The 72,089-nt window shown below is 42.4% G+C and overlaps 1 pseudogene; it reads right to left on the reverse strand.

Moving 5' to 3' along the window:
- Nucleotides 1–41,173: 41,173 nt before the first annotated feature.
- LOC126253833 (5S ribosomal RNA) lies at nucleotides 41,174–41,291 on the reverse strand (annotated as a pseudogene).
- Nucleotides 41,292–72,089: the final 30,798 nt, after the last annotated feature.

Here is a 72,089-nt window from a genome sequence, read left to right on the forward strand (position 1 = left end):
CTTAAACCTAACTAACCTAAGGGCAACACACAACACCCAGCCATCACGAGGCAGAGAAAATCCCTGACCCCGCCGGGAATCGAACCCGGGAACCCGGGCGTGGGAAGCGAGAACGCTACCGCACGACCACGAGATGCGGGCTCTTGAATAGAATATTCGCTATTACTACCTGAAATTTATTACAGAGCTCCGTTTGTCTTTTTCCTTCTAATTCCTGTTACCAAGCCCATAGTCTCCCATAATCCTTTCTACTGCTGCTTCTCTACAGCCGCATTCCAATCCCCCATTACTAGTAGACTTTCATCTCCATTTGCGTACTGGTTCAATATCCTCATATACTTTCCCTGTCTCTTCATACTCAGCTTGCGACGACGGCCTGTGTACCCGAACAATTGTTGTCAGTGTTAGTTTGCTGTCGATTCTGATGAAAACAACCCTATCAGTGAACTGTTCGCAATAACTCATTCTTTGCCCAACCTTCCCATTCATAAAGAATCGTACTCTCGTTGTGCCATTTTCTGCTGCTGTTGATATTATCCTGTGCTCATCTGACCATAAATCCTTGTTTTCTCTTTGTTTCACTTCACTGACTCTTAACTACATCTGTAGTGAGCCTTAAAATTTTCTTTTCAGATTTTCTAGCTTTCCTATCACTCTCCAACTCCCGACATTCCACGCTCAGACCCGTAGAACGTTATCCTTTCATTGATTACTCAATCTCTTTCTCATGCTCACCTCCCTGTTGGCATTCCCCTCCAGGAAATCCGAGTAGAGGACTATCCACAATCTTTTGCCAATGGAGAGATCATCGCGACAATTTTTCAATTTCAGGACATATGTCCTGTGGATACACATTATGACCAAGGACTTTTTTTGTTCCTAATCAAAGACGCTAACCTTAGACCACAGGTACGTGTTAAACTGACAGTTAAAGAGACCTAATGACAATGAGTTGAGCTGAATGAAAGAGAATCAACAAGTGGGAATGGATTAGTCTGAGCCACTTACAGCGACGGACTAGGCGGTATGAGCGAGTTACAGTTAGGGGAGCTTGTATGAGTAAGAGTGGGTTGCATGTTCAAAAGAACGCGATGGTATTTGAATGCCAGAATTTTTGGGAAAATTTTTAAAGATGCTGAGAAAGATAGAATGAGGCAGTTACTACCCCACTTTTCAGTCGGACTTTTATAAACAGTAGCATATTCGCCTGCTTGTGCTCCGATAGGAGCATTTTTCCGCTGATATATTGTCGAATATTTTTTCTACCTTGACAAATGCTATGAGACACATAACAGAGGGGATCGACCTTACTGATCCGTATGGCACGCCATATCAATACCAGAGGGATGCGGTATGCTTCACTTTTGCAACACATCAAATCAGTGTTTGTGACAGTTTACGAATATTTCTGCTTTGGTTGTGCAGTTGTCTGCGTATTCAAGAAAATGTTAGTCGATCTTTTGTTAAAATTTCGTTTTTTGGATCTTGCGGATAAGAAATCCATTACTATACAGCTACACTATTGATGAAAAACAGCTGGAGGCAGCGTCTGCGCGTAAAATATCTGGACGTAACTATCTAGAGCAGGGCTTCACAACATACGTGCTCGCGGAGCAAGCTGTGAGCAGCAAGGCGCGAGCACGGAGCAGCGCGAGCACGCTACCCCCACTATCGGACCAGAGCGGAGAGTGGGGAAAGTCACGTGGGGTACACAACAGCTGCCGCCAGTCGATGTAAATCCGCGGCCACCTGCAGGGATATCACTCACGAATTATTACTGCGACAAATGAAAGAAATAAAGGAGAATGTACACGTGCCTCATAATTTTATTAGCTTAGTGTATGTCTCTACCATCTGTAGACACTGAAACTAAAGAATTCCACGACAATCCTATATTTTCAACACTTTCTTCAACACTACTTAAAATATCACCTCCGGTTGTAGTGTTCTTCATGGCTACTACATCGAGGAGCTCCTCCCTCACCTGAAGATCTCTATTAACACCTCTAATAAATATGGCAAGCTACGCTGTTCCAGTGATATCAACACTTTCGTCTAGAGCTAGAGAATACGCCATAAAATCTTTACAGATATTTGCAAACTGGCTCTGGACGTCGTCTGCCATGTCCTGTATGCGACGCATAATGGTCATGTCAGATAATGGCACAATCCGAAACTGTTCAGCTTGAGATAGACACAAATGTTCCGCTGCAATTACAAAACCATCTTTTATTAAATCGCCATCAGTGAAGGGGCGCAGGGATTTTGCTAAAAATAAAGCAATTTTGTAACTCACTCTGAGAGCTGCCTCAGTTGATTTTTCTTCGTCGTCCAGATCTTCTTCGGATAGCTTCCTTTCAAGTTTAATAACTTCCTGTGCACGATCTGGTCAATCACATTTTCCACGTCCGTAGTCTTTCGCGTGGTACGACATATAATGTCGCTGCAAATTAAATTTCGTAAAAGAATTCAGCGTTTTGTGACATACTAATCATTTTGCAAGACCATCTTTTTCAATAAACAGATACAATTCCTCCCAATGGGGGTTGAACTGCGAAAACGTGGTTGGGGTTACACAACGGCGACTTCACATGATTCTTAACCAGCGAAGTGACTGTTACGAGCTGATCGTAGTACTTTAAACGTTACACAGTCGGCGCGAATTCAATAGGCACGCTGCGGCCCTATTCAAACGTGCGCGCGCATTTCCCCTCCCTCCTCTCCCTCCCCACTCCGCGACCTTGCAGCTGCTCGCGAGCAGGTGCCTGAGCAGACGCGAGTACTCGTGCTCAAAACCGGCCAGTTGTTAAGCCCTGATCTAGAGTGACCTTAAATTGAATGACCATGTAAAATAGATAATGTGAAGAGCAGACACCAGACTCAGATTCATCGGAAGAATCTTAAGGAAATGTAACTCATCCACGAAATAAGTGACTTATGAGGCGCTTGTTAGCCCGACTCTTGAGTATTGTTCATCCATCCGGGATCCCTAGAAGGTGGGACTGATAGAGGAGATAGAGAAGAGCCAACGAAGAGCGGCGCGTTTCGTCACGGGCTCATTTAGCTGGCGAGAGAGCGTTACGGAGATGCTAAATAAACTCCACTGGCAGACGTTACAAGAGAGGCGTTGTGCATCACGGAGAGATTTACTATTGAAATTTCGGAACAGTACTTTTCAGGAGGAGTCCGGCAACATATTACTCCCCCCCCCCCCCTCCCCGCCCCCACGAGGAGAAAATTCGAGAAATTAGAGCCAGTGCAGAGGTTTACCGACAATCATTCTTCCCACTCACTATTCGCGAGTGTAACAGGGTTGGAGGAATCAGATAGCCGTACCGAAAGTACCCTCCGCAACACACCATTAGGTGGCTTGCGTAGTATGATGTAGATGTAGATGTTGTGGAAATGTAGCCCTGTATTTATCATCACAGCAGTGCTAAATACAACATCAGGAAAGCTGAAGTAAAGCGTGGGAAAGAACTGTAAGTGAAATATCAGAGACAGATACAGTAGTTGAAATTTATGTGTTTTTGGAAGAGACTGAAGATACAGAACTACACAGAAATATGTAATATGCTTTTCTATAAACCGCGTCTACCAATATTTTTATTGATTTGCTGGATATAATGTGATAACAGATCTGGGCGACCCAAAGTGGAAAGAACACAAAAAATTAATTGCAGAAAACGAACAAGCTAGACTGAGGTCCATTGAAAGACTCTCAACGAAATGTTAGACAACCGACGTAGCTTACAAATCCTTTAGTATTCTGCTACATAGATAGGCCACTGAAAGGTAGCTTTTAATACAGGAGATAGAGGGCGCAGACAAAAATGTGGAAGAAACACTAGAGATCACTATGCGTAATACGACGTAGGAAAACAGTTGGAATTCAAAACAGATTCCAGCCGTCTCCGAACAGCTAAATACTGGCCCCGAACGGTTTTCGAGCCATCCGTATACCATTCACCCTGCAAAATAACGGTGAGTTCAGATAACCGTCATGGAAGTGGATAGCGTTCACGCGCTCTTCTCTACGAATTAAATCACAAAGGCTGGATAATACTGAGATATGTTGATTGTGGTGGCCATGGGAGATGCGAGAATTCAACCTCGAGTTTACAAAGGCAGCCCTGGACGATGCGAGCAATGTGAACGTGGGCGTTGTCTTCTTGGAAACACAGAATCACCATTGTGCAGCCGGCCGTCGTGGCCGGGTGGTTCTGGCGCTTCAGTCTGGAACCGCTCGACCGCTACGGTCGCAGGTCGGTCGTAGGTTCGAATCCTCCCTCGGGCATGGATGTGTGTGATGTTCTTAGGTTAGTTAGGTTTAAGTAGTTCTAAGTTCTAGGGGAGTGATGACCTCAGATGTTAAGTCCCATAGTGATCAGAGCCATTTCGACTATTTGAACCATTGTGCAACAAACATTGTACCTTAGGATGGACCTGATGTGCTAAAATGATCACATAATCCTTGGCAGAAATGCGACCTCACAGAGTAACTATGGGGCCCATGGAACGCCATGATATGGCTGCCAAAACTATCACCAAACAGTCGCCATGTCTCACTCCTGGGACGTAAACTCGACCAGAAGTTGTGAACAATGTGAAACAAGACTCATCCTATCAAATGACTTTCTTCCATTGCTAGATAGTCCACGTTTCATGGCTTCGGTACCACGTTTGTTTGTCATACACATTTACATCACTGATGAGCGGGTTTGGAATTACAACTCGGTCTGCGCTTCTCAACTTCTGGAGCTCCCTTCGAGTTGCTTTGGTGCTGACAGTTTCGCGCGTGAGAAATTCACTTTTGGGGCAGCTTTTGCATCTGTTGTCCTCTTCCTTTCGTTCACAATACTCTTCAATGACCATCCTTCACGACCACTCAACACACACTTCCGTCCGCGTTGCAACTTTGTGAATGATGCTTTCTCGCTTTCTCTATATGCGGTATAAATCTTCGATAAGGTGCCTTTTGAAACGCCAGACATTTCGGCTACCACGATCAAGGAAGCGCGCACCGTACGAGCACCAACAATTGGCCCACGTTGGAATTCAGTTAGCTCCGACATAGTGCATTCACTACTACACAGAACACTGTTTCGACCATCGCTGACATTTGCAAGGTACTGAGGACATTGTACAGGTGTTGTTCGTAGTCAAATACAGCAGTGCAACCTGCTTATATCCACGCTTACATTTCCATATTTTTGTCCAATTCCTGTAGGTAAGATCCGAAGAGGAGCGATGCGCTTCACTACGAGTTCGTTTACTTTGCGCGAGAGCGTCACGTATGCCTATCAGAGTACAATGGAAGACTCTAGGAAAGAATGTTGTTTTGATATGCGCAATGATAGAATTGGACAGATGCACTAAGTTAACTACAAAAAATTGTTCAAATGGCTCTAAGCACCATGGGACTTAACATCTGAAGTCATCAGTCTCCTAGACTTAGAACTACTTAAACCTAACTAACCTAAGGACATCACACATATCCATGCCCGAGGCAGGATTCGAACCTGCAACTGCAGCAGCAGCGCGGTTCCGGACTGAAGCGCATACAACCGCTCGGCCACAGAGACCGGCAGTTAAATACATAAAGAAGGAAGTTCAGTATTCCAGAATTCATTTTTGTTTGTGACCACAATGTAGATGATATAAGTCTGAAACTTTTACAGTTATTTAGCATTGTCAGTACACTCATATGACGGAAAATAACGTGTAAAAACAGGCGTCACTTAAAGAAAGCACATTCCTTAATATAAGTAGTGGATCTATTGCTTCGAATCTTTTAGGGTTGTAACGTGCAGTCATAAACACTGTAGATTCAAGTGTCAAAAGATGAAAAGTTTTTAAAAAATTGACAAACATGAAAAAAAAATCTGTTCTGTTATACTGTATAAGTCGCTCTCTGGCACATTTGGAACTACGGAGGGGGAAAGAAGGGTGAAAATAAAGGGACACAATAATTACGTTATCCGCAGACACTCGATAGTTTCCGAGAAAATGACAGTCAAAGTTTCGACGCCACTTTATTAGCTTTCTCGTTCGGTGGAAAACCAGGCGACTTGATAGCGCAGTGGCAAGGAACGCAACCTCGAATCTGATGTCGCGTGTTCAAATCCAATCGCAATGTCACACCATTATTTTTGCGCCGGCCGCGGTGGTCGTGCGGTTCTAGGCGCTCCAGTCCGGAGCCGCGCTGCTGCTACTGTCGCAGGTTCGAATCCTGCCTCGGGCATGGATGTGTGTGATGTCATTAGGTTAGTTAGGTTTAATTAGTTCTAAGTTCTAGGGGACTGAGACCAGAGCAGTTGAGTCCCATAGTGCTCAGAGCCATTTGAACCATTATTTTTGTGACGACGTGAAATACAATGGAATTAATGATGAAAGAAATAACCATTTCGAAAATTATAAAAATAGATTTCATCTATTACCCCTGAGACGCATAGTTTTACCGATCGGTGCCGAATTACTTTCGTTGTTTATAGTAGTGGCTTATTCTCATCGCACAGCAAAGAGAAATCGCAGATAGGAGTGATGTAATTAAAATACACGCCTCGATTCGTAAGCAACTGCACGCACCAGCTTTCGAGAAAATGTTTCGACAGAGCGTGGTTTGCCGTGTAATCATCTCCAGGCCACGAAGTACTTGGCAACGTGAACGAGTTCGCTTTTCCTAATGATGACTGTGGCATATGTGCCTTCGCTCGTTGTTCGTGGTGCTCTGACTTTTTACGCTTTGAATGTTTTTATGGTAGATATCGCCCATGGAAATGCACCGGTTCTCTGGATGTATAAAAAGTGAAAATCAAAGAGAAACCTGAAAGACTACAATTTGTATGGTTTTTCGTTTTCATTTAATGTTAATCATGTAAGATTATTTAAGATATCTGATAGCAAAATATGTTTTTAATAAAATCTGAAGTGCTTATTTCTTTCGTCAATAATTGCATTGTACATCACGACGTCATAAAAAAAATTGGTGTCACGAAATTCTCCAACAACAAAAGAAAAAAAGTGCAATTATATTCCAACACGAAGAGCCAAAACCCGAGACTTTGTTTTTAGCCACTACAATGCACTCTCATCTGGAATCAGATTTTCACTCTGCAACGGAGTGTGCGCTAATATGAAACTTCTTGGCAGATTAAAACTGTCTTCCGGGCCGAGACTCGAACTCGGGAACTTTGCCTTTCTCGGGCAAGTGCTCTACCATCTGAGCTACCCAAGCACGACTCACGCCCCGTCCTCACAGCTTTACTTCTGCCAGTACCTCGTCTCCTACCTTCCAAACTTTACAGAAGCTCTTCTGCGAACGTTGCAGAACATGCACTCCTGAAAGATAGGATATTGCGGAGACATGGCTTAGCCACAGCCTAGGGGATGTTTCCAGAATGAGATTTGCACTCTGCTCGCGAGAGGCAAACGTCCCGAGTTCGAGTGTCGGTCCGGCACACAGTTTTAATCTGCCAGGAAGTTTCACCCTCATTACGCAACTCGAGCAAACTGGTAAAATGACGCCGAAATTTGATCGTCATTTTCACCGCTCTTTCATCCTGCTCTCTTATCCTGCTACTCCTTGTGGTGTCTTGTAACAACTAATGAGTACTTCAGGGGGAGGTCGAGCAGATACTACAACACACATACAAATGATAAGTAAGTTATTAAAACCTGAGCTTGTTAAATACTTAACGTCCACATAGCTGATACGTATTTGATGTCGGCGCTTGTAATATTAGCACTGCAGAATGGAAGATTCACATCAGAGTATAGTTGTCACTGACGCTGTTCTATTCACATGCAGCCGGATGTGTACTATGGCTATACTGTCGTCGATAGCGATGTTTAAAAGTGATTGCTGATTATATAGAGACTAGGGCTGAGCGATACTGCACTCAGGAATAAATAACTTTCTAGCTGTGGCGGCGTAATGAAACACATAGGGGAGTGTCTGCACCGACTTATACGATTCCTTCATGCGTCAGGCAACGACTATCTTTACTTTTGGTGCCGTCGTGTGGTACCAACTTTGTGTGGGCGGCACACGTTAACTAGAAATTGTAATAGCTTCAGAAAGTAGTGGAGGGTCTATCACCTTATACCTTAGTGTAAAAAAAAAATAGTTGATCTTAAAGGTAAATTTGCATTGGACTTTTGACTTCTGTACCAAACAAAAAATAAGGAGACTCGCACAAAATATCAGAACAGTCCAACACTTCTGCGCCACACTATTGTCTGACGGATGATTTAATCATCACACGGCCAAGTGGAGCACTTCCAAAGAAGTTGCATCGCAGAAAAGCTGAATACCTACGCCATCCGAACATGCTGTATGGATAATGATCCGATGGCATCCGAAGTCAGATTGACAGTGCGTCTACAGCATTGGAACAAAAAAAGTGATTTGGAAATATTTTCGGGTGAGCTAGGGGATGCAGGACGTTTTCAGACAGTGGAGAGATGATATAGAAGACATAAACCGATATTTTTTCAAAGAAATCACATTTTTTATTCTAGATGGTTTACTTTTGTGTGTATGCATAAGTAAATGAGCCTTATCTGCAAATACGAGGCGTATTCGGAAAATAAGGTCCGATTTGGCACGAAATGGAAACCACTGTTAAAATACGATGGAACTTGGCACAGATGTGTTGAACAGTGTCTTTAGTGTGCCTGTCGATCGCTTTACGTCGCTATTTTTAGTTCAGAGCGCAAATTGATCACGTATAAATTCCTAAACCAACAGCGTCTCCCGCCAAGTATGTGGATCTCGTGAGGGATTCCGCCTGAAGCCATGTCATGCGTTTCTTTTTTCAAGACCATTTTCAGCCGTATACTGCTGGGGCAATGAAGATACTCCTGCAGCGTTTTCGACGGGAAGCGTTTGATCACCCACAATACAGCCCTTAATTGGCTCGCTCCGTTGTTCATCTTCGCTCACATGAATCGCTAGCTACGAAGACAACATTTTGGCACAAACAACGAATGGCAGACCAGCGTCGAGCATGGGCGGAAAAGACAGGCATCAACTGTCTGTGGCGAGGATACTGGAAAGTTTGTACAACGCCACGACAAGTGTCTAAGTCGGAGCGGCTACTATTTAGAGAAGTAGTTGGAACTATATATGACGGTAGTATCTGTTCCCGAAAGAACAGTTACCGTCGATGACCATGCAGCTTTGCTCGAAATGAAATGATAATTAAATAGACACCCTAGCTGCAAGCAGGCGTTGATACACTTCATTGGGGACATGTTGAAAATTTGTGCCCCGACCGGGACTCGAACCCGGGATCTCCTGCTTACAGGGCAGACGCTCTATCCATCTGAGCCACTGCGGGCACAGAGGATAGTGCGTCTGCAGGGACTTATCCCTTGCACGCTCCCCGTGAGATCCACATTCCCAACATCTCCACAACATTGCCAAACATCTATGCTTTTACTATTTTAACAAAGACATTCGCAAGACATTCGCTGTGTTGTGGCAGACTTTCTTATTAAAGACAAGGAAAGAGGCAGATAGTTGTCCTGTTAAGTGTACAGACCAGGAATCCGTCGTAAATGATTTAGGATGACAACGAAAAACCTGTACCAGTTTGGCTGTAACCGCTCTCCTGAGTACTGTTTGAGATCGCGTTCTCACCTTGCAGCGAGAGCCACTCTCTTAGAGGAACGTAAATAGAAGAGTTCGTATTTATTCCTGTCGTGCCCTAAGAAGCTTAACAATAACAGCAACATCTGGTTCCAGCGATACTCAGTCATATTCGAGAACTCAGTGCTCCTACATATTCTTCTATACTATCCTAATGTTATGTTTCACTTAACCAGAGGCGTATCTGAATCCACATATTAAACTTTGTAAACTATGAAATGGTTCATCCTTCTATGCTTACTGCCTAATAGACAGTAGGTAAAGATGAATGTTTGAGGGGAATTCACATGTAATATTACAGGTAAAGGAAGAATTTCTAGGGATTGACTGATATTCCTTGTTTGAATATATATATATATATATATATATATATATATATATATATATATATATATATATATATATATATATATATAAATCCGCGAAATACGTTTTCTCGAGGTATTAGGCTTCTACCTACAAACATTTTTCAGGTGAAGTTTTGATAATCTAATCTGATATGTCTCTCACACATTTAAGCAGTCTTCTTGTTCTTTCTGGAACACTTGGTAATACTGGAATTCATTTCCCTACTCATTTAGCACACTGAGTTGTGAATACTGTGGGAAAAACTTGCAGCTACGTTACCATTGTTTACCAACCGCCATCTGTGGTGTATGGTAAACACAGAACCACAGTTAACTAAGCCTGCAAGAATTCTTTTTATAACTTATTCTGATCTGAATGTCATGTTGGCACTTGACGCTGTAGGAGTGAATGTAAATTCTGAATGTCGCCTTACGTTGCTGTGAGCAAGTACAAACCAGTGCCGTTATCCTAGGGGTAATTACGTACAACAGCACGTGTTATTTTCATGAATACACATTCTGTGGGCGGTCTGGAGGAAGTGCGATACAGAGATATTAGAAAGTAACGGCATTGCAAGGTTCCTGTAAAACTCCGGCATTACTGATCTGTATCGCTGTAGAACGGTCCGTTCCGGTAGCATTGTTCCCGGGGTGAAGGTTGCGTCGTGGCCGTGTATTGACAGATTTGGCGAGCAGCGCGTGGAACGTTCAACGCTGGTAAACAGCTGTTGCAGACAGCTTCCGTTTGGCTGCATTCCTGAAATACAACAGATCACTCTTTACCTTAAATCTTACAGTCTACTTGATATCGTGGTCATTAGAGACATACGAACTGAGAAATGCCGTACAGTGGTGAATTTGGAGTGACTACAATGGGTGCTAACACCTAATATAAGCATCATGCTTAGTACAGTATCTCCTTGTTCGACAAATATACAGTATGTGGTGACACATTGCACTTACATCGTTTATTCCGCTTTCATCTTCGTTCTACGAAAATTATTATTTGCGCAGATTTACTTATGGATGAGTAATATGGTGAACATGTTTCAGTCACAGTTGTTGTTCCCTCAACACGGAAGCAGCTACCTCCAGAAACGTAGCCGATGCAGTGACTCTCTTCAAGTGTCTTTCTACGTCTGCATCTTTAGTTCGTAAATCATAGTATCATTTCCGAACGTTCTTTTTTCTCCATTCACTGATCGAGCATGGGAGAATGATTGCTTACGTGCATCTGTGCAAGTCCAGTTTTCATCACGATAACTCCTAAAGGAAGAATTTCTAGGGATTGACTGATATTCCTTGTTTGAAAACACACACACACACACACACACACACACACACACACACACACACACATATATATATATATATATATATATATATATATATATGTGTGTGTGTGTGTGTGTGTTTTCAATATATATATATATATATATATATATATATATATATATATATATATGTGTGTGTGTGTGTGTGTGTTTTCAAAATATATATATATATATATATATATATATATATTTTAATCCGCGAAATACGTTTTCTCGAGGTATTAGGCTTCTACCTACAAACATTTTTCAGGTGAAGTTTTGATAATCTAATCTGATATGTCTCTCACACATTTAAGCAGTCTTCTTGTTACAGTGCTTCTTTACAAATCTCTTCAGAACAGTGGCAGAACGCTTCAGAGTGAACTTGCAGAATATCGTTAGTAAGTTTCCTGATCATGCCGTTGTAATAGCGGATGGCTTCAACTTGCTAGTTATAGACTGGGAGGGTTACGCTGTGAAAACTGGATCCAGAAACAGGCTTTCGCGTGACATTGTTGTGCATGTCTTGTCCGACAACTACTTCTTGCAGATAATCAACACATTAAGGCAATTTCTTAGACCTCCTAGCAACAGACTTGGACCTAACAAACCAGTTAACGTAGAGGAAGGTATCAGTGATCATAAAGTCGTGATAGCAACTATGACTACGTGTATTACGAGGAAAATTAAGGAAGACAGGAAAGTATGTTTCCTTAGCAGGAGTGACAGGACAAAAATTGCCGAGTATCTGGTAAGTTAACATCAAATATTCATCAGTGCTGAGGACGAAGATGTGGAGCACTAATGGAAAAGTTCAAAAACATCTGTATTCCTTAGACAAGTACGTTCCGTACAAGATCTCAGGGTTGGGAAAGACACACTGTCGTTTAGTGGCCGTGTTAGAAAACTGCAACGTAAACAAAGAGAGCTTCATTATATACTCAAGAGAAGTCAAAACCTAGCTGGCAAACAAAAGCTGAACGAAGTAAAAATGCTGGCTGCTGTGGTCGAGCGGTTCTAGGCGCTTCAGTCCGGAACCGCGCTGCTGCTACGGTCGCAAATTCGAATCCTGCCTCGGGCATGTATATGTGTGATGTCGTTAGGTTAGTTAGGTATCAGTAGTTTGAGGCGTAGCGCCGTATACCGATCCTGCCTTGGAGGCGGTTAAGTGGGAGATGTGTCTCAGAGCTGGGATAGTGACAGATGGTGACGCGAGACAGGACGCGCACGTAGTTCATGTATCAGTCGATAGAGGACAATATTGGATAGGGGGACTGTGATTTTAGTTTAGATTGTGCCCACTAGAATGCACTAAAGTAATATAATGTTTTTTATAAACTGTTCTAGTATTTTCATAAAATGTTATTATGTCCTTTTGTGGATGTAAAATGTTATAAATGTGTGTTAGCAGTATGAATGATGCGTGAGTGTGGTTTAAGGTTAATATGAAGATAATTGTTTAACGAGTTATGTAGTGGGATTTAGTGTGGGAACAATTCGAAGAAGTATGGATATGGACAAAGGGGGTTTTTTGTAGAATAGTTTTGTAAAGTAAGTTTATGGTAAAGGGAAAGTTAATTCAGGTATAAATAACAATAGTTAATAACTTTAAGCATAAGCAAAACTTCAGCATGGTAGATAATTACGTCGGTAAAAAGTGTAGTCGTTAGGTTTACTATTTTGCGATCGGTTATTGATTGACGCGGGAGAATGTTGTTTTGCTATTGGCTGTTGAGTAAACTGACCAATGGTAAAGCAATATTCTTCGCGCGCCTTTCTCTGCTGGTAGATGACAGAGTATTCGAGAGAAGGGTCGAAGCCTAGCCATGAAACAGATCCGACGTGTGTAGTAGTAGTTCCGATGGAAATGATAAGTTGCCGGATCTAGCAGTGTTTCACACATCAAAAGTGTTGGAAAGTGACTGCATAATTATTCCTATGTGTGTGTAGAAATTTCGGAATTTTTAAGTGAATTTTGTGACGAGAAAAGACATATTCCGCGAGGCGTTTTGAGCAGGTCGGTGGGTAAAAACTGTGACTGCATTTGGTACCGACAGACTTAATATTTGTCTAGTATTTTCAATCAGAAACAATCAGTATTTTTGTAGCTATTACGTTTTCGGGAAATGCAACACCATAAACTTGCTAACGTGAGTGAATGGGTTTCAGAATATATAAACTGAGGTCAAAATTTCCAACCTTTCATTTCTTGTGAGAACTTTCTCCCGAAACGTAGATTAGTGACTTTAATTGCAGCCTGGTTCACGTCGAAGTACAGTAGGTTTCGCTCGGCTTTCCTACTGATGAAATGCTGAGACAATGTTCACAGGTAGGTGCAGGTTCGTCGTAAAGGGACAGAAAGAACCGCGCCACCGCAAGTTCTAGGGCACTGATGACCTCAGATGTTAAGTCCCATAGTGCTTAGTGTCATTTGAACCATTTGAAGCAAAAACGAGCGAAAGAAGAGCGATTAGAAAAGCGTTCACTGACTTTGAAAGATGATTTTGTCAGCCAATCTGAGAAAAAATCTGAAGAGGTTTCGGTCTTACGTAAAATAAGTAAGCGGCTCGAAATCGTCTGCTCGGTCAGTCAGTGACTACACTGCGCCGAAACCGAAGATAACAGAGAGACGGCCGAAATACCGTATTCGGTCTTCCGAAATGGTTTCACCAGAGAAGATAGTACCACAGTCGCTCCTTTTAATCATTGTACGAACCTCGATGTAGCAGATATTGAGATAACCGATCGCGGAACAGAATAGCAACTACAGTCGCTTAGTAGTGGAAAGGTATCAGGACCAGATGAGGTACCTATAAGATTCTACAAAGATTATGCCGAAGAGCTGGCTCCACTTGTAGCAGCAGTTTATCGTAGATCGCTGGAGCAACGAAGCGCACCTAACGACTGGAAAAACGGCAGGTCATTCCCGTTTTCGGGATGGGTCGTAGGAGAGGTGCACATAGTTACAAGCCTATATCTTTGACGTCAGTCTGTTGAATTATGAAGCATGTTTTATGCTCAAGAGTTATGACGTTTTTGGCGAACTAAAATCTCCTTTATAAAAATCAACGTGGATTCCGCAAATAGAGATCCTGCGAAACTCGGCTCGCTCCATTCCTCCATGAGATCCATAGCGCTGTAGACAACGACAATCGGTTGATGCCGCGTTCCTTGATTTCACGAAGATATTTGACACCAAAACCGCTCTGCCCTTTAATGAAAAAAAAACGAGCTTACCGAGTATGGGACCAGACTTGCGACTCCATGCACAACTTCCTTGCAAACACAAATCAACATGTCGCACTTCACGGAACTAAGTCGCAGATGTAGAGATAATTTTCGGTGTACCCCAAGGGGGTGCGATAGAACCGTTACTGTTTACAATGTATAGTATACAAATAATCTGGGTAGAAAGCCTCGGAAGCTTTGTAAGATTGTTCGTATACTATGCGATTGTGTACAATAAAGTAGAAACGCCAAAAGGTTTACAGAATGACTACATCAGAAAGCTGCAAGCTCTGGTAGCTGACTCTGAACGTACATCACTAAAAGTAACCAACTGCACATACATAGGAAAAGAAATCCACAACTGTACCACTACACTGTTGACGAGAGATTACTGAAAACAGTATCTGCCATAAATGAAAATACAACATAAAACCAATGGTAGAAAAAGCAGATGTCAGACTGAGACCTGTCAAGCAATACTTTCTACACAGCAAAAGATTATTTAGATGGTAAACAGTAAAAATCTGGTGTAACATCAGAGACAAGTATATAATAACAATCAAACGTTTCTGTCATTTCACAACACTTTGTTTTTATTTTCTGCAACGTTTTATACCAAATTCTGCAGTGGTTAATTCTGACATGTTATAACTTCTTTATGTACTCAACATCTGTCTCAGTACGAACCGTTGCTGACTCAATGTTTCACGCATGGGAGTCAGAAGTTCTGGAATGCAAAACAGAAACCAAACTCCATCGTTTGTTTTGGTTAGAACAGCTCATTGTTGGTTATACTGCGAGTGAGAGTGCACCGCGAGTTCCTGCTGCTAATAAGGCGAGTACACCTTTAGTTTATTACATGTTTTTACGAGCTTCAAACAGGAGCGACTTCAATAATGGATAGGAACAGTGATTGCTGTGTACAGATGCGAGCTGAGTTGTTGACTGTTCGCTCACAGCTCCAGGCTGTGTTGGCTTCCATCACACAGCTTGAGGCTGCTGGCTGCTGCTAAGTGGCATCACTGTGGGGGGGGGGGGGGGCGAGGGGGGCGGACCCGGATATGTGAGGGACGTCGAGCACGTATCACGTTTCCCCCGATCGGCCCACTGCTGTGGTCTCCACAGGTACTGCCTGAACTGAGGTTGGCCCCTCATCTGTGGTGGAGTGGGAGATCATTCCAAAGTCTGGCAGGCAGAGAAAGACTTTCTGAGGTTCGTTTGGCGAACAGGTTTCGGGCTTTATCTGTGGCTGACAAATTCTCTGAGCCGGATGCACCATGTTCCAGAGAAAGCTTCTCAACCCGCGAGGTCTGAGTATTCACAGAGGGTAGGTTTGGTGGTAGTTGGGAGCTCCAACGTTAGGCGCGTAATGGAGCCCCTTAGGAACATAGCTGCCAAGGAGGGGAAGGAAGCCAGTGTGCACTCCATGAGCATACCAGGTAGAGCCATTTTGGATATGGAAAGGGTGATTCCGGATGCCTTGATGAGTACAGGGTGCAGCCAACTACAGGTAGTGGCCCATGTCGGTACCAATGACGTGTGCTGCTTTGGGTCAGAGGAGATTCTCTCTGGTTTCGGGCAGTTAGCGGAAATGGTAAAGACTGCCAGTCTTGCTTGCGATGGAGCTCACCATCTACAGCATCGTCGACAGAACCGACTGTGGTCCTTTGGTACACAGCCGAGTGGAAGGTCTGAATCAGATGCTCAGGCGGTTCTGTGACTGTGTAGGCTGCGGATTCCTTGACTTTCGCCATCGGGTGGTGGGTTTCCGGGTTCCGCTTAATAGATCAGGAGTCCACTACACTCAGGAGGCGACTACACGGGTTGCGGGGACTGTGTGGAAGGGACTGGGCGGTATTTTAGGTTAGCGGGTCTCAGGAAAGCACAGAAGGGAGGTACGTCTAAAAGGGGGCAGGTAAAACACAGCCAGGTAGTTGTAGAAACGATTGGTATTGTAGTTGTAAATTGTCGTAGCTGTGTTGGGAAAGCACCAGAGCTCCAAGCCCTAAAAGAAAACACTGAAGCGCAAATAGTTGTAGGTACGGAAAGCTGGCTAAAGCCAGAAATAAGTTCAGCGGAAATTTTTTCAAACGACCTAACTGTGTTCAGAAAGGACAGATTAAATACAGTTGGTGGTGGAGTATTTACTGCTGTCAGAAGTAGTTTACCGTGTAGTGAAATTGAAGTAGGTAGTTCCTGTGAAATAGTATGGGTACAGGTTATACTTTACAATCGGACTAAACTATTAATTGGGTCATTTTATCGACTCCCGACTCAGAAGATATAGTTGCTGAAGAGTTCAAAGAAAACTTGAGTCTCATTTCAAATAGGTACCTCACTCATACAAATATAGTAGGTGGTGACTTCAATCTATCCTCGATATGCTGGAAACATTATACGTTCAAAGTCGGCGACAGGCATAAAACGTCACCCTAAATTGTAATTAATGCTTTCTCAAAACGGTTCAAATGGCTCTGAGCACTATGGGACATAACATCTGAGGTCATCAGTCCCCATGAACTTAGAACTACTTAAACCTAACTGACCTAAGGACATCACACACATACATACCCGAGGCAGGATTCGAACCTGCGACCGTAGCGGTCCCGCGGTTCCAGTCTGAAGCGCATAGAACCGTCGGTCACACCGACTTGCAATGTTTTCTCAGAAAATTATTTTGAACAATTAGTTAATGAACCTACTCGAAGCGTAAATGGTTGCGAAAGCATGCTTGACATCGTAGGAATAAATAATCCTGGAAAAATAGGTAGTATAATGAACGAATACATGGATTAGCGACCACAAGGCAGTTGCTGCTAGGCTGAATACCTTAACACCCACAACCTTCAAAAAGAAACCCAAAGTACACGTATTTAAAAACGCTGATAAAAATGCTCTTAACGCCTTTTTAAGAGACAGTTTCCTCTTCTTCCGCTCTGATCACGTAATAGTAGAAAAGATGTGGAATGATTTCAAAGAGATAGTATCAACGGCAATTGAGAGATATATGCCACATAAACTAATAAGTGTTGGTACTGATCCCCCACGGTACACTAAACGGGCCGGATCGTTGTTGGATGCCAAATATAAAAGGACGCAAAATCCCCAAGTTTGGCAAAGTTTTTGTAGTTTAGTGGCCAGGGCGCCCAGAAAGAAGATAAATAGCAGCGCCACCTTGTTTTTCGTGTATAATATGTCGCTTAACACCAGTGCGAGGAGTGACGAAATGGCTGTACACCTTCGCGCGTAGCAAAGGTCGCCAGGCGAGGCAAGGTGGCGGATTTTGCAGGTGCAGCGTCGTAAGCTGTCCTACCAGTTTTCTGGCACTTGTCGAAATACCTGTTTACGATAAAGACACGTCAAAATAGTGGCCGAATACATCACGAAGGACCACGAGCTTTGGCGCGGACGTTGTTCGTTGTAACGGCACCGTTCTCGAAAACATGTGAGGGGATGATTGACATCTTAGAGGCCATCCTCGAAAAATGGCAATTGGCAACTGTCAACTGCCCCCTCCCCCCTCCCCCCCCCCCCCCAAGCAACCTATCCTAGTATGAGACGCTCAAGTCGAAGTCGATAAATGCCTCTTATCTGGAGACTTCACGTAGAGGACATTCGGCAGAAAACGTCTAACCGATTGTTGTCTTCTTCAATCGGATGACTAGTTTGATACGGCTCTCCACGTCAGTGTACCCTGGACACGCCTCTTCATCTACAACTATGTCATTTGAAATTGCTTGCTATAGTGAAAGCTTGGTCTCTACAATTTTTTTCCGTTACATCGCCCAACCATTATAAAACTGACTACTCGTTGTTGCGTCAGGGTGCGTCCTATCAACCGATCCCACCTTTTAGTCAAGCTTTGCAACAAATTTCCCTTCTCCCTGATTTGATTGAGTACTTGATTAACTATGTGATCTTACCATCCAATATGCAGCATCCTTCTTTCTGCAGCACCACATTTCTAAAGCTTCTTCTCTGTTGCAGTCTGGACAGTTAATCTTCCACGTTTCACTTCCGTGAAAGGCTGCCCGCCATACAAATTGCTCCAGAAAGGCTTCGTAACGCTGTAGTTTATATTCATTCCTGTCAAATTTCTCTATTTCAGAAACGCGTTTCTTTCATTTGTTATTCTTGATTTCATATCCTTACTACTTTGCCCATCATCAATTGTGGCTAAACGCACCTACTACTTTTAGTGTCTCTTGTCCTATTCTAATTGCCTCAGCACCGCCTGACCGCCTGTTAGAATTCGACTACAGTATATTCCCTTTGTTTTACTTTTGTTGATATGCATCTTATAACCTCATCCCAAAACGATATTCATCACACTCATCTGCTCTTCCAAGTTTCTTGCCGTAAATGGCATAATTACTAAGTCGTCGGTGAACCTTAAAACTTTTATTTCTTCTCCACGAACTTAAATTCCCTTTCCCAATTTCTCTTTGTTTTCTTTTACTGCTTGCTCAGTGTACTTCCTGAATAACAATGTATATAATTTACAACTACATCTATTCTTCACCATTACCTTCTTTTCAGGCCATTCGACCTTTATAACTGTACGTTGGCTTCTGTACAAGTTATAAAGAACCTTTCGCTCCCCACATTTTATCCGTCGTATTCTTTTTATTATATATGTGATTGACCAATTTTAACCTTTGGTCATTTTCAGGCACGTAGCTTCCAGTTTCATTTTACATTATAATATACCACCGGTATCTGTGGAAAGGAATATACAGGGCTATTACAAATGATTGAAGCGATTTCATAAATTCACTGTAGCTCCATTCATTGACATGTGGTCACGACACACTACAGATACGTAGAAAAACTCATAAAGTTTTGTTCGGCTGAAGCCGCACTTCAGGTTTCTGCCGCCAGAGCGCTCGAGAGCGCAGTGAGACAAGATGGCGACAGGCGCCGAGAAAGCGTATGTCGTGCTTGAAATGCACTCACATCAGTCAGTCATAACAGTGCAACGACACTTCAGGACGAAGATCAACAAAGATCCACCAACTGCTAACTGCATTCAGCGATGGTATGCGCAGTTTAAAGCTTCTGGATGCCTCTGTAAGGGGAAATCAACGGGTCGGCCTGCAGTGAGTGAAGAAACGGTTGAACGCGTGCGGGCAAGTTTCACGCGTAGCCCGCGGAAGTCGATGAATAAAGCAAGCAGGGAGCTAAACGTACCACTGCCGATGGTTTGGAAAATCTTACGGAAAAGGCTAAAGCAGAAGCCTTACCGTTTACAATTGCTACAAGCCCTGACACCCGATGACAAAGTCAAACGCTTTGAATTTTCGGCGCGGTTGCAACAGCTAATGGAAGAGGATGCGTTCAGTGCGAAACTTGTTTTCAGTGATGAAGCAACATTTTTTCTTAATGGTGAAGTGAACAGACACAATGTGCGAATCTGGGCGGTAGAGAATCCTCACGCATTCGTGCAGCAAATTCGCAATTCACCAAAAGTTAACGTGTTTTGTGCAATCTCACGGTTTAAAGTTTACGGCCCCTTTTTCTTCTGCGAAAAAAACGTTACAGGACACGTGTATCTGGACATGCTGGAAAATTGGCTCATGCCACAACTGGAGACCGACAGCGCCGACTTCATCTTTCAACAGGATGGTGCTCCACCGCACTTCCATCACGATGTTCGGCATTTCTTAAACAGGAGATTGGAAAACCGATGGATCTGTCGTGGTGGAGATCATGATCAGCAATTCATGTCATGGCCTCCACACTCTCCCGACTTAACCCCATGCGATTTCTTTCTGTGGGGTTATGTGAAAGATTCAGTGTTTAAAACTCCTCTACCAAGAAACGTGCCAGAACTGCGAGCTCGCATCAACGATGCTTTCGAACTCATTGATGTGGACATGCTGCGCCGAGTGTGGGAGGAACTTAATTATCGGCTTGATGTCTGCCGAATCACTAAAGGGGCACATATCGAACATTTGTGAACGCCTAAAAAAACTTCTTGAGTTTTTGTATGTGTGTGCAAAGCATTGTGAAAATATCTCAAATAATAAAGTTATTGTAGAGCTGTGAAATCGCTTCAATCATTTGTAATAACCCTGTATATTACTTCTGTGCGTATGTAGCACAAAATCAATATACTATTGTACATGGTTACGTCTATTATCCGGCTAATGGACATAAACATGTATAATAGGATATTGTTTTTGTGCCGCATAATCTCAGAAGTAAGATGTATTCCTGTCCACATGTACGAGTGATATATTATAATGTAAAATGAAGCTGGAAGTTTAAAAGAAGTGCTTGAAAATGAGCAAAGGCTGAATTTGGTCGATCTCATAGATAATAAAAAGAATAAATCCTACCGGGACCATGTTTTCTTTCTCACAACACGTTGAGGTTGTGGATGTCTACAAAAATAAAATTTCATCCGTAGTACATTAAGAACTTCGGAGGGCGAATATCCAATCTACTAGAGAGAGTGACTACCGATCTACCGCGCTATCCAGTCATCATGGTTTACTTGACACTGTTCCGCCTCACCTGTAATACGCAGCAGTCGTCTGGAGAATTGCAGCCTGATCACTTTCGACTTTCAACGCCTCAGAATTGCTAACACTTACATCTGTACCGACTGGCCGGGATCCGGCTGCTCAGTCAGAAGTTTCAGGAAGCAAGGAAGAGAGAATAGCATTTAACTGTCAAAATGGTCCAAATGGCTCCGAGCACAATGGGACTTAATATCTGAGGTCATCAGTCCCCTAGATTTAGAACTACTTAAACCTAACTAACCTAAGGACATCACACACATCCATGCCCGAGGCAGGGTTCGAACCTGCGACCGTAGCAGCAGTGAAGTCGTCATGGTATTACAGTTTACGGAGATAGAGTATGATCCCAATATGAAATCATTTACGTACTTACAGATCTGATTTGACAAGCATAGGAGAGGTAGCTAGATGTGGCCTTATAGCAAAAGCATCCCGGCATCTGCCTGAAGCAGTTTACTAAAACCACACAAAACCTAAATCGGGACGAGTTTATAGCCGCGGTCTTGCTAAATATGAGGTCTGTTTCTTAAAAGCATGCAACCTCATTCGTTTTATTGCTAGTGTACAATACCGTTTCGCTTATACCTTCTTGCAAAGAAATTATTTAGTACTCTGAAACGTTAGTGGTAGCTGTACAGGCGGAACACGGCACACTCAAAGACGCTACTCGCATGGACATATTATTTCACAATGTAACACTATCAACTGACATCAGGGCAATGACGATCTACGTTTAAATCTACGTGATTACTCTGCTATTCACAATAAAGTGCCTGGCAGAGGGTTCAATAAACCACCTTCAAGCTGTCTCTCCACCGCTCCACTCTCGAACGGAGCGCAGGGAAAACGAGCACTTAATTTTTTCTGTGCGAGCCCCGATTTCTCTTATTTTATCGTCATGATCATTTCTCCCTATGTAGGTGGGTGCCAACAGAACGTTTTAGAAATCGGAGACGGAAACTGGTGATTGAAATTTCATGAGAAGAATCCCTCGCAACGAAAAACGCCTCTGTTTTACTGATTGCCATTCCAATCATGCCTGCGGAACCATCTCCCCTATTTCGCGATAATACAAAACAAAAAAATGGTTCAAATGGCTCTGAGCACTACGGGACTTAACAGCTAAGGTCATCAGTCCCCTAGAACGTAGAACTATTTAAACCTAACTAACCTAAGGACATTACACACATCCATACCCGAGTCAGGATTCGAACCTGCTACCGTAGCGGTCGCGTGGTTCCAGACTGAAGCGCCTAGAACCGCTCGACCACAGCGGCCGGCTAATACAAAACAAGCTGCCCTTCATTGAACCTGATGTGGATCCCACACCGCACAGCAATACTCCAGAACAGGGCTGACAAGCGTGGTGTAAGCAGTCTCCTTAGTGCAGTCTTTGGTTTGCTCTTCCCACAACATTATATATGTGATCGTTCCAATTTAGGTTATTTGTAATTGTAATCGCTAAGTATTTAGTGAATTTACAGACTTATCGCGTAATGGAAGCTTAGCGGATTTCTTTTAGTACTCATGTGAATAACTTCGCATTTTTCTCTAGTCAGGGCAATTGCCACTTTTCACACCATACAGATAACTTATCTAAATCGTTTTGCAATTCGTTTTTGTCATCTGATGACTTTACAAGACGGTAAATGACAGCATATTCTGAAAAAATCTAAGACAGCTACTAAGATTGTTTCCTATGTCGATAATATAGATCAGGAATAATAGAAGGACTATAGCACTTCCTAGGGGAACGCCGGATATTACTTCTGCTTTACTCGATGACTTTCCGTCTATTACTACGAACTATGACCTTTCTGACAGGAAATCACGAATCCAATCCCACAACCGAGACGATATTCCATAGGCACGCAGTTTGGTTAGAAGACGCTTGTGAGGAACGGTATCGAAAGCCTTCTGGAAATCTAAAAGTATGGAATAAATTTGACATCCCCTGGCGATAGCATTCATTACTTCATGAGTATAAAAAGTGACTCGAATAATTCAAGAATGAATCGATTGGATATCCAGACACCGATGAAACGGGATTCAATGTATATTGCAGAAAATATCACCCGTTGTGAAAATTACCGAACCATCAGTTTAATAAGCCACAGCTGCAAAATACTAACGCGAATTCTTTACAGACGAATGGAAAAACTAGTAGAAGCCAACCTTGGGGAAGATCAGTTTGGATTCCGTAGAAATATTGGAACAAGTGAGGCAATACTGACCTTACGACTTATCTTAGAAGAAAGATTAAGGAAAGGCAAACCTACGTTCTAGCATTTGTAGACTTAGAGAACGCTTTTGACAATGTTGACTGGAGTGCTCTCTTTCAAATTCTAAAGGTGGCCTGGGTAAAATACTGGGAGCGAAAGGCTATTTACAATTTGTACAGAAACCAGATGGCAGTTATAAGAGTCGAGGGACATGAAAGGGAAGCAGTTGTTGGGAAGGGAGTAAGACAGGGTTGTAGCCTCTCCCCGATGTTATTCAATCTGTATATTGAGCAAGCAGTAAAGGAAACAAAAGAAAAATTCGGAGTAGGTATTAAAATCCTTGGAGAAGAAATAAAAACTTTGAGGTTTGCGATGACATTGTAATTCTGTCAGAGACAGCAAAGGACTTGGAAGAGCAGTTGATCGGAATGGGCAGTGTCTTGAAGGGAGGATATAAGATGAACATCAACAAAAGCAAAACAAGGATAATGGAATGTAGTCGAATTAAGTCGGGTGATGCTGAGGGAATTAGATTAGGAAATGAGACACTTAAAGTAGTAAAGGAGTTTTGCTATTTGGGGAGCAAAATGACTGATTATGGTCGAAGAAGAGAGGATATAAAATGTCGACTGGCAATGTCAAGGAAAGCGTTTCTGAAGAAGAGAAATTTGTTAATATCGAGTATAGATTTAAGTGTCAGGAAGTCGTTTCTGAAAGTATTTGTATGGGGTGTAGCCATGTATGGAAGTAAAACATGGACGATAAATAGTTTGGACAAGAAGAGAATAGAAGCTTTCGAAATGCGGTGCTATTGAAGAATGCTGAAGATTAGACGGGTAGATCACATAACTAATGAGGAGGTATTGAATAGAATTGGAGAGAAGAGGAGTTTGTGGCACAACATGACAAGAAGAAGGGACCGGTTGGCAGGACATGTTCTGAGGCATCAAGGGATCACAAATTTAGCATTGGAGGGCAGCTTGGAGGGTAAAAATCGTAGGGGGAGACCAAGAGATGAATACATTAAGCAGATTCAGAAGGATGTAGGTTGCAGTAAGTACTGGGAGATGAACAAGCTTGCACAGGATAGAGTAGCATGGAGAGCTGCATCAAACCAGTCTCACGACTGCAGACCACAACAACAACATCACCCGGATTGAAACTCTGAATGTACGATCTTTAAATCAAACAGGCTACCTTGTACAATTACTCCGTGTATTTGATCTGTGTAAAATTGACATACTGAGTCAACTGGGTCTTGATGAATTTCGTTGGACGAGCAGCGACCAATTAGTCAGCAACGGTAACTCAGTCCTTTACTCGTGGGATACTTATCAGTGTACGCATGGTGCTGGACTAGCATACTTATTGTTAGGCAAAGAGCGGTGAAGGCTCTGATTGGATGGAAACTAGTTAATGATCGAATCGTTATTGCGCGCTTTCATTATATTCACATCAGGACAACTAGTGTGTAGATCTATGCAGCAACAGAAGATGCAAATGATGATGATGATACTTTTTATGAGCAGTTGAGAGATATATTTGATGAAATACCCAGTCATGATCTTTCACTTCATACGAGTGATATGAAATTTGATTAGCGATGATCGTAATGGCTTTCAACATGTTGATGGACCCTTAATGACAGCTCACGAATGATAAAGGTGAGCGTTACAGATTATGCGGTAGCCTTCACGGGATGTATATAGGCAATAGTTTCTTTCAGCGTAAAATGATACATAAGAAGATGTAGCGTTCATCTGATGGAAACACTCTACACGAAATGGATTACGTTTGGATAAATAGCCGATGGAAGTCATCTTTGCGAGGTACACAAGCTCATCGTGCTGTGAATGTTGGGTCGGACCATTTCTTGACCAGAGCAGACTTGAAAGTGAGGTTCAAGTCGCAGCAACGCCGAGAACTTAAGCAAGGGTTTGACCTGACAAAGTTAAAAGACAAGGACATTGAAAATTCATTCTTAATCAGCCTTAAAAATCGATTCCAGGCACTTTACGAACAGTGGTTTAATTCGAGGATTCTTGAGTACATGTGGTGAAGAAACAATTGGACAACGGAGAGGAACAAAGGAGAAGTGATAGATTCAAGAGCGAACTTGGTATCTGATAGATGAAAGGAAGATGCAAAGGCAACAGCGTGAATACGCTAAAGATCAAGAACATTCTCGAATAGCTAAACGAAATATGCCGAGTTAGACAATCGAATCAAAAGTAGTTTTAGAGCCGAGAAAAAAGAATGGTTTGAACGGAAAGGTAGAGCGATGCAATATACTGCCTCTAGAAATAACAGAAGGACACTTTACGGATAACGTTCTAAAACTTATTGAACTAATAGTTTTTCAGATGCAGTTAGGAAGGATGGAAATGGCAAGCATCTGATCACAAAAAATGAACAAATTGCGTGATGGGTTGAGTACTTCAAAGAAACCTTAAACCAGCGCTGCCCATGTAACGCTTACAACTTCGAGAACGGCCAAAAGTGCAAGAGATAATGGTAAAAACAGGTGATATTACAGAAGCAGCGGTGTGAGCAGTAATTGCAACATTTAAGAAATAAAGCAGCTGGTGTGGATAAAATCTCACTCGAAATGCTGAAACATGGAGGTCTGGACTTAATTCATCACCTCACTCAACTGTGAAATACCATTTGGCAAAAGAGGCAAGTTACAGGAGACTGGTAGGTCCATCGTTAAACTACTGAGGAAAGGAAATCAACAGAATGTATAAAATTCTCTCCCTACTAGGCAAAGTATTTTACTCATTCTTCTAATAAGGTCTCTAGAAGATTGACAGCCTGACTTTCGAAATGGGAGACCCTGCTTCAAAAACATATTCATTCTGCCAAACGTAGTAGAGGAACTCATAGAACTCAACTGTCCGCCGCACTTAAACTTCGTTGATTTAAAGGAAGCATTTGACTGTACGCACAAAGAATCGTAGTGGAATACTGATGTTTTCAGAAACCTGTACCTTCTGTACAACTGCAGAAGACGGGAACACTTCTTTTCTTGATATTCTGGCAAGCCTCAGACAGGGACGAATTGTATCACCAGTCCTTTTCATATAAGTCGTAGATTTCATAATGAGAAAAATTATGGATAGCTCCAACATGGGCGTACGTTTGAAGGAACAATCAAGGCTTGCGGATCTGGATTTTGCTCATGGTGTCATTCTTCTGGCAGAAACCGCACAACGCTTGCAACTAATGAGTACCAATTTCAATGGAATGGACAGTTATGTAGGACTATAAACGGAAACAATGGGCACAAAAGTGGAAATACACCTATTCAGTTCATAATGCAATAGAATATACAACAAGATGCCGACAGATTTCCATATCACGGCAACATTATCTGTAATAAAAGACTCATTGATGCAGGCATCACCAGTAGAACTGAGAAAACTTCTAAAATGTTGCAACGAATGTAATCCTTATGGAAATTAATCTCTATAAATATGTCCTCAAAGCTTCGGCCGAACGCCTCTATCATCATACTGTTGCTGTACACTCGTGTGAGGCCTGGAAAATGTCAGCACAATTAGCACATAAGCTCAATATTTTTCAGCTACTAGCTTGAGGCGAAGTTTGAAGATCAGCTACTGCGACGATGTTTAAAACGAGGCGCTGAGGAGAAGTGATATATGCAGCCAAGATCGTTGCTGGAAGAGGGCCGAAGCTTGCTTGGCATGTTATACGCATGAAAGGTAAAAGAATCGCCAAATCAGCACTGTTGTGGAAACCAACGGATGGAAACAGATGTAGAGGAAGACGTCGTAACACCTGGAAAAGAACTTTTGCAAAGTGTCTTCATTACATGGACATGAGCTGGCAGGAAGCTGAAAACCTGGTAGCCAATCGAGTTCGCTGGAGGAACGTTATTGCTCGATATGCTACCTAGTTTTGGAGGAACTAAATTTAAGTTCACATAATTTAAATACGCTCCAAATAATCAGCACAATGTGTTGCCATTTGTATGATAATTAAATTCACACTGTCACTGAATTTCAGTGATCCCTGAATATCACCATGAATATGGACTGGGATATCGGGAATTCGACTGAATAATGACATCCTTAGCACGATCTATCTTTTCATTTCAATTAGTGATGTATCACAGAAAATCTTAGTTGTGAATTGTTTCCGTCTACTTACCTAGTTTGGTACTTCCATGTTTTTTCTGTCTATAGTTCTGAGTAATAGTTGACTCGGTTGAGCCAGTTCATTGCACTTGGCGGAAATATTGTCTCTATAGAGATCGAACCTGAGTGTGGCAGTGAAGTTATCTGGTCGCGTACGACAGGTGTAGGTGAAACCAAGTTAATTGTTAGATGTTTCTACCAGCCACTCAATTCTGCTGTGACGGTTTTGCAATACTAGTTGGAGGCAACTTTTAACCTTCCGAGTGTAGCCTGGGATGTCTATGGATTCATTGCCGGGTACGGATAGACAATCATGAGAAATACTTCTGATCACGTTTTCTGAAAACTGTCTTGAGCAGTTAGCTCGGCAGCCCACAAACTCGCCGCAAAGCTACGCAGTTTCAGAACAGAGATCGGAAAAAAATACAGAATGACAGGGACTGGATGTGAATGTTACTCCTTCTAAATGAGAATCGGATTCAAACCCAAACGGTTAATGCATGAGTGTCTATCTCAACCAATTTGCAAGAGAACATTGCGAAGGGAGCTTCTTGGTGTAGACAGAGTCTGATGCCTCACAAAAGGCCATTTCCCACAGTGGCACCTAAAGATGCAGGTGTTCAGCAGACCAAAGAACATATAAACTGGACACTGGAAGAGGAGTGTAGTGTGGTCTTACGTGTCGTGACGTTGCCTGTTTTCAAATGATTCAAGTGGTCGATTTGCACCGACGGTTCAATGTGGCCCTTAAGCGTCAAATGTATGTAGAGTTTCAGGAATTACTGCAACCAACCGCCGTTTTTTCTTCAATTTTTATTTATTCATGACCGGTTTCGAATCGCCTGACTGTTCATCATCAGACGATAAAATTTAGTTTGGAGTATTGTCTGGATCGTGCATCTGTGGTAAATACAGAGACGAAAAAGTGAGCACTGTATATGGAAAGAATATTACGATTGAAATATTAATTTGATGATATTACTCACTGTTTTTTTTTTTCTTGTGGCAGGCACTGCTCTGGAAAACATAATGTGTGCTTACCAGTATCGTTAAATATCAAGTGAAACAGGCTCTTTTCCACCGATGGCGACTCCCACATACTTTACAAAATATAAACAAACCAAGGAGTGTGGCTGTTGTTGTCTCCAAAGAGTTTTGTGGTGGCAGAGATTTTCTTTGCTCATTTTTCGTTTTGTGTGGCATTCGTAATAAAATATACATTTATTACATTACTTTCTTTATAAAGATTATTATTATGTTTTTACATTGCAAAAGTTTCTTATGCTATTTACAAAATCTACAGTAAAGTGTTTAGGACAATGTTTCTGGTAGTGAAGTTATGTTTGACACGTTTCTGATTGCTGAATAAACAGGAGAGTATGCATATGGGAAGGGGGGAAGGAGGGAGGGAGGTATGAGGGGTGGGGAATGGAGAGAGAGGGGGAGAGAGAGAGAGAGATTGTGCGTGTGTGCGTAGGTGTGTGTGTGTGTGTGTGTGTGTGTGTGTGTGTGTAATAAAAAAAAGATGTAGAGAGGATGGTGTTTAGGTGTGGCATGAGCAAGGTGGGGAATGGGTACAGTATTTATTAGTTTTTCAAATTTAAGGACTCTTTAAAATTTTGGAAGAATAGGTTCTTTGCTAAATCAATTTGTTCATTTATGATGGTGTGGTGTGCTTCTTTGTTACGTATGAAAATTTCTAATTGTTCCAAGAGGTCCATTTTTATTCCTTTGTCTACAGTGTGTAGAATGTGGAGGTTGGTTTTTATATCAGTGATTGAATGACTGTTTTGGGCTAGATGGGCTGCAAAAGTGGATTTATTTAAATTTTTTAAACGGAGTGCGTCAGTGTGCTCTTTGTATCGGATTTCAAAATTTCTTCCTGTCTGTCCTATGTAGTAGCAAGAACAGCTGTCACAAGTTGATTTGTATACACCTGATTTATTATATAGTGGGCTGGTTGTTTTAATGCTGTGAATTATTTTGTTTTGTGTTTTGTTATTTGCTTGGAAGCTGATTTTGACTTTGTGTGGTTTAAATAGTTTTGCAAGTTGATATGATACATTATCAAGGAAAGGCATACAGACATATTTAGTATATTCTGGTGCTTAGGAAAGGTGTGTTGATGGTTTTTGTTTAGTTTTCATTTTTACATCTAATTTGTCAACTATCGTTGGGTCATAAGCATTATTGTGGGCTATTGTTTTTAAAATGTTTAGTCCCTTGGGTTTTACACCATGTTCAGCATGAATTTTGTTTACATGGTTGAGTGCTGATCTGAAAAGTGTTAATTTATGCTGATTTGGCTGGCATGATATATTATTCATAACAACATCTGATGTGGTGGGTTTCCTGTAAATTTTGAATTTGTGTTTGGTGTTGTGACATGTTATGTTTGAGTCAAGAAAGTTAATTCCCTGTTGGCTTTGGTGTTCAATAGTAAACTGTATTTTGGGATGTATATTATTTAGTTTAGTGGCTAAGTTTTCCATTTCAGTTGGTGTTCCATTGTATAGTATCAATGTGTCATCAACTTAGCGTTTGTAATAAATGACTTTGTCTGTTTGCATTTGATTATCTTTAAAGAATTTAGTTTTCCAGATCATTAATATATATGTCAGCTAGCAGGTCAGCTAAACTACTACAAATTACAAAACCGTCTTTCTGAATATAGATTTTGTTATTAAAGGAAAAGTAATTGTGAGACAACACTAATTCAAGCAAATCCATCAGTTCATAGATTTCTATGTTACTTAGCTTTTTATGATGCAATGAGTTTGTATTTGATGATTTGGAGTGTTTCTGTTATAGGTATGTTGGTGTACAGGTTTACTATGTCGAGGGATGTAAATTTTGGATAAAGAACAGCTATTAACTAATTGACAGCATAAAAGATAACAGTATTCCCACAACAGCAAAATCCTATGGCACATCGACAGGCCCTCTAAACCACCCGATCTAAGTACCGTATAAAATGTATGGTATTATTTGGAACAGTGGTTAAAACGTAGCGATTTCTGCGGCTATGCGGGATCTAATCGTTAATGAATGATTCAATTGGATGCTGAAAATCTCGATAAACCTGTGGACCCTCTTCATCGTCGAAACGAGGCCATTGTCAAGACTGGCAGCGATATTACACGGTATTAGCGTCACGTTCCCTGTTGTTGTTGTTGTTGTGGTCTTCAGTCCTGAGACTGGTTTGATGCAGCTCTCCATGCTACTCTATCCTGTGCAAGCTTCTTCATCTCCCAGTACCTACTGCAACCTACATCCTTCTGAATCTGCTTAGTGTATTGATCTCTTGGTCTCCCTCTACGATTTTTACCCTCCACGCTGCCCTCCAATGCTAAATTTGTGATCCCTTGATGCCTCAAAACATGTCCTACCAACCGATCCCTTCTTCTAGTCAAGTTATGCCACAAACTTCTCTTCTCCCCAATCCTATTCAATACCTCCTCATTAGTTACGTGATCTACCCACCTTATCTTGAGCATTCTTCTGTAACACCACATTTCGAAAGCTTCTATTCTCTTCTTGTCCAAACTGGTTATCGTCCATGTTTCACTTCCATACATGGCTACACTCCATACAAATACTTTCAGAAACGACTTCCTGACACTTAAATCTATACTCGATGTTAACAAATTTCTCTTCTTCAGAAACGATTTCCTTGCCATTGCCAGTCTACATTTTATATCCTCTCTACTTCGACCATCATCAGTTATTCTACTCCCTAAATAGCAAAACTCCTTTACTACTTTAACTGTCTCATTTCCTAATCTAATCCCCTCAGCATCACCCGATTTAATTTAACTACATTCCATTATCCTCGTTTTGCTTTTGTTGATGTTCATCTTATATCCTCCTTTCAAGACACTGTCCATTCCGTTCAACTGCTCTTCCAAGTCCTTTGCTGTCTCTGACAGAATTACAATGTCATCGGCGAACCTCGAAGTTTTTACTTCTTCTCCATGAATTTTAATACCTACTCCGAATTTTTCTTTTGTTTCCTTTACTGCTTGCTCAATATACAGATTGAATAACATCGGGGAGAGGCTACAACCCTGTCTCACTCCTTTCCCAACCACTGCTTCCCTTTCATGCCCCTCGACTCTTATAACTGCCATCCGGTTTCTGTACAAATTGTAAATAGCCTTTCGCTCCCTGTATTTTACCCCTGCTACCTTCAGAATGTGAAAGAGAGTATTCCAGTTAACGTTGTCAAAAGCTTTCTCTAAGTCTACAAATGCTAGAAACGTAGGTTTGCCTTTTCTTAATCTTTCTTCTAAGATAAGTCGTAAGATTAGTATTGCCTCACGTGTACCAACATTTCTACGGAATCCAAATTGATCTTCCCCGAGGTCCGCTTCTACCAGTTTTTCCATTCGTCTGTAAAGAATTCGCGTTAGTATTTTGCAGGTGTGACTTATTAAACTGATAGTTCGGTAATTTTCACATCTGTCAACACCTGCTTTCTTTGGTATTGGAATTATTATATTCTTCTTGAAGTCTGTGGGTATTTCGCCAGTCTCATACATCTTGCTCACCAGATGGTAGAGTTTTGTCATGACTGGCTCTCCCAAGGCCATCAGTAGTTCTAATGGAATGTTGTCTACTCCCGGGGCCTTGTTTCGACTCAGGTCTTTCAGTGCTCTGTCAAACTCTTCACGCAGTATCTTATCTCCCATTTCATCTTCATCTACATCCTCTTCCACTTCCATAATACTGTCCTCAAGTACATCGCCCTTGTATAAACCCTCTATATACTCCTTCCACCTTTCTGCCTTCCCTTCTTTGCTTAGAACTGGGTTGCCATCTGAGCTCTTGATATTCATACAAGTGGTTCTCTTCTCTCCAAAGGTCTCTTTAATTTTCCTGTAGGCAGTATCTATCTTACCCCTAGTGAGACAAGCCTCTACATCCTTACATTTGTCCTCTAGCCATCCCTGCTTAGCCATTTTGCACTTTCTGTCGATCTCATTTTTGAGACGTTTGTATTCCCTTTTGCCTGCTTCATTTACTGCATTTTTATATTTTCTCCTTTCATCAATTAAATTCAATATTTCTTCTGTTACCCAAGGATTTCTATTAGCCCTCGTCTTTTTACCTACTTGATCCTCTGCAGCCTTCACTACTTCATCCCTCAGAGCTACCCATTCTTCTTCTACTGTATTTCTTTCCCCCATTCCTGTCAATTGTTCCCTTATGCTCTCCCTGAAACTCTCTACAGCCTCTGGTTCTTTCAGTTTATCCAGGTCCCATCTCCTTAAATTCCCACCTTTTTGCAGTTTCTTCAGTTTCATTCTGCAGTTCATAACCAAGAGATTGTGGTCAGAATCCACATCTGCCCCTGGAAATGTCTTACAATTTAAAACCTTCCCTGGCAGTGACAAATTTTTTAAACGGTTCACTTAATTTTTTTCCGTCGCCAGCACTGAGGAGGTGTGGACCTTTCGGGAAAGGCCCTACTGTTCTCATTGGCGTGACCTCCTCGGCTTCGTCAAGGTGGCGCGTGGGCACCAGCCTCTCGGCCGCCTGCGGAGTGTGGAGGACGCGCTCTGCGGCTCCGTAGACCGGCCGGGAATCTCGTGTCGCCAGCCTCCGATAGGCTCGCCCCACTCCTTATGTGTCAACACTGCCCTTCAGTCGATCGCTTGGGACTCGTTAACTTCTTTGTCTGGATTAATCCAATATTGACGTCTTGATATCGTTCCTCCAAAAATTCGCTGCCCTGCCAAATTATCTCTGGCACAATGTATTTTTCTATTATCTATACATGGTGGTTCATTGATCGCGACCAGGCCAAATATCTCACGAAATAAGCGTCAAATGAAAAAACTACAAAGGACGAAACTTGTCTAGTTTGAAGGGGGAAACCAGATGGCGCAATGGTTCACGCACTGGATGGCGCTGCCATAGGTCAAACGGATATCAACAACGTTTTTTTTAAATAGGAACCCCCATTTTTATTACATATTCGTGTACTACGAAAAGAAATGTGAATTAGTTGGACCACTTTTTTCGCTTTGAGATAGATGGCGCTGTAATAGTCACAAACATATGGTTCACAATTTTAGACGAACAGGTAGGTTTTTTAAATTAAAATACAGAACGCAGGTACGTTTGAACATTTTATTTCGGTTGTTCCAATGTGATACATGTACCTTTGTGAACTTATCTTTTCTGAGAACGCATGCTGTTACATCGTGTTTACCTGTAAATATCACATTAATGCAATAAATGCTCAAAATGATGTCCGTCAACCTCAATGCATTTGGCAATACGTGTAACGACATTCTTCTCAACAGCGAGTAGTTCGCATTCCGTAATGTTCGCAGATGCATTGACAATGCGCTGACGCATGTTGTCAGGCGTTGTCGGTGGATTACGATAGCAAATATCCTTCACCTTTCCCCACAGAAAGAAATTCCGGGACCTCATATCCGGTGAACGTGCGGGCCATGGTATGATGCTTCGACGACCAATCAACCTGTCATGAAATATGCTATTCAATACCGCTTCAACCGCACGCGAGATATCCATCATGTTGGAAGTACATCGCTATTCTGTCATGCAGTGAAACATTTTGTAGTAACGTCGGTAGAACATTACGTAGGAAATCAGCATACATTGCACCATTTAGATTGCCATCGATAAAATGGGGGCCAATTATCCTTCCTCCCATAATGCCGCAACACACATTAACCCGCCAAGGTCGCTGATGTTCCACTTGTCGCAGCCATCGTGAATTTTCCGTTGCCCAATAGTGCGTATTATGCCGGTTTACGTTACCGCTGTTGGTTAATGACGCTTCGTCGCTAAATAGAACGCGTGCAAAAAATCTGTAATCATCCCGTAATGTCTCTTGTGCCCAGAATTGTACATGACGTTCAAAGTCGTCGCCATGCAATTCCTGGTGCATAGAAATATGGTACGGGACCAATCGATGTTAATGTAGCATTCTCAACAGCGACGTTTTTGAGATTTCCGATTCTCGCGCAATTTGTCTGCTACTGATGTGGGGATTAGCCGTGACAGTAGCTAAAACACCTAACTTGGGCATCATCATTTGTTGTAGGTCGTGGTTGATGCTTCACATGTGGCTAACACTTCCTGTTTCCTTAAATAACGTAACTATCCGAACGGTACGGACACTTGGATGATGTCGTCCAGGATACCGAGCAGCATACATAGCACACGCCCGTTGGGCATTTTGATCACAATAGCCATACATCAACACGATATCGACTTTTCCGCAATTGGTAAACGGTCCATTTTAACACGGGTAATGTATCACGAAGCAAATACCGCCCGAACTGGCAGAATGTTACGTGATAGCACGTACTTATACGTTTGCGACTATTACAGCGGTATCTATCACAAAGCGAAAAATGTGGTCCAACTAAAAGATTCATATTTCTTTACGTACTACACGAATATGTAATAAAGGATGCGGGTTCCTATTAAAAAAAAACCGCGGTTGATATCCATGTGACATATGGCAGCGCCATCTAGCGGGCCAACCATAGCGCCATCTGGTTTCTCCCTTCAAGCTAGACGAGTTTCGTTCTTTGTAGTTTATTGGTTCAAATGGCTCTGAGCACTATGGGACTCAACTGCTGAGGTCATTAGTCCCCTAGAACTTAGAACTAGTTAAACCTAACTAACCTAAGGACATCACAAACATCCATGCCCGAGGCAGGATTCGAACCTGCGACCGTAGCGGTCTTGCGGTTCCAGACTGCAGCGCCTTTAACCGCACGGCCACTTCGGCCGGCTGTAGTTTATTCGTTTGATGCTTGTGTCGTAAGATATTTGGCCCGGTCACTATCAGTGGACCACCCTGTATACATGTGGCAAGAAAGCATTGTTCTCACATGTTTCTCTTTGACTGGTTGTTGCACTTACACGTTCTCGCTTAACGAAGAGGGATGAAACCCCTAGGCGTAACCTGAACTGGCCCGCAAAATATTACAAGAAGATAGGCGCTAGACTGACCCTCTTAATGTTCGTCACAGATGATGCTGGACATGGACGCCGTTGATTTCGACGTGGCACTGCACGTGATTTATCAAACTGTGAGGCACACCTAACAGTTGTGCCTGAGGCATAGAAACAATAGTGTTTTTTTTTTTTGAGTTATGCTATAGCTCTTCCACAGTGTGAGGACACTCTGACTACACCTGGCCGTTCAATTAGCCCCGCAGGTAAAAATACCAGGGGGAGGGATCAGCGATCGAGGCGGCCAGGAGATTGCACTGTCTATGCTGATTACCCTCTTCTCACTGAACACCTGATGCGCTTGTGACATGGTTATCAAGGTGGGGGGTGCTGATGTTCTGTCTCGCTGAAAATATCCACAGAGTTGATCATCTTCTGTGAGTTGATCCGCATACAGATTAAACAATTTCTGAATATACAGGCTAGCATTAAGAGTATGGTGAACGAATCGTGTTACGACGCGAGTACTAGACATTGTGCACCAAACACCAACCTTAAGTTTATACAACGGCTGATGCAGGCTTCATCTGAACAAATGAAAAACCGAGGATCCAAAAGTACTCATTCCACCTCACTCAGAAACCATCTACAGAACTCAATACGAGGAAGTTCATCTGGACGCCTTAGTCATGCACAGCAGTAAATTTGTTAGGATACAGATGCAGGGCCTTTTCGACAACTTTTCGACAAGCTGAGATTTTGTGCGACTTTGTTCCAGGTTTCTCTTCACTCGGTCGTCGTTTTCACGGGTTCGAACTCTTTTCGGATAGTTAAGGTTTTTATTCGCTACAGAGCTTTTTCGCGCCATTTTTCCACCAATTTCTGAGTTGCAGACCATGCTGTAGGTTTTTGCAAAACACTGCCAGTCTTAAACTCCTGTGCAAATAGTTTTTCATACCTTTCCCACGAATTGAGCTTCGAGTAACAGTCGATGAACAAGTGCTATTTTATTGAAAGCACCATTTTGTGTTGCTTTCAACTGGTCGCTAAACACGTCTGCTCCACAGATCCACTTAAACGTAATGAGACAGTGAAGTACTCAGCACAGAGCACCTGGTAGAGTCACATGCGTAGACAACCGACTGGTGCACCGAAGTCACGATTTCCAGTATTTCCTGTTCATTAACGATGATCAGTTCCGAGCCAGTCTTATTAACATTCTTCGGGAAAGTTTTACTTTTCCCGCCCTATATCAAATGATATTTTCATCTTCTACACTATGTTCGAGTGCAATCATTACAACTAATAGTCACTTTTTCCATTTTCCGCCGTTCCTTAGTTGCTTCAAAATTCACGGAGGCATGTTACGCCCTTGCAACTAAATGAAAGGCAGTTTTTTTTTCCCTACGTGTTTCGCTTCTGTTAGTTATGAAGCATCTTCAGTGGAGATTTCCAGTGTAGCTAGTCCACGTGTGTGTTCCTGGAAATTTGTTTACTCTGTCCCCACGCTGCAGATGGCCGAATTGTGGCGTTTTTCACCCACATTTATTACAATATTTCATTTGAACTTTCCGTTATGCGTTGCACGTACGATCAACAGACTTATCACAACACTTGCCTTTCACTTTTTGCTATGTGTAAATTTGTGTGCAGCACATAATGAAAAGTGCAAGTGAAGTGTTGTAATAAATGTGGATGAAAAAATGCCGGAAATCGGCCATCTGGAGTATGGGGACTGAGTAAGCATGTCTTCATGACCACACAAACAGGATGGAAATACTGGAAATGGCCACTGAAGGTGCTTCATACATAAAAGAAGTGAAAAAGCGTAAGGCAAAAAACAAACTGCCTCCCATTTAGTTGCAAATACAGAACATACCACCATGAATAACAACTAATTTTATACTCTGTTTTCTCGATACAGACCTGTATTCGTTGCCATAGCCAACTGTCATTCAGGTCCACGAGTTTTAATTAAAGTAAAATACTGTAAGTTGTTTGAATGTTTGAGAAGGAATTGACGATTTGGCCGACTTTTTGTGAAACGCAAGTTTTTATTTCATCTCTCTCTTTTTTTTCAACTACTAGCTACGTACCGTCACATATAATTCTATTTTCTCCACTTTACGACTATCCATGTACAAAGACATGTGTTAGCGAAGGTGGCTATGAAACAAAACATATATTGTACATAAAAATGTTTGTTTTCAAAACTGGTATACAAAAGCATTTTGAATTTTGATTTTATTATAGCTAATGTTACAATTAAATATTTGATGTTTCAAATTCGAATAATACTTTAATGTACCCAAAAATTACAGTATAACTGAAATATGAAAATACCACAAAACCATCTTGAATGTGGCAGAACCTCACATTTAATTTTAATTTCTAACATGCCATCTCTCGAAAATCATAAATGAACAATCGAATGCAGGGCATTTCGAAAATCAGAAACTGAACTGACCGACACCGCAAAAAGTAATTGACGAGACCCAATCCTAAACAGACTGATAACCCTGTACTAATATAATATTTAAGCCCCACAAGTAACCTTATCTTGATTTTAATAGTCAGTTAAGCGAAATAATATTCTCGAAAGAAAAGCTTCGTGTCTGTGTAAACGATGGATCTAATAGTAGCAAAGCCTGAATATCAATTTGCAAACGTACCTGAGCAGATAAGCTTAAGACACAACATTCACACTCAAGCGCCTTTGTGTGCGAGGAAGAAACGCCATTCCAATTAGGTGGCTCAAGAATTCCTACGAGGTCTCCCACCCAACAATGACAATCCTCTTACTTCTTTTTCCTACAAATACGATGCGCCTACTAGCCAAAGCCGATGGCATAAGTAAGATGACACTCGACCGAGCCATGGAAGGATCTAATCTAGATGTTGGAAGATATTTTCACGGGAAAAGGAAGAGGAAAAGATGAAGCGTACAGCTTCTAATCACTGCGATACAATTTTCTGGATTAAACAAAAACCCTTTCGTGAACTAAACAATATACGTACTTACGGGATTGGGGTACAGATACATGGGTGGGCTGAGGACTTGCTAAAAAATTGGCTCTCTTCATTGCTACTGATGGAAAAAAAAACATGACAAGGAAAATTAGTGTAGTGCACGTCAATGAAATGTGATAAATAATTAACAGAATGAAATTTTCACTCTGCAGCGGAGTGTGCGCTGATATGAAACTTCCTGGCAGATTAAAACTGTGTGCCCGACCGAGACTCGAACTACGGGACCTTTGCCTTTCGCGGGCAAGTGCTCTACCATCTGAGCTACCGAAGCACGACTCACGCCCGGTACTCACAGCTTCACTTCTGCCAGTATCTCGTCTCGGTCGGGCACACAGTTTTAATCTGCCAGGAAGTTTCATATCAGCGCACACTCCGCTGCAGAGTGAAAATTTGATTCTGGAAACCTCCCCCAGGCTGTGGCTAAGCCATGTCTCCGCAGTATCCTTTCTTTCAGGAGTGCTAGTTCCGCAAGGTTCGCAGGAGAGCTTCTGTAAGGCTTGGAAGGTAGGAGACGAGGTACTGGCAGAAGTAAAGCTGTGAGCACCGGGCGTGAGTCGTGCTTCGGTAGCTCAGATGGTAGAGCACTTGCCTGCGAAAGGCAAAGGTCCCGAGTTCGAGTCTCGGTCGGGCACACAAATAATTAACACTTTTCTCGTATTACCAGCGGAATTTTCGTCTACGTTACTTGCTGCTACCTTCAGGCGTCTGGCCTTGAATGCTTGAATTTCCGAGAAGAATTGAAACAACAAGTTCTCCGTGTAAATCCTTGACAGCATATAAGTTTTAATACACCGTTACTTTCAGATACAATCAAAACAACTGTCATTTCGCCCCTTTTCTCTTGCATTGGCGAATGGTGCGCGGTACGAATGACCGCCGAGAGCCATCGTATCAGCTCTGATTTTTCAGATACCGTCGCCGTGGATATTTCGTTTGTGGGAGGAAGCAATATGTTACCCGAATCTTTTTGGAATATACGCTCTCGATAGTCTAGAAATCTCTTCTGCATGCACAGTACGTGTCTTGTAGTGTCTGCCAATGAAGTTTGTTGAGTATCTCCGCCTTATAACAGAACCCGTGACCAAAAGCATCGCTCTTTTTTGGAGCTGACGAGACACATTCGAGAACCGGTCGAACAAGTATTTTTCGTAAGCTGCTGTTTTCGAGGATGAATTGCATGGTGTCTTTAAGATTCTTCCAATAAATCTCAGCGTGGCCACTGTTAATCCTACAAATAGTATTATGTAGTGAAACCCCTTCAGACCTCACTGAACAGCTAATCAGGCGTGTTTTACGGTTGTTCCTACACGGGCCAGTCATATTAATGTGACCATCGCCTTTGTTCGACGTCAACAACGTGCAACAGCCACTCTCAGTCAGCAGGTGGCAGAACTAGCAGTGGAGTGACTATAAGTCGTGTCGGGGGGGGGGGGGGGGGGGGGACGTGGAGACAGTGCAGTCGTCTTAATGCCGAAACGGAGCGATTTATCTGACGTCCAAAAAGGGCATGATCATTGGTTTCCGGGCCAAGGATGGAAGCATATGTGAAACGGCTAAGTTTGTAAACTCTTCGTGTGCTACCGTGTGTAACGCCGCTACCCTTTGGACGTAAAAATGAAAAATATAATTCTAGTCCTCACACCCCAATACAAGCCCCAAGCCCAAGATCTAAATTTCATAAAAAAAAAAAACGAAGTCCCCTTGCACTAACATTGCATGACTAGTAGCAAGTAGACTGAGAAGAAAGTCATATAAAAAGAAATAGAAAGAAATCTTGGTAGCAAAGTAACTTAATCTTTTGAAAAAGAATGAAAAAGAAATAGAATCCATTAGTTTCAGGATGAAATAACAGTAGATCACAAGGTAGTAGACTTGTAGGTCACGGAATATAACAAGTCACCTAAAATAATACTCCTTGTGAGTACTTTTTGAGGACACTGCGAAATACAGAAGATAAGTTGTACATTGTTAATGTGGTTCTGGAGCTTGCCTTGTCGTGTCGTAATTGAACTTGAGCGCTGGTACGTAATATTGGTAGGCGATAAGAGATGGTTTGTTACATTTTGAAGATTTGCGATCTGCTAGAAATGATTCAAAACTGAAAGAGGTAAATCAGCAACTTTGAAAATATCTTTGAAGTAATTCAAGCTAGGAAAATTACCGAATGTATTGTCTTAATTTGATTATTATCAACGAAAGACTGAACTTAGGCCCAATACGATAGACAAAGCGTTAAAGTAAATAGCGTGATCTGGATCTTGCTGTAAACTCTTTGGCTGAATTTACGTAACTAATTCCTCCCATCTGAAAGAAAATAATAATAAGCACTCCGTTGTCAGGCCACAAGTGGCCCATCGGAACCATCCGACCGCCGTTTCATCCTCAGATGAGGATCGGATAGGAGGGGCGTGTGGTCAGCACGCCGCTCTCCCGGTCGTTATGATGGTTTTCTTTGACAAAATAAATCTCGGGTGAAGAGCCTAGTATGAGTGTGCATAGGACACAATATTTCGGTAATCGAGCACGTTGCCATCATCAGGTGTGCTGATGTACTGGCAACGTGGTCGATTGCCGAAATATTGTGTCCTATGCACACTCATACCAGGCTCTTCACCCGAGATTTATTTCGTCATGAAATACGCGTGGAGAAATTTAAGAATCACATGGTTTTATTTGCCTGGAGGGCGCTAGTATTCGGTCGAGTAGATCCTTAATTGGCATCACGAGGCTGAGTGCACCCCGAAAAATGGCAACAGTGCATGGCGTCGCGGGTGGTCACCCATCCAAGTGCCGGCCACGCCCGACAGCGCTTAACTTCGGTGATCTGACGGGAACCGGTGTACCCACTGCGGTAAGGCCGTAGCCTCATCTGAAAGATAGGTTACTTCTTTAAGAGAATGAAGAGAATGATGGCATGTGCACAGACTAGAATAAACCAACATAAAGTGAATTTACATTGTTTGACATGTCTTTCAAACCATTTAATATTACGAGCTCATGAAACATTTATCTGTGCGACAACATAGATTATCAACAGAGCGTAGCATTCATAGATACTCTTTGGCGCTCTAGAAAGTTATCGTACTGATTCAGACTATTTAGCTCACGCGAACTGTAAACTTTCATAGATAAACTCTGGATGTATATAGACTGTAATCATGATTAGGGCAATAATCTCAATTTGTATGCATTTACGTGTAGCTAGGCTCGTACACGTCGGGGAGTAAATATTTATCAGAGTAAACCGGTAAAACTAACATGCACTCGTCGTAAATACAGCGCAGCAAGACAATTCTCTTTTGTGACTGTCCTCGCAAACATTCTACCGCAAGTTAACCGGAGCCTGAGCTTCATTCATTAACAAACAATCAATCTAAAAAGGGGAAGCTACACGTGGTTACTCGATAAATAGTACAATTCTCAAGGCTGTCAATTCAACTAAGTACCTGGGTGTAAAAATTACGAACAACTTCAGTTGGAAAGACCACATTGATAATTTTATGGGGAAGGCGAGCCAAAGGTTGCGTTTCATTGACAGGACACTTAGAAGATGCAAGTCCACTAAGGAGACAGCTTAGACTACACTCGTTCGTCCTCTGTTAGGATATTGTTGCGCGGTGTGGGATCCTTACCAGGTGGGATGAACCAAGGACATCGAAAGGGTGCAAAAACGGGCAGCTCGTTTTGTATTATCGCGTATTAGGGGAGAGAGTGTGGCAGATATGATACGCGAGTTGGGATAGAAGTCATTAAAGCAAAGACGTTTTTCGTCGCGGCGAGATCTATTACGAAATTTCAGTCACAAACTTTCTCTTCCGAATGCGAAAATATTTTGTTGAGCCCAACCTACATAGGTAGGAATGATCATCAAAATAAAATAAGAGAAATCAGAGCTCGAACAGAAAGGTTTAGGTGTTCGTTTTTCCCGCGCGCTGTTCGGGAGTGGAATGGTAGGGAGATAGTATGATTGTGGTTCGATGAACCATCTGCCAAGCACTTAGATGTGAATTGCAGAGTAATCATGTAGATGTAGATGCGGTTAAAGTATATGATGAGTCACGGGCGATAGATGATAGGGACGAACGACGGCAGCGGAGATGTGTGTGGAGGGGGGGGGGGGGGGGGCGGCATACGTGCAACTGTTGAGCACCTGACATCCAGACGAATCAAGGGCCTATCAAAAGAGGTTCCTCAACGAGTGTCCAGCGACAGTCACAGCATGCGCCTGGTTGACGCACCCATGTTCATTGCTGTTCGTCGGTGACGAAGGCTGGAATTTACACGCCAGTACCACTGCAGCACTTCTACTAACTGGTGACGGTGGCCTTTCCAGATGAATCACGTTTTATGCTACACACTGCGGGCTTTCACAACAGAAAATGTGAGATGATGACGTGGCGGTCCTCAACTATGTACCCTCCGACTCAACGTTGCTGTATTAATAGTTTTGGCTGGTTTCGTTGTCTCGGAGCTGGGATACGTAGTTGCCGCATTCCAGGCCAAATACTGCTAAGTCTATAGTACACGATAAGATTACACACATGAATCGAATGGTCGAAGCTATCTATCACTCGGCAATTGCGAATTATGAACGTAACATATAAATTTATAAATGAAAGATTGCAATTAAATAAAGTCTGCAGATACTATCTTAACGACTGTAAATGATGAGTACGATAGTTGAAGTACTTTTGAGAATGCGGTCTATTTCTGCAAAACACATACTGGTGTCGATGGTCCAGCAATTAAATAAAATATAAGCTGAATAACAGGGAAACAATAGATTTCTACTGCATGTAATTAGTTACGAACAACAACATAGCTCGCGAGATATTCACTTCTCAACGCATACTATGACTTCACTGCAGAAGCCACGGAAATCCCACAAGTGCACAGGTCGGCACTCCGAAATACACTCCTGGAAATGGAAAAAAGAACACATTGACACCGGTGTGTCAGACCCACCATACTTGCTCCGGACACTGCGAGAGGGCTGTACAAGCAATGATCACACGCACGGCACAGCGGACACACCAGGAACCGCGGTGTTGGCCGTCGAATGGCGCTAGCTGCGCAGCATTTGTGCACCGCCGCCGTCAGTGTCAGCCAGTTTGCCGTGGCATACGGAGCTCCATCGCAGTCTTTAACACTGGTAGCATGCCGCGACAGCGTGGACGTGAACCGTATGTGCAGTTGACGGACTTTGAGCGAGGGCGTATAGTGGGTTCCCGGGTTCGATTCCCGGCGGGGTCAGGGATTTTCTCTGCCTCGTGATGGCTGGGTGTTGTGTGCTGTCCTTAGGTTAGTTAGGTTTAAGTAGTTCTCAGTTCTAGGGGACTTATGACCACAGCAGTTGCGTCCCATAGTGCTCAGAGCCATTTTGAGCGTATAGTGGGCATGCGGGAGGCCGGGTGGACGTACCGCCGAATTGCTCAACACGTGGGGCGTGAGGTCTCCACAGTACATCGATGTTGTCGCCAGTGGTCGGCGGAAGGTGCACGTGCCCGTCGACCTGGCACCGGACCGCAGCGACGCACGGATGCACGCCAAGACCGTAGGATCCTACGCAGTGCCGTAGGGGACCGCACCGCCACTTCCCAGCAAATTAGGGACACTGTTGCTCCTGGGGTATCGGCGAGGACCATTCGCAACCGTCTCCATGAAGCTGGGCTACGATGCCGCACACCGTTAGGCCGTCTTCCGCTCACGCCCCAACATCGTGCAGCCCGCCTCCAGTGGTGTCGCGACAGGCGTGAATGGAGGGACGAATGGAGACGTGTCGTCTTCAGCGATGAGAGTCGCTTCTGCCTTGGTGCCAATGATGGTCGTATGCGTGTCTGGCGCCGTGCAGGTGAGCGCCACAATCAGGACTGCATACGACCGAGGCACACAGGGCCAACACCCGGCATCATGGTGTGGGGAGCGATCTCCTACACTGGCCGTACACCACTGGTGATCGTCGAGGGGACACTGAATAGTGCACGGTACATCCAAACCGTCATCGAACCCATCGTTCTACCATTCCTAGACCGGCAAGGGAACTTGCTGTTCCAACAGGACAATGCACGTCCGCATGTATCCCGTGCCACCCAACGTGCTCTAGAAGGTGTAAGTCAACTACCCTGGCCAGCAAGATCTCCGCATCTGTCCCCCATTGAGCATGTTTGGGACTGGATGAAGCGTCGTCTCACGCGGTCTGCACGTCCAGCACGAACGCTGGTCCAACTGAGGCGCCAGGTGGAAATGGCATGGCAAGCCGTTCCACAGGACTACATCCAGCATCTCTACGATCGTCTCCATGGGAGAATAGCAGCCTGCATTGCTGCGAAAGGTGGATATACACTGTACTAGTGCCGACATTGTGCATGCTCTGTTGCCTGTGTCTATGTGCCTGTGGTTCTGTCAGTGTGATCATGTGATGTATCTGACCCCAGGAATGTGTCAATAAAGTTTCCCCTTCCTGGGACAATGAATTCACGGTGTTCTTATTTCAATTTCCAGGAGTGTATTTCCATCGTCCGCGACCACGTGCAAACCGCTCCACACCCTCCAAGTCTCTCCGCCGACTCCCGTCGCGCCTTCGCGTCCAGCACTTTCCGTGTCCTGTCCCGTACCGTCCTGTACTCTGTCCCGAACTCGCTTCGATCCAGTCTCCCTATTCACGAGCGCTGTGATTGGCTGGAGCGCTCGCGCCATGTCTTCAATGCAACGCACCCACACGAACATAATGAAACACCTACGAAATACTGGAGTTACATTTAAATAACTTGAAATTAAATAAATATTCCTGCGGCAGGACCATAACCACGCTATAGCACACCTTATTAGACACATAAACAAATTAAATAAACATATATCAAAGGAATAGAACAAAAGGTAGGCCAGTAGTCTAATGTCTCCGTGCTTTCTAAAACACAGCAAATATTTAACCAATTTATTCATGAATAGTATATATCGGATATAACAAAGACATAGATGAATAAATATATTTATAAGCATGCTTCTACCGTTTTTTTGTGCAACCGTGGAGTACTTATGGCCTGACGGGATCGATAGTAATCGGCCACTTTGACCTCCAATAACTCATCTACTATTCCAATTACATGCCTGTAATTTAAACCAATTTAGGTTTACACTAATAGCTTTCTAAAGACACGACGATCTACGAAATCGGATGAAGTGTCTAGATTTTGGAAATTCGTTGCTGGGTGTTACTTGTATAATTTACTGTCAGATACTAAACTTTTAACTAATTAAGATATTGAAAATCTGATTACGCCATCAGAATCATCGTGAAAATAATGGTAATGTACGTCTTTCTTTTTGAGGTATCACAATTCATCTGGCTACTATTAATTTCTATACAAACTGTGAAATGTCAGCCATTAAGGTTTCAGAAAGTCCGCCATCTTTGGCCCTCGCGGCGTGTCTCCTTCATCAACACAGCGTCACCATGGAATTGCCAGCCACGCGGCTGGACCCCTCTTGCTTCGGCCAGCGTCTGGCACCACGTTGTCGGCCTGCCGAGCGGCCCGCGCCCGCCAAGCGGCCGTGCGGCCACGCCAACTCCGAACTTAGAATGTTTCCAGGGCGCGACGACTCACCCGTTACCTCACAACACACAGCATGAAATGTTGAAACCAAACACCCTGTATATGTTATGGCCCACGGAATGTTTTCGTGTCATTCCCTGGGTGATCTCATCATTGCGAAAGGCGCAATGAATCAACCCAAATATGTATTTATCGCTGGGGCGCAAGTCCGTGCACTTTGTTTTTCCTCGGCACGGAGGGATTTACCAGCAGGACAACGCAACGTGCCACGCAGCTCTGAGTGTACGTGCGTAGGTCGAAGAACACAAGGGTGAGTTCACCAACTTCCATTGCTACCAAACTCCCAGTAACAAAACTGAATCGAGAATATGTGGGACCAACACGATTGGCGTATTTGCGCCTTCCATCCTCAACCGAGTAACCCACCGCAGCTGGACACGGCACTGGATTCAGCAGTGGTTCCACTTCCCCGTCGACGCCAGAACCTCAACGACTCTCATCGTGCACGCTTCGAAGCGGTCCGCACTGAGAAAGGTGATTGTGGAGTCTTTCGACAAGTTGTCACATTACTGCGACTGGACAGTGTATTTCTAGAGATATAGCACCACTAGTGTAATAAAGCAGTAATTGATGAATAGGTGTGAAGTAATGCGTGCAAATAGAGGGAACAATCCGGTATCATTTGACTACACTATCGGCGAATGTTCTTCAGTAATAAGAGCTGCCGGCCGCTGTGGCCGAGCGGTTCTAGGCGCTTCAGTCCAGAACCATGCGACTGCCACGGTCGCAGGTTCGAATCCTGCCTCTGGCATCGATGTGTTTGATGTCCTTAAGTTAGTTAGGTTCAACTAGTTCTAAGTCTAGAGGACTGATGACCTCAGATGTTAAGTCCCATAGTGCTCAAAGCAATTTGCACTATCTATAAGAGCTGTCCATGGCGGCACAATTTAAATACTGAGGTACCTCTTATGAAGGACGACATTTTAATCGAGTGGAGACGCCCGCGATTGCTTTATATATTAAGAATAGTTTTGCTTTCTGGCACACATTTGTCCACTGCCTGACAAAAAAAAAAAGTTAGGCGCCCAGAAAGGAAGGAGGATATGAAATGAAACTTCACGTCCTGAGAGGGTTGCTGATGTAAATGGTGATTACAAAATCGATTCAAATTTGCAAACAATTTGTCTGTCTGAGCCCACTTTTCTGCTACCTAGGCAGTAAAATAACCAATGACGGACGGAGCAAGGAGGACATCAAAAGCAGACTCGCTATGGCAAAAAAGGCATTTCTGGCCAAGATAAGTCTACTAATATCAAATACCGGCCTTAATTTGAGGAAGAAATTTCTGAGGGTGTACGTCTGGAGTACAGCATTGTACGGTAGTGAAACATGGACTGTGGGAAAACCGGAACAGAAGAGAATCAAATGTTCAAATGGCTCTGAGCACTATGGGACTCAACTTCTGAGGTCATTAGTCCCCTAGAACTTAGAACTAGTTAAACCTAACTAACCTAAGGACATCACACACATCCATGCCCGAGGCAGGATTCGAACCTGCGACCGTAGCGGTCTCGCGGTTCCAGACTGCAGCGCCCAGAACCGCACGACCACTTCGGCCGGCAAGAGAATCGAAGCATTTGAGATGTGGTGCCATAGACGAATGTTGAAAATTAGGTGGACTGATAAGGTAAGGAATGAGGAGGTTCTACGCAGAATCGGAGAGGAAAGGAATATGTGGAAAACACTGATAAGGAGAAGGGACAGGATGATAGGACATCTGCTAAGACATGAGGGAATGGCTTGCATGGTACTCGAGGGAGCTGTAGAGGGCAAAAACTGTAGAGGAGGACAGAGATTGGAATACCTCAAGCAAATAATTGAGGACGTAGGTTGCAAGTGCTACTCTGAGATGAAGAGGTTAGCACAGGAAAGGAATTCGTGGCGGGCCGCATCAAACCAGTCAGTAGACTTATGACCAAAAAAAAAGAAAAAAGAGCCCACTTGTCAGTATGGTGTCGCATCCCCTCTACCCTGGAGGCATATACTGATTCGGTTTTTGGAAAAGGTGTCATGAAGCCCTTGTATCATCACCTGAGACAAGATGGCCGTCAACTGTAGTTACTGGACCTTGTCATCCTGGATACTTGAACTGGGAGGAGTTAACGCCCGCGATGTTCTATGGGGGACAGATTAGGCCGTCCTACTGCCCTACTCGACGTCAGGGAGACAGTTCGTAGAGACACGTTCGATGTGCAGACGACCACTATCCTTTTGCAAACTGGTATCAAGAACATGTCGCATGAGAGGTAAATCGGGGTGTTCAAAAAGTCTCTCCGCCGTGCAATGATTGTTAGCCGTGCGTGCCGTATGCCGCAGTGAATATACCGAAATAAAACTCAAATGAAATACAAGTTATTAATTTATTGAATATTGATTTTTACCTACAAATTTTCACTTTAAATGTTGAAAGTGTCCCCCCTGTTGCTGAATACACAATTCAATTCGTCTAATCATATTTCCAAACACAGGCTGTAACATTTCTTCTGTAACAGAAGCAATGAAAGTGGATATTGCAGTTTTCAATTCATCGATGCAGTTTGGACGGTTTTTATAGACAGTTGCTTTTGCTGCACCCCAGAAGAAAAAGTCAGGTAGTGTTAGGTCAGGCGATCGTGGAGGACAAAGTCCCTGTGACATCATGCGATCACCAAAAGTATCGCCGACCGGAATGGCCGAGCGGTTCTAGGCGCTTCAGTCTGGAACTGCGCGACCGCTACGGTCGCAGGTTCGAATCCTGCCTCGGGCATGGATGTGTCTGATGTCCTTAGGTTAGGTAAGTTTAAGTAGTTCTAAGTTCTAGGGGACTGATGACCTCAGATGTTAAGTCCCATAGTGCTCAGAGCCATTTCAACCATTTTTTAACCAAAAATATCAGCAAGGAGTGACATTGAAACGCGAGCTGTGTGCGCGGTTGCACCATCTTGCTGAAAATAACCCTTCAGTATTTCACTTAACACAAGTTCTATGAATGGGTACAGAATATCACTGCAGTATCGTTGTGCGTTTGTTGTTCCGTTGAAAAGTATGGGACCCACAATCCGACGTCTAGAAATTGCAATCCAAACTCCTATTTTCAAAGAATGAATTGGTTCCTCATGAATACACAATGCATTTGCAGTACTCCACATACGAGAGTTTTGCGAGTTCATGTACCCGGATAAATGAAACCACGCCGCATCAGTGAAAAAAGTTTCATTAAGAATATGACAATAATGCAGTCTCTTGCCATGATCAGTATTTTTCAGTTCTTACACGACTGTCACTTTGTATGGGAAAAGTTCTAATTTTTTCCTTACAGCTGTGTGGGCGGTTTCGACACTAACATCGATTTCCTGGGTGAGTTTTCTTACTGATTTGTTCGGACTCATGGAAATTTTATCGGGAATATCGAGTAGTTTATCCTCAGACATAGCGCTAGGTCGACCACTTCTCGGTGCATCTGTCACTGAACCCGTACTTCGAAATTTGTTAATCACATATCGCACAGTATGGCGATATGGGAATGTTGTCTCCGGGAAAACTGAATTAAATGTTTGACGAACTGAAACTGTGTATTTACCGCCAGCTTTGAACGATTGTTCGACTAGAAACATACGTTCTTCAATGGTTAGCATTTTAACAGTGACAAAAACGAAACAAACGAACAAACAAACTAAACTTAAACGTTCACGCCAACACGTAACGACGCACACCAACGATACTACTGACGCTGGCTGAGATAAACGAAACAGTGGAATGTTGGGAGAATCCACTTGAAGGGAAGTAACCCAGGCAGGCGAACAATCATACGGCACACGCGGCTAACAATCATACGGAACTGCAGGGAGACTTCTTGAACACCCCGTACAAGAGGATGTCAGTAACGCACCGTTGTGTCGTCAGAGATCCCTCACTCACTACCAGCTGTGATGTGACGTAATACCTGACGACTGCCTACACCATGACCCTAGATGAAACACCGGTGTGCTCTCCAAAACATTGCGAGAATGGCACCTCCCTCCAGGTCGCCTCCGTTCTCTTCGACGATGGTTGTCTAGGGTAGTGGAGAACAGCGGTTTATCGCTGAACGCAATGCGGCGGCATTCGCCAGCAGTCTAAGCTACGGCTCCACTCCTGACGCAGCCGTTTGTATTTTGGTGGTAACGGCAGCTCCACGCGTGGTACGGTATTGGTACGGTAATTCCCTAGTCCGACTGCTGTTAATCTCCGACCAGTGATGTGGGACGACACAGAATGTTGCGGGATGTCCATTACTTGTTCTGGAATGGCAGGCGCGGATGCGATGGAGTTACGATGTGCTTGGAGCACAGGTGCACACTACTGCGATCCTACCGTCTAGTGGTCAGACATGGTCGACCGAAAACCAGGACGACACGTTTGCCTGCCCTCACATTCCCGTGCAGTCCGACATCGGACTATTGTCACATCCGAATGCCCCACAAATCTGGATACTGCGCCATTCGACGAGGCGGCTAAATGGAGACCCACAGGTTAGGCACGTTTCAAATTGTGGCAGGGTGTTTATAGCGCAGTCTTACACGGCTACGTGGCATCTCCGTGTCCTTCACGTTAATCATTCAGTAACTGTTGGTATTCAAAATGGTTCAACTGGCTCTGAGCACTAAGGGACTTAACATCTGAAGTCATCATTCCCATAGAACTTGGAACTACTTAAACTTAACTGACCTAGGGACATCACACACATCCATGCCCGAGGCAGGATTTGAACCTGCGACCGTAGCGGGCGCGCGGTTCCAGACTGAAGCGCCTAGAGCCGCTCGGCCACACCGGCCGGCTGTCGGTATTCACGCTCTTTATACGACGGTTGTCCAGAAAGTAAGTTCCGATGGGTCGCGAAATGCAGACCACAATGAAAACCAGAAACGTTTTATTTGCAACAGTTAGGAACACCTTCCACCTACTTCTTTACATAGTCGCCTCTCCTACTTCGAGTGTTGTCGTAGTGTTGTATCAACTTTCCAATATTCTCGTCTTATCTGCAGTTATGTGCACCGGTCTGCAGCTCGTTGTTTGAGGAAAAATTTTTTCTTCATAGCCAACAGTTCTTGTGAGTAGAGATGAGACTCAGGGGGAGCCAATTACGGACTGTATTGTGGGTGATCAAACACAACTCATCGGAAACCGTGCGGTTCTAGGCGCTACAGTCTGGAACCGAGCGACCGCTACGGTCGCAGGTTCGAATCCTGCCCCGGGCATGGATGTGTTGTAACATCCCCACAAAAATTTGAAAGATAACATTTAATAGAAATGGAGCCATGTGTAAGCTCCCCAGAGTAATTTAAGATAATATTTTAAATGAGAATAGACGTAGAGCTAAGTGTAGCCTCCCCGTAATTATATTTAATGACAATGACAATTAAATGAAAAAAAACAGCAATCTGACCCAAGTATAAGTTCCTCACAAAAATGAAAGTCAATTCAGTGATAATAAAATCTCAGTGACAATGAAAACACAAATAGACCGAAATGTCGATCTTTAGGCCCTGATTAAACTCAAATTCTTACCTCAGTAAAACTGGATCTGCTCTTATTTTTCGCCGTAGGTCGAAGGAAATGCATTGCAAAAATTTTGAATTTAAGGGAAACTTTTCTTTAAGGAATACCAAGGGAAATATTTCTTTCAATAAAATGTTTCTTTTGTTAAAATGCTTGGTTTAAAAACAAAATTATTATTGGGGCGATTCTTGAACAAATTAGTTACAGTTAATTTACATTACATTATCAAATGTGCGCAATAGTGCTTCATTACCTTATTTAAAAATCTACCTCGTCCTGAATCTTGACCAGTGTGCCATGTCGACGCCCGCCGACTCCTCACACACAACTGCGACTATCTCTCGCGCGCTACTACCACAGACTACGTCATCTCGCATGCGCTACTACTCTCCAACTCTAACTCGCAACTGAACTTTCGCGCGGTCAAGCGCAGACTAGGAACGACAAGTAGCTCTCTGGTCAGAGACTCTGCAATGCCTCGAAAAAATGGTTCAAATGGCTCTGAGCACTATGGGACTCAACTGCTGTGGTCATAAGTCCCCTAGAACTTAGAACTACTTAAACCTAACTAACCTAAGGACAGCACACAACACCCAGCCATGACGAGGCAGATAAAATCCCTGACCCCGCCGGGAATCGAACCCGGGAACCCGGGCGTGGGAAGCGAGAACGCTACCGCACGACCACGAGATGCGGGCTGCAATGCCTCGCCATCGCCGCCACACAACATACGTGTTTCAGTGTGTCATGTCCTTAGGTTAGTTGGGTTTAATTAGTTCTAAGTTCTAGGCGACTCATGACCTCAGAAGTTAAGTTGCATAGTGCTCAGAGCCATTTGAACCATTTTTCATCGGAAACGCTGCAGGGGCGTCTTCATTGCCCCTGCAGTTTATTACCGTGAATTGGCATGAAGAAGGAACTGCTCGACAGTTGTGTTATGTAAGCTGCATTACACAGGCAAAATCTGTAACCAGGCCCTCATACTTGGCGGGAGACGCTATTCCATACATATCTTTACGTCCTCACTGTTCACTCAAAACTGAAAAGATTGACGCGACACGATCGATGCGCAACATATCTGTGCAAAGCTTTACCGGATTTTCCCAGTGGTGCCCATTTCGCGACCGATCGGAATTTACTTTCTGGACAACCCTCTTATACCCTACCATTCCTGATAACAAAACCATACACGAATAATACTGATGCGCTGTGCTCATCTCTCTCCCTGCCACCGAGAACTGCATCTAAAATCATATACATACCCTCCGATGGCATGTAACAAATTACTTTGACATCCAACCACATTTCCTGTGTGATCCACGTTTTTGTCAGGCAGTGTATTTTTGCATTAACGGTTTGCATCGTACCAAAGAGTCATTCAGTTTTGGATGGTTGATCTCCATGAATTATCAGTAGACGTTGCCATGGTAAGGCCGGTGCAAGAATAGGATTTATCGGAGGATTCGGAATGATGTGGTATTCGGACATATGATCGTTTACTTAACTCACGTTCCACCAATGTTAAGCTTGTTAATCGGTGTGAGATAATTACCGATATGGATTAAAGGAACAAAAGAGAAGAATCTGGGAAGACTGCATGGGAGCATAACAGAAATATTAGGGAAACTCTGGTACGAGACACAACGACACTTCCGATAACCGAAGTCCGATTAAGTCCAAGAAGTAGATTATCTCTTCTTACGTACCTCTCACTTAATGATCATAATGGCAAAAGTAGAGAAATTCTGGTTGGTGCATAATGGTAACCGGTTCTAGGCGCTCAGTCCGGAACCGCGCGACTGCTACGGTCGCAGGTTCGAATCCTGCCTCGGGCATGGATGTGTGTGATGTCCTTAGGTTGATTAGGTTTAAGTAGTTCTAAGTTCTAGGGGACTGATGACCACAGATGTTAAGTCCCATAGTGCTCAGAGCCATTTGAACCATAATGGTACCGACAATCTGCTTTCCCGCCTAACGTCCAAGAATCAAACCAATAAGGGGAGCGGGCAATAATTTTTGTACAAATATGGTTCAAATGGCTCTGAGCATTAAGGGACTTAACATCTGAGGTCATCAGTCCTCTACAACTTAGAACTACTTAAACCTAACTAACCTAAGTACATCACACACATCCATGCCCGAGGCAGGATTCGAACCAGCGACCGTAGCAGCAGCGCGGTTCCGGAGTGAAGCGCCTAGAGCCTCTCGCGCACAGCGGCCGTCCAGAATAATACAAATGTAGGTGTAAATAGTGTGAGCGTGAATGCAAAGGTCACTTTAAATTGACCCGTTAAACTGTGGTATACGGAAGAAGTATGTAGCGTGAATGAAATAGGATTCACTTCATCCCATTCGTAAGTATAATCGTTCATATCAACAGATGCATACCATTACTCTTCTTAGGAAACTGACGTAGCAGTCGAATACACAATACGGCTATTCATCCGACGTGCCACTCAAAGTTCAGGCGAATTCAATGGCAAACCACCTCCACCAGTACGTTGTCAAGGGGACAATGTGGTATGTAATACAATGCGCTTCAGAAATTTTGGCCATCAACTGCAGTTTAGGGCAGAAATTCAGTAAAGCTGTGTCCCCAAGGAAATTGCCGTGCAACAAGATTAGCACCAGTGGTACAGCATCAATAACCGTTCTTTTTCCTGATGCCAGGTCATTCCAAGATAGGACTTATTACGGTGAAATAAAGACATATCACGTGCCAAAGTCAAAATTCCTTGAAGCCATACGAGCTGCGATAAGAGAGTCCAGTCGCTGTGGTCCGGTATAACGCTTTTGGCCGTGTCCCTGAAGAACGGCATTCCCGATAGCTTTTCTCAGAATCCAACGCTCAGCTACAGCAGGAACTGAGAGCGAGTCACCAAAAAGTCAAGCATATTGCATGAGCAAATGTCAGGTGACTATGCGAGCAAGTATGATGAAAGTATTCTTTATGAAGAGACAGGAGTTAGTCCAGCTCAGTAAGACACTGGAGAGTGCTGTCATTAATGTGATTCAGTTTTAATATCCCATATGCACGGTTATTAAAAAAGATGAACTTACAGTAATTCAATTAATTTTCATTTCGTGAAACAGAAATTGGATATAAATAATCTGTATACAGATGGAACAGAAAGCTATATTTTACAAATTATGGTTACAAATGTTGAACATGTCTCTCTCCCGCTGCACGGCAACCATCTAACCGATAGCAGAGCTCCCTCCAGTGCGTAGAGTCACATCCAGTGTTATTGAATGAGTGCACCGCAGCTGTGATAGGATTCTGTAGGTCTGCCAGAGTTATTTGTAGATGTGGGACGTAAACTGCCTCGTTTACAAAGCCCCGCAAGAAAAACCATGTGATGTGAGAGCAGCTGATCTCGGTGGCCAGGAAATAAGTATCACGTCTTCTTCTCTTGTGCGTTGAGGAAGGGATTGACTCAACGCTCGGTCTCCAAGATGCCAACGACGCGGAGTTCCATCCAGTGGAGATATGACGTATAGCGAGTCTTCTGTAAGCTGAGGAAAAAGCCGTTGTATGTAAAATGTCCACATATGTTATTCCACTATCAGTTCCCTCCAAAAATTTGGTTTGGTTATGCGCCGCAAAACACTTTTAGCTGTGTCGAGTCTGTTTCATGTTGTATTGTTTCATGGAGATTTGCTAGACATTATATGCGAACATTGTGCCTATTCACCTTTTGATTAAAATGAAACATCACTTCGTCGCCTAAAATTGAGCATGGGATAAACGCTTCATCACCGACCGCTGTGGCCGAGCGGTTCTAGGCGCTTCAGTCCGGAGCCGCGCGGCTGTTACAATCGTAGGTTCGAATCCTGTCTCGGACACGGATGTGTGTGGATGTCCTTGGGTTAATTAGGTTTAAGTAGTTCTAAGTCTAGGGGACTGATGACCTCATACTTTAAGTCCCACAATGCTTAGAGCCATTCGAACCATTTGAAACGTTTCATCCTCCATATTTCTTACCTTATCGCCACAAAATTCAGCACACTTTTCATTGTTGTACTGAACAAGCGACCGCTGTAGAGCGTATACAGCAAATGGTGTTTAAAAACCCGTACATTATTTCATTGTGATATTGAACAGGAGTCCACGATAGAGCGTGTACAGCAAGCGACGTCTCAAAACTCGTTATACTGTTCTTTGAAGTTTACAGTTTTGTTAGCTCATTTTGACCACACACATACTTTCTTCAATTTCGTCTGACTTCGTCGTATTACACATGTTAGTGGCCAGTGTTCATTTATCACAGAGACATCCCTTTTTTTTTAATGAAGGAAGAAGCAGATGAATCGAAAGGTCGGCGAACAAGCAATGGAAAGGGAATCGAAATGGAATAAGTGACACCTTTAGATGATGTTATTTAACGTAAGAGGTGAACTAAATTTTGAGGAAACAGAAATCATCCAAATACTGTCAAAGAAACAGACTAACATCAGTATAGTAACAGAAACAAAAAAGAAATTGGGAAGTATCAAGCATGTAGGTGTTACACCATGATATATAGTGAAGCTGAGAAAGAAAAACTGGCAACTGCAGGAGTAGCTGTAAAAGTTGATCAGAAATGGAAGAATAAAAAAGACTTTAACATTTACATTGATAAGAGGATAATACTAGCTCGTTTAAAGATTGCTAGGTGACATATGTACGTCATAGGCGTATATGCTTCAGAAGACCACAGAGATGAGGAAACGTATCTTCTGTGAACTATTACAACAACCAACTTGTCAACCACTACGCTAAAGGAGACCAGCTTTTAATAATCGGAGAACTGAATGATAGAGTTGCAGTGGGAATATATGGTGAAACATGAACAAAAACGGGCAAAAGTCTAAAGACTTCTCCACTTTTAACTTTCTGAAGGCAACCGAAACCTTCTATCGAAGGCAAGAACTCAATAAACATACATTGAGCGCAAGAGGAACTAGACCACTTATTGATTATGTAATTGCAAACCGCAGAGTAGCACCACAATTGATTGACCCATGGTTTTACAGAAATTGATATATTCTCAGATCACTTTATGGTACGCTCTAAAATTAAAATTTGGGTCTAGATAGAGGAAAAAAGACAGAAAAATAGTTCTAAAAGTATATAAAAACAAAAAATACATCTCCTGCAAATGAAAAGTATTAGATTTCTCTATCAGAGAAGATTAGCTCATAAATTAGCTGATGTAGGTGCAAGAGATTCGACTGAAGAAGAATGGCAAACCATTAAAAATGTGGTTTTCAAAACAGCTGGCGAATTTCTTAATAAAAAAAGAAAGGGTTTAAAAATTGGGGACGACGCGATAGGGCAAGTACTGAAAGAAAAACTACAAGCATATAATTCTTCCCTACAATCATCTGCTAATATACTGCAAGAAAAGAAGTGTCATGGGAACCTGAAATGGACATTCATAGACGGCAGTGAGTAGCACGCAAATTAATGAGACACAAGAATCAAACAGAGACAGATACATCCAAAATAAATATGATAACTATAGAATGATGGGAGTAGCATTATAAAAATCTCTGCGAGAATTGTCCAATACAGAAACACAGACCTCAACGAAATAAATAAATCAGATGTAGCAATGCAAAAACTGAAGAATAGGAAAGCAACAGGGACAGCAAATGAAATCTGAATTGCTTAAGTACAAAGGTCTTTCGCCGAAGGAACGTACGCTACATGTTATTCATCTATGTTGGACTGAGACAACTACTGTGGGAGACTGTGCAAAACAGAAGCTTTCCAATATCTAATTAACTCTTAAAAGCTCTTTACAAATAGACAAAAACGATAATCGAAGATAGAGGTAGCTTGTCTAAAACATTAATAACAACACAGGGATTCAGAAAATGATGTGACCCGTCCCCAAATCCCCTCAGTTTCTACATAGATCACCTCGTCAGGACTTGGAGACAAAATATCACCTACTGTATCAACAGAGAGAAATACTTTAGTAATCCGATGATCAAATAACAGTTCAAGAAAATGAACATAATCTTCAAAGAGCCGTTTATAACCTTACTTTGTTTATTTCTAAATATAACATGAACACCTCAGCCAATAAAACATAGGTTGTGGCATTAAAGGGAAAATAGATTATGAAATATAAAGCTGTAATAAATAATGTAATACTGGAGCAAGCAACCCATTCCTTATCTCAACGATAAGAGCAGGAATCTAATAGAATAAGTTTGAAAGTAGGTCCGGAAACCTAATGACTGGTCTATTATAATGTATAATCGGTAGACTGAAAAGAATAGGAAAAGAGTAGAGTAGCCTGGTGTGTCTTTGGTAAAGCAAATCATTTTCAAAATGAAGTTTCAGATGTATCTGAGATGGAAAGTTTACAATCAGTTGTCGCAAACATGATTATGGTAGCAATAAAAATGAAAATGAGGTGGGGGAACATGTTTCTAGACGTCGTAGATGGAACAAGAAAGTCCCATGCTGGATTCCAGAAGATAAGAAAAGAAGGAAGGGACATTATAATGGGAAGTGGGTGGATGACATTATAAAATTTATACAAGTAACATGAATTTGGATAGATGAAGACTTCAGGATCGTCCCTGACATCAAACTCTACCCGAAATCCATCACACTGCGTGCTCGTCTAATTTTATGATGGATTACACATTATTGGAAAGGGACTCTACCATACAGTTACAACTACTCATTTCCCGTTGTTATCCATACTGAAGAAAAATTCCTCGGAAAAGACAATTTGTTGGTAGCCGTTAAGTCACTGCTTATCTTCACGAGGCCGTAATATACGAATGCGTCATTGGTTTATTCCAGAGGTATCTCATGTAGATGAACAGTAGAATGCGATGACAGGGAGTTAGACGTGGATGGAAATAGGGAAACTGATTATGGCACACTTTTAGTGATGTACAGTTTACCGTACGCCTAAGTATTCATTATGAATCAGTTTTGTTGTGGTCTTCAGCCGAAAGACTGATTTGATGTAGCTCCTGTTGTTTGTCTATCTTGTGCAAGCCTCTTCCTGTCTGCATAACTACAACAATTTACATCCACTTCAATCTGCTTACTGCGGCCAATCCTTGGTGTTCCTCCAGAAGTTTTTCCTCAAGTTTCCCTAAATTACAAAACTCATAATTCCTCGATGCCTCAGGATCTGATCTGTCAACTTATCTCTTCCCATAGCCAAATTATGTCATTAATTTCCGTTTCCCCCATTTCGATTCATTACCACTTCATTATTTCTCCGATTTACCTACCTAATCTTCAGCATTCTTCCGCAGTATCACATTTCGAAAGCTTCTATTCTCATCCTGTCTGAACTGTTCTCTGCCCATGTTTCACTCCTGTAGAAGGCTTCCACATAAGACTACAATCCAGGCAAATAACACTAGAAAAGACTTTCTAACCCTTACATTAATATCCGATGTAAATGAATTTCTCGTTATCAAAAGTGCTTTTTTTTTACATTTGCTATTCTACGTTTTATATCCTGTGTACTTCAGCTATCGTCAGTTATTTTGCTGCCCAAACGGCATAAATAATCTACTACTTTTAGAGCCCTATTTCCTAATCTAATTACCTATGGATCAAAGGACAATTAAGAGAGATGAGCTGCCAGCTTTGTGTGATAAAAGATAAGCAGATATGGACAGCTCAGCAGTGTGTTTGGTGTTCAACAAATTGGGAAGAGTTGAGAGATTTTTGGGGTTAAGAGAGCCAGGCGCATTGGCGAAGATGAGGATGAATGGAAACAAGTTTCTAGTATTTTTAACAAATTTAGTCTGTTTTGTGTTTCCAGTCAGATGGTCAATAGTTTAGCGAGCCCATGTCAGCATTTTCTCGAGGTCTATGCTGATTTAGTTTTAGTGTATTAGTTAAAAACTGGATAACTGGATACGATCGTTGCATCTGGTCATGTAGCAGTTGTTGAGGGAGTTTTTTCTGGTGTTCTGCCCAGTAATTATTGCCTGGGTGGGGGAGGGTTCGCTTTATGGAATCACTTGGTGCACCATATGTGGAAACTTGTGAGACTGCCCTGCGGACAGAACTCTTTTTTTTTTTTATTTTATTTTTTTTTTATTTTTTTTTTTTTATAGTGCGAGGGAACCGGCAGCGTCTTCGTTCAATAGTCGATGATTTGCGAATACATCTGTAACACAGACTTACAGCCTGTCAACTCAACTGAATGCTTAGGATTTACAATAACGAACAACTCTAACAGGAACCATCAAATAGAAAATGTTCTGAGAAAGGGGAACCAAAGAATCAGTTTTATTGGCAGAACACTCATAACATATAACAGGTGTACTAAAGAACCTACCTAAGTTGTGCTTGTCCATCTTCTTCTGGACTGCGCGGTATGGGGTCTTCACCAGATAGCGTTGACGGATGACATCGAAAAAGTTCAAAGAAGGCAGCTCATTTTGAATTATATCTTTCCGTGCGAGTTACGCTTCCTCTTATTTTATCATCATGATTATTTCTCGCTAAGTAGACTGGTGTCAACAAAGTATTTTCGCGCTCGAAGAAAAAAGTTGAAGATTGAAATTTCGTGAAAATATGAGCCATCCCAACTCGCGTTATCATATCGGTGACACTCCCTGCTCTATTTCGCGATGATACAAGACAAGCTGGCCTTCTTAGAACTTTTCCGTCAGTCCTATCTCGTAAGGACTCTACATCTACATCGCACAACAGTACTCTAGCAGAGGACGGACTGCGTGACGTGACTTAGGCAGTCTCTTTAGTAGACCTGCTGCATCTTTAAGTGTAATACCAATAAAACAGTCTTTGGTTCACCTCCCCCATTACATTATCCATGTGATTGTTACAATTTAAGTTGCTCGTAATTGTAATCCCTAGGCATTTAATGAAATTTACAGACTTTAGGTTTTTGTGACTTATCACGTACGCGAACTTTAATGGATTCCATTTAGTACTCATGTGGATGACCTCACATTTCTCATTATTTAGTCAATCGCCACTTTTTGCGCCATACGCATATCATGTCTAATTCATTTTGCAACCGAGCGACGTGACGCAGTGGCTAGCACACTGGACTCGCATTCGGGAGGACGACGGTTCAATCCCGCGTCCGGCCATCCTGATTTAGGTTTTCCGTGATTTCCCTAAATCGCTCCAGGCAAATGCCGGGATGGCTACTTTGAAAGGGCACGGCCGGCTTCTTTCCCCGTCTTTCCCTAATCCGATGAGACCGATGACCTCGCTGTCTGGTCTCCTCCCCCAAACAATCCAATCCAATCATTTTGCAGTTGTTTTTGACTTTATAATGACTTTGTAGACGATAAATGACAGCATTACCTGCCAAACATCTGTGATGGATGCTCAGATCGTCACCTAAATCATTTATACAGATCAGAAACGGCAAAGGACTTGTAACATACCCTGTAACATGGGGAACGCCAAATGTCATTTCTGTTTTACTCGATGACTTATTGCCAACTGTAACTTGTTGATAGGAAATCACAAATCCCTTCGCACGACTTTTGGAAATCTAGATTAGAAATCACCAGTCGATAGCACTCGTTACTTCGTTAGAATAAAGAACGATATTTTTGAATCAGTGCTGACTGTGTGTCAATAGATCGGTTTCTTCGAGGTAATTCATAACGCTCGAACATAGTATATGTTCCAAAGTCCTAATGCAAATCGACGTCGGTGATTTGCAGTACTCCTGTTTCCTTTCTTGTGTGCTGGTATTGCTCGTGCAACTTTCCACATTTTAAATACATTCTATCATCGAGCGAACGACTATATATGATTGTTAAGTACGGGGATATTAAATCAGCATACATTGAAAGGAATCTAATTGCAGTACTATTTGTACCGTTGAACATGCCTTCATTAAGTGATTTAAACTACTTTGCGACACCGAGAACATCGGCATCTAACTTACAAGTGTTGGCAGTAGTTTTGGATTCGAATCTGCAATATTTACTTCGTCTTCTTCGTACTTTCGGAAACCCGCATTTACAGAGCGACAGTTATTGAACTATATGAAATAAAATCGTCGTAACTTGTGAACGGTTTGCGTTAGGACGTTCAAACCGCACGGTTTGCCGCGGGGCATGATGAGAATTAGCATGCGTACGCATGGTTTGGTTTAGCGACGAAGCCCATTTTCGTTTGGAAGGGTTCGTCAATAAGCATTTTGAGGGGACTGAGAATCCGCATTTCGCGATCGAAGTCTCTTGACCCTCAACGGTTGACTGTGTGCTGTGCAACGTCCAGCCACGGAATAATCGGTACGATATTCCTTGATGGCACGGTGACTACCGAGCGGTAAGTGAAGGTTTTGGGAGATGATTTCATCCCCATTATTCAAAGTAACCCGGATTTCGACAAAATGTGGTTCATGCAAAGCAAAACTCGACCCCATCGAAACAGGAGTGTGTTTGATGTCCTGGAGGAGCACTTTAGGGACCGCATTCTGGCTCTGGGGTACCCAGGGGCCACTGGCATGCGCCACTATTGGTCGCCTTATTCTCCGGATCTGAACACGACTCCTTTTTGTGGGGATATATTAAAGACATGATGTACAGCAACCCTAAAACCATGGCTGAGCTGAAAACAGCCATTCTGGAGGTCATCGACAGCATCGATGTTCGGACAGTTGAGCGGCTCATGCAGAATTTCGTTATTCGTCTGCACCACACCATCGCCAGTGATGGCAGGCATATCGAACATGTCATAACTTAAATCCGAATATCTGTAGTGACGTTTACATGTTGAATAATGTGCCTGCATGCCATAGTTTGTGACTAATTTGCGTTTTCTTTTCGTATAGTCCAGTAAATGGCACCTGTAGAGATTGCGCTTTAGTGCCCTTGTCATCAACAAACATCGTCATCGCTGTCTCGCAGTGAAGGCATTGAGAAGGTCTTGCTGGTGGTGTGGTTTACATAGGAGGAGAATCTCTTTCGATTTTCTTCCAGATTTCGAATTAGAGTTTCTTTGTGAAAACTATTAAAAGCGTCTCGCATTGAAGTCCGCACTAAATTTCGACCTTCTGTAAAAATTCGCCAATATGTTGGATTTGGCGTTCTTTTAAATTTGGCATGCTTTTTTCGTTACTTCTGCATCAGTGTTCTGACCCGTTTTGTGTACAGTGGGGGATCAGTTCCGTCCCTTTTTAATTTAGTTGGTATAAATCTCCCAACTGCTGTCGATACTATTTCTCTGAGTTTAAGCCACATCTTGTCTACACTTACAAACTTAGTTTAGAAGCAATGGAGGCTGTCTCGTAGTCAAGGTATCAAGCGAATTTTTACCTACTTTTTTTAAATAGATATATTTCGCGTTTATTTTTGGTGGCTTTGGATATTACGGTATTCAGTCTCGCTACGACGCCCCTGTGTTCAGCAATCCTTGTATCCATCATAACACTTCCTGTTTCCTCAGGACTGTTTGTTGGTAAGTGGTCAAGTATGTTTTCAATGTCATTTCCATTTCTAGTGGACTCCTGAACTAATAGTTCAAAATAATTTTTTGAGAAAGCATTTAGCACTATTTCGGACGATGTTTAACGCATACCTTCCACTTCAAACACGTATTTTCGCCGACATATCGAGGGGAGACTGAAGTCACAGCAAGTATGATTGTACGAGTGGGGTACCTATTCGAAATTAGACTGAAGTCTTGTTTGAACTATTCAGCAACTCTATCATTCGAGTCGGCGGGACGGTAAAAGGAGCCAGTGAAAGATAAGCAGCCTTCTTTGTGGTGGAAACTGGAGAACGGCAAGGACGTTGTAAAAGTACAGTATTAACGTTTGTAGACTAGAAGTTCTAGAAGACGATTGCTTCAGCATTGTTGGAATAGCTCGTCAAAATTTTGGAGAAGAAATCACATCCTGATATTCAATGCAGAAGAGGAATCGCAAGAGGCGAAGATTTAGACGAGAGAAGAAAGGCAATAACCAAGATTTACAAAATTGAAAATTTTTGAAGTTTCGTCGCAGAAGACAACGGGATATCGAAGCTAACGATATATCAGGATTTGTAAAACCGAAATCAGTTTCATCAAGAGACTGAAAATATTTTGTGGTTTCTCTTTGGCAGTATACCGAACAGTTTTCACCTTATTTGATTCATGGGCACTGAACTTCGCCTATTCTGTGGACTGTGTTAATAGTAGTAACTGATGACAGTTTGTTAATGTACTAAACTGTGAACCGAGTTACAAAAGCTAATTAACCAGTGTGAAGGAATATGTCAGTGATTTGTACAAAGTGGGGAGATTTGTTATCTGTAGTGTGAAGATAGCATCATAACTTACTGCAGCGTAGATAGTTTTGAGGAACATACTTTATCGTAAGTGATCTTACGAATTTCTATCAGAGGTCTCAATTTGTACTCCGGTAATGTAGCTCTTGTGAAGATTTATCATTTCATTCATAATCCGTATTTTAACGCCAAGTGTGTGTGTGTGTGGGGGGGGGGGGGGGGGGGGAAATTATGTACCATGCGCGTGTATGGGAGTGTATGATTAGTTTATATTGCCCATTTTAAATTGGAGATGGAGGAAGGCTAGTAATAAGCAGATCCTGCAGTGACATCCATTTAGCATTGAACCGTTTTGATTACACGGAATCAGGTTAAAAGGGTGCATAAACCTGAGATGAGTTCTAGTCCGGATTGTTCGACTGTTGTATTGCAAGGTACTGGTATACAAACCATTTATAACAGGACGTTAACCTCTAACCACTTCTTATTACAGGCAATGAAATGAAAGACTTTTGGTTAGTTGCATTATTAGTTGCTAAAAGACACATTCTGACGTACGGCAAAGGTATGCGAACTCAATAAAATATATTACAAATTTAGCGTAGTGGAAGATAGTTAGGATCGTTTTAGTGTAGTGTTTAAGATTATGGCAATGACATACGAAACACAGCGCCACTCTTCAGCCCATTCTGTTCAGTGTACACTGCTCAATCAGTAAAGTTCATTTATTTGTTGGACTGCTTACTCTGGCCAGATTAGGGTCCCCTCACGACCTCTCTTACGTCTGACCAGATAATCTCAGTGTAGACATACTTATTTTTAATAAAACAGTATATGCTGCTATATCAGTAGTTTGTATTATAAAAACTATCATATTAATGTTACTGAAATCACAGTTCAATCAAAATTAGAAAAAAAGGGAGAAGATAAAAAGAAAATGAGGAATTGAAATGTGTCAAAAGACTTTGCGTAACAATATTAAGACTGAACGTTAAAGTACATAAAAACTCATTGAGAAGCAGTGGGAGGGATGTTATTATTTCAAGAGACAAACCATTAATTTGTCTTCAAAACCAGGTAAATTTATGATTTGCTATACGTACCGAGCTGCCTACTGAAGAGCCGAATGCTTGATAAACACAATAACTTGGTAAAAAACATGTGATCTGAGGAAAGAGAAAAAATAATTTATTATTTAGGAATTTAATTTCCGGCAAAAGTCGTTACGTTGCCAGACACATGTGGTTGATATTGTGATGTATCCGATAAAGAAAATATCCCATACTCTATTCTGAAATGCATATTTTTCTTCTTTCATGTGACTTCAACTTTCACTAGTAATTACTAGACTGAGCAATAGTGAACAATAATATTCACAAATATTAAGTAGTGTATTTTCTTTCGTACAGGGCTGACTGATTTTCTCTTTCCACCATCGTTTGTGTTAAGTTTTTGAAAAGTCCTTCCTAACCATCACCATAAATTTCCTACTTGAAACTTTTCACCGGATTACAAAAGATATGCGGTATCTTTCTTCTAATAGATCCATTCAAGACATTGCGCTACCATAGTGTGGTAAATTACAAAATGAATTTAGATCTCCAAGCTTCCTGAGTATCTATCTGCTACTGGAATTGACATACTTTTTTTGCGTTTGTAAATGGAACACAATCTCAACTGAACAAAGACGTGTGCACGCGCTTACGTAGGTGACAATGAGTGAAAACTGAATTTCCCTTCAGAGAAATTACAAAGTGATGGACTCCCTAGTTGTGGCTCACGCAATATGACTGGAGGAATACTATAGTATTATAAAAGGAGCAGTTGACGGCACGATCAAGCCTTAAGTAAATGTTAATTTGTAAAGCAGAAGTTAATGTCACTTTACCTTAAAAATTTTTTGTTAACATCAGTTTTTTAGTCAAATGCCTAAGGAGAAACTGAAAGCGCCTTTTTGTGGCTCTCAACCATAGAAACAATTTTAATTCACACACTTGTTCGTTCGGTGCATGACCCTGTATTCCACAAGATACGTTGTAACATGTTTCAGTGTGAGAGCCCTAGCTCTGTTTGAGCAGCAAGGAGAAACTAATACAGGAGTGGCTACTGTCTCGCATAACTGCTCGTGACCTATAGGCTGCCGAGAAAGGCACACTGACAATGACCTAGAGTGTACAGTCGACTTTCTAAGAGCCTTTGGGTAACGCTTGCGTTCCGGCACGTGATGTTGGAATTTCCTTTGTGTAGCTAGCCAGGTGAATTCACAAAAACCAAATCTCAAGGATGCGTTACGGTGTATTAGCTGTAGGCAAGTTTGCGTAAGTAACGCAGTAAGTTTCGGAGCTGAAAGAGCTCTCGAGTCAGCAGATGTGTGCTGAGAAATATTAAGCCATTAGCCATGCCAGTTGATTGACAACTATAGCGAGTTTTGGCGACGACTGCATTTATTCCAGTGGACAGATAAAAAGATAGATTCCAAATGACGTGCTGACTGGCCCGAAACGAACGCTTTTCATCAACAGACAACGCCCTGAGTAAAAACATTTACTGTTGTCAACGTCTTACTGGGTACAGTTAACAGTTTTACCTAAGAGGTGAAGTGCCCAAGAAGTAACGGGGTAGAAGATGCGTCCACCGCTTTTTCTTTTTACTTTTTATATTTAAATAATAAACCTGAGACTAATTCAGCAGCAAATTTATTAATTAAACGTCGAAGTTTGATAAGATGTTCCAAAATTCGTTGAGAAAGGAGAGAAAATTCAGACAAAGACGAATGAAATGCAATAGCTACAAAAACCTACTCGGAGTTACAAAAATGGAAAGACATGGTAAATAAGCTCTTGCTGAAAAGGGTTAAATCAAAATTTACAGATTACCTCCACTCCTGTTTTACCTTTATTTCAAAAGGACACTGAAAGGAATTGTTAGAACAGGAATAAAGGAAAATTTAGAAGGAGGAATTGATAAACGATCTGAACAGGCTAGTTAACATAGGATCTGCATTGTTGATGAAAGAATCAAACATGATATTTACGCAGAGTGGAAGAGAGAATTGTAAAAATTTTGGAAATGGAACGATTGATGAAGATGGAATGTAAGAAATGAAAATATCATACCGTTTAGGAATCAAGTTTACTCAAAGCAAAGGAATAAAGAGGTAATCAGCAACCTGGTAGGGCACTTTTGTTTCATTTCGTTTTGTCAAATACTACTGGCTTGGAATAGTGGCACAGCATTAAAATTGTGAAGGTTAACTTCGGCATTTTGTAATACCGTAGAAGAATAAACTACATTAATATGAAATTTGTTTCTGTACAAGCATCTTAAAAAATACATGTTACGGTGTGAAATATGATCGAAGACCATAAAGTCTGATAGGGAGAGAAGGTTACGAAGCGGATGGGACAGTACGGAAGAACCCAAGGGTAGCGTTAAATTAAGCGGTAGGTTGACTACTAGTTCCCGTGCAGAAATTCCTAAGAAAGAATAACTTCTAAAGCCGCTGTGCCTTCGAATAAAACCATCGCAAAGCTGTAGAACCTTAAAATGCGTGCTTACTTTTGCTAGAGGGTACAGAACCAAGTAACAAGGGGACCGCACCTATTCGTCATCAAAGAATTCGTCCAAGTTAATGGTAAGTGCAGGGCTTGGACAGAAATGAAAGTGACAGAAGTGGGAACTCCAGATACCACGTATTTACAAAAAATAGCATTTTTGGCGCGGGTTGGGTGAGACACGAGCCTATTACGTTAGCGTAAATTATGCGCATAGGTCGGCACAGTGGAAAGAGTACGAAACTGTAATCCGCAAGTCGTGGATACGATTTCCTATTCCGGAAGGTTCTTTTTTTATTTTCAGTCTTTACGTTACTTACACTACCAACAAACCGAATCAACGCTCAATGTGTTGTACTTATTACCATTTTCATGAAGGTGTGTAAAGGAAAGACAAAGAAAAATTTGAGATTGCTAATAAATTTCGACAAAGGGACTATGTGGCGTACGTGAGAACTTGGTATACAAAATTACATACGTTTATTATTTTACAGTTGTTTTATACTTGCTGGAGTAGTATTCGTTGTAAGAACAGGGGAAGCAGTAATTTTCCTCGGGGTCTTTCACTCGTTACGAACGCCGCATTTTTACAGTTGCATGATTGTTTTAAGGTTTCAAGACAAAAACGGACTTGGTTTAGATTCATAAAAGATTCTTTCTCATCGTACAGTTTCGCAGTAAACTACGCGCAAAACTTCATTTCCGCCAAATAATGGCGAGGATAGTTGATGTATTGGAATGTATTTTGATGCAGTCCTCTCGGGATGTGATACATTTTTCTCTCTCGACAACACAAGAGTAGTTTTGATGCTTTTAGATCAAATTCTTCAGCTAAAGATAGACATCGGAGGGATGCACTAGCGGTGTGCATTTGAGGGGTAATTACTTTAACACAGCACAATGGCAATGTTTCTTCATCTTGAAAAATTATGTACTGTAGTATAATTGCAAACGTAAACGCCTTAAGTCTTACCCGACCAGCACCAAAAATTCCTTTTTTTTTTTCTATACGATTAGCCATCTGGGGCTTCCACTTCTGTTGCTTTTGTTTATGTCCAAACCCTACGTTTACCATAAATGTTATGGCGTAAAGTGAAGCGCCGGCACGCCAATCAGAAACGAGAGAGCAGACAGGTATGTAACAAAGACGTCAGCTAATCACACGCTGACAGACCCCTGTTCAGGACGACAACGCGACCGCAGCGCCCTCTATACGAAGAGGACATAAGCGCCGCGCCGCCTGCAGCAGCATCGAGATTAGGCAATTCAAGACCAGTGACTTAGGAATTGTACACTACTGGCCATTAAAATCGCTACACCACGAAGATGACGTGCTACAGACGCGAAATGTAACCGACAGGAAGAAGATGCTGTGATATGCAAATGATTAGCTTTTCAGAGCATTCACATAAGGTTGGTGCCAGTGGCGACACCTACAACCTGCTGACATGAGGAAAGTTTCCAATCGATTTCTCATACACAAACAGCAGTTGACCGGCGTTGCCTGGTGAAACGTTGTTGTGATGCCTCGTGTAAGGAAGAGAAATGCGTACCATCACGTTTCCGATTTCGATAAAGGTCGGATTGTAGCCTATCGCGATTGCGGTTTATCGTATCGCGACATTGCTCCTCGCCTTGGTCGAGATCCAATGACTGTTAGCAGAATATGGAATCGGTGGCTTCAGGAGGGTAATACGGAACGCCGTCCTGGATCCCAACGGCCTCGTATCACTAGCAATCGAGGTGACAGGCATCTTATCCGCATGGCTGTAACGGATCGTGCAGCCACGTCTCGATCCCTGAATCAACACATGGGGAAGTTTGCAAGACAACAACCATCTGCACGAACAGTTCGACGACGTTTGCAGCAGCATGGACTATCAGCTCGGAGACCATGGCTGCGGTTACCCTTGACGCTGCATCACAGACAGGAGCGCCTGCGATTGTGTACTCAACGACGAACCTGGGTGCACGAATGGCAAAACCTCATTTTTTCGGATGAATCCAGGTTCTGTTTACAGCATCATGATGGTCGCATCCGTGTTTGGCGACATCGCGGTGAACGCACATTGGAAGCGTGTATTCGTCATCGCCATACTGGCGTATCACCCGGCGTGATGGTATGGGGTGCCATTGGTTACACGTCTCGGTCACCTCTTGTCCGCATTGACGGCACTTTGAACAGTGGACGTTACATTTCAGATGTGTTACGACCCGTGGCTCCACCATTCATTCGATCCCTGCGAAACTCAGCAGGATAATGCACGACCACATGTTGCAGGTCCTGTGTGGGTCTTTCTGGATACAGAAAATGTTCGGCTGCTGCCCTGGCCAGCACATTCTCCAGATCTCTCACCAATTGAAAACGTCTGGTCAATGGTGGCCGAGAAACTGGCTCGTCACAATGCGCCAGTCACTACTCTTGATGAACTGTGGTATCGTGTTTAAGCTGCATGGGCATCTGTACCTGTACACGCCATCCAAGCTCTGTTTGACTCGATGCCCAGGCGTATCAAGGCCGCTATTACACCCAGAGGTGGTTGATCTAGGTACTGATTTCTCAGGATCTATGCACCCAAATTTCGTGAAAATGTAATTACATGTCAGTTCTAGTATAATATATTTGTCCAATCAATACCCGTTTAACATCTGCATTTCTTCTTGGTGTAGCAATTTTAATGGCCAGTAGTGTAAATACTGAAGAACATCGTTTATTGTGCATGTCGCCCTTTGCTTGCGATACATCTGTATTTCTCAGAGTTAACTATTGTCATTCATTTTCTGTAATAACCTCTTTAATACGATTTGTTTGAATTGTTGTCTAGCGTTCCTAGAAGCAGGTTTCCTAGGTACCCCATACTTGACGAGTAGGTAGGATTCAACAATAAACATGGACGAAATCTATGATGACGAGCAGGTGCCGGCCACATGTAAGACTGAAAATCCTTGGAAGGTCTTGAGAAGCGTACTCAAAAGTTAATGCAAATAGCTTCTTTTATAAACCATTATCGTTATGTTCATAACGATGTAATAAGAAAAAATAATAATACTTACGTAGCTATAGTGTATATTAGGTTGTGACGAGCCTCTGCCACTAGGTTATACTATAAAGGACTGTTTGGAACAGTGAAATTTGTGGCAGATGTTCTACATAAGCTTTTAGACCAAGCATTTGTTCTGAATGTATACAAAGAAATATTGCTTTCGTCTTGCTCTTGTTTTTACAAAGCGTATTATAAAAAAGTCAGATAATTACGGGTAGGACTCGCGCTCTATGGGTTCCGTACAAACTTTATTAGGTAAGTAGGAAATAAGAATAATTGCGTATGTTTCAGTGGCCTGATGCAAGTCATTTTAATGGACGCCTTGCGTGTCTGTAACCTACCTCAGTTTTCCATCGAGGGAAGGGGAGCTACAGTTTAACGTGTTATTTCCGGCGACTCCTTACATCGTAGAAAGGTGATGCCTAGATTACAACTCAGACTGAAAAATCCCTAGTTCTACCGAGACTCGACCCCGCAGTGTCTCGGTCTCCAAGGCAATCGCTTTACCGACATACTCCAAGGTCCGAGAAATATGTAGATAGTTCATCTATACATTTTGCTGAGTGAGTTTGCGAGTATCAAAATGTGTGACACGTACGGCAGTATCTTTTGAGTCGTTACTGATGCCTCCATTAAACCGTAGACCTCAGTATTTGACAAAAATTTCAACTTGATACTCCTACCCGTTCTTGGAAAAATGGGTCTTATCAGCTGGACAGACAGACAGATGGAATACAAATGGGAAACATGTTTTTATGTGATATTGTTACAAATTAATAATATTCGAATTTTTTTTCGTTTACATTTACTGTGGAATCTTGATTTTTGTCACATTTCAGTATTCTAGGTCAACGGATAGTAGGCCACAGGTTTCGATGAGGGAGTTCGTCATTATCGAAGTATGTGATATTAATGACAGTATATTTTGATTTCAGTGGCTTAGAATCTTAAATTTTTCATATCGCGAAGAAACCGTAGCCGTTAGTACGCGACACAGATTTCAACTTGATACTTCTATCTTTTCCTGAGAAAAAGGGGTCTTAACACACGGACATACAGACAGACGAATGGACGGACAGCAAGGTGGTACTATGAGGTTCCGTTTTTACTGATTGAGGTATGGCACTCTAAAGATGGAATACATTCATGTCAAATGCAGAGATGTTTCGTTTTAGTTGCACAGTTCTCGTAAAACGATTTCTTCCTAACGTTCTTAATTTGTAACCGTATGTATAGTAGTAACCAGTCACACTAATCTTAATTGTATACGTTTTTATTTTGAAGTTCGCTTTGGAATACTATCATATATAAACAATTTTTTAAGTCATAGCAACTGGGCTTTAAACGTATCTTGACAGATTTTCCGTGGCAACCGTACTTTAGCGCCACAACAATATTACCATGGGCCACAAAGCCGCCATTCGGGTGAAATACATCGAACGGATTACTGTATCTTATTTAAATACTGAATAGAAGATGTAACTTTCAAATATATAAGATTCAACATAAAACTTCAGTGATATTCTCTGCTAAAGGTCTCGTAACGTGTACAAATCACAGTTCTTGAAATCGGATATTCGAAATATATTTCCTGATTTTGCGCCGAAGTCCCAAACTTATGAATTCTGGATTTAACGTTTCTGACAGCGATGTAATAACCGAGGGGGATAATGACATTTAAGGAAATGGAGGGAC

This window comes from Schistocerca nitens, chromosome 4, assembly GCF_023898315.1.
Source record: "Schistocerca nitens isolate TAMUIC-IGC-003100 chromosome 4, iqSchNite1.1, whole genome shotgun sequence".
Classification (NCBI taxonomy): Eukaryota; Metazoa; Arthropoda; class Insecta; order Orthoptera; family Acrididae; genus Schistocerca; species Schistocerca nitens.